Here is a 65,713-nt window from a genome sequence, read left to right on the forward strand (position 1 = left end):
GTAGTCGTCACACAGAAAAAAGTCCCAGTAAGTCTGCTTTCATGTACCGCTTTTCCATCAAAATTGCTTGGTGTTATGACCTGTCCACAAAGAAACACATTCTAACATTAATTTAAATTGCTTTTAATTCAATTTGTTAATTAAAAGGGGGCTTTTAATTAATGTGACTGGTAAGCTCAGTTCTTCTGATGCTGGTGAACTGAGACATTCTCTATTTTCCAGGATAAGCTGCTCGATTCTTCCACTGTCACTCATTTATTCAGAATCACAGAGAACATCGGCTGTGTGATGTCAGGAATGACAGGTACAGATCTCATCCACATTGTACTTTAAATGATTTCTGCTGGAATTGATGCACTCATTATTGTCTTGTGTTTACGTTCAGCTGACAGCAGGTCTCAGGTGCAGCGAGCTCGCTATGAGGCGGCGAACTGGAAGTACAAGTATGGATATGAGATTCCAGTAGACATGCTTTGTAAAAGGATCGCTGACATCTCTCAGGTTTACACACAAAATGCCGAGATGAGGCCGCTCGGCTGCTGTAAGTGAACACTTTTTTTCTAAATTATTATAAAGTAGTTTAAAATGCCCCATTATTCTATTTTAAAAGGTTCCAAAAGTTTGTTTTAAAGGTCTCCTACAATAGGTTTACATGCATGCAAGGTCAAAAAACACTTTAATTTTCTCATAATAAGAATCAACAATGCTCTGCTCTGATTGGTCAGGTGGCCCAGTCTGTTGTTATTGGTCTACCGGTTACAGCACGTGTCAAAAAGAAATAGGCCATTATTATATCTGAAATTCAACTAGTAGTAGGGATGTGATGGTGAGGAAATTTTCCCACTGTTTAATTGACATGTGACAACACCGGTATCACCGGGGGGTAATCACCTCATATTTAAAACGCTTTTACTTTCCCTTTCGAATTAGCAGCAATTCAGGGGTGGAAATGCATGAATTGTGTGTTCATTATTATTCTTAGTGAAAAACACAATAACAAAACGGTACAATAACAAAATATTGCCAAATAGGCGCTTTTACGTTTCACTTTGAAACCAAATCTTCTGGCATCGTCTTGTCAGTCAGCTCGCCTCACTCTCGGCATGTGATAAATGAAATCTGACTCCTGCTGCAGATCTGTGCTGCGACTCTTGTTTAGACGCGTTCAGTTTTAAAGGCCCCGATATACTTCAAGCGAATTTGAAGAATGAACTGATATGACGTAATTTTGAACAAAATCAGGCTAAAACGAAGTTTGCTTGGAGTTCGTTTTAGGAGTTCGTTTTCAGCTTGCTAAAGCAAACTTTCTAGAAAAGTTTGCTACAGCTAGTAAACACTTTCTTACTACCATTGGTCCGTGGCGATTACGAAATAGGTAGGTGCGGAGGCTCCGCCTTCTTTCATGTGGAAATCTTATTCATTCAAGAATCTATCATTTCTTCTGTTCGGTCAGTCGAGGTCAGACGTCCGTGGGTGAAAACGTGAACACACTGGAGCGCAGCTTTATAGTAGAAAATGAAGTTGTACTTCTGATTAAATGAGGCACGACACTGTTTTTGATGTTTAATATGGTAATGCTGCTTGTTTTTAAACAATCTATTTTATAAAGTGCTATATAAATAAACATGATGTGACTTTACTAGAGTGCCGAATTCCAAAGCTCGTGCAAACATATCCATGTTATGATCAGATGCTTTACTTTATTTAAAAAATGCTTGCTATTTTCTCAATTTTGTTGGGTGTTTATTTTGTTATTGAGAGGAAAGCGCTGGCCGATATTATGGTTATTATCGTTTTCTAAAACTATTAAAAACTGTTCATTGAAATAAAGCTGAAATAAAATAGAATATAAATATTAGTTGAAAAATTAAACAAAAATTTGAAATTGTAGCCTTGCCATTAAAACGAAATAAGTTTGTTGAAGCACTAAAATTATGGGAATAAATAAAAACTAAAATTATCTAAAACTAAAAAAAAAAAATTAAACATAAATAGCAATATTTAAAAAAAATAATAATAATAAAATAAAATGACAAAAGCACATTACTAAAAATTAACATGAAAAATTAAAATATAAAATCTAATTCAAAATATATATAAAAAAAAAAAAAAGAATAAAACTAAAATAACACTGGATCACAGATAAGTCATTTATAATAAATACTGCAATATTCCATAAAAAAACAAGAATTGTCCATTTTGATTTCATGGTGACTTTAACATTGCATGTTGCACTGCAAAGTTCCTTTAAGTTTTGTGTATTGTTTCTGTTCCAGGCATGATTGTGATTGGTCTGGATGAGGAGCTGGGGCCGCAGGTGTACAAATGTGACCCGGCAGGTTATTACTGTGGGTTCAAGGCCACAGCTGCAGGAGTCAAGCAGACAGAGGCTACAAGCTTCCTGGAGAAAAAAGTCAAGAAGAAACTCGATTGGACCTTTGAGCAGACAGTTGAGGTACATCAGAACAGTCTACAATTCACAAAGACATTTCTATACAGCTTTATCAGAATTGATACCAGCTGCTAACATTGCCCACACAGCTTATAATTTAATTTTAGCAGAATGCTGAAGGTAAAAAATTTTATTTTTGTCTTTTAAACATCAGGTTTCAGCAAATTTGCTTTTATCCAGCTTATTTTTCAGCAGGGAAGTAAGCGTTTTTCTGTGAATGTGCCGATCCATTTGCCCCTATAGGAAAATATAGAATAACAAAACGCAGTAAATGGTCAAATAATTTGCACTAAAAAGCAGCGTTAATTGTTACAATGCTAAATTAAAATAATACGATTGCAAAATCAGGCAGCATAACGAACAGTTTTTGTACAGCTAAAATAACTGGAAGCGAATGGGACTGGAAACCTCAACACAATCAAGTAACAAAGGACGTGCCGCTCTTACTTCAAAAGTAAGGTGGACAACGTGTCCTGTTTATTATCACTGATATAATTAAAAATACCTAGTGAGTTAAAAACTATTTTATTTTTGTATATTTGTAGGGATCCACCTATTTGAACATTTTGGCTGATACTAATAACCGATAATTCTTTCTATTTGAAAGCAGATATCGAATACTGGAGCCTAATTACAGAAACAAAAGTCTCACCATCTCACGTGGTCGCATGATTGTTTGCTGTAAATAAAATGTCATATTCGTGGAATAATACGAATCAATTCATATTTATTTTAATAATAGAAAACTAATGTCCTATTTATTATGTGATTATTTAAATCTCATGTATAAAATTGGAAGATAGACGCGCTATAGTTGAAATGGTTTTCTGTCTTGCATTTGATCTCAAATGATGGGTGTCATTTTAATAATATGAAAATTAGTGGAAATAAGTTAATGCAGCCTTTTATTAACATGAGGTAAACAAAGCTGCTTGGTTTATATTTTTCAATGTATATAATTGTAATTGTATATAATACATTTTAAAATTGTATTGCTATAACTGCCCATTTCAAATGTTTATGTGAGGTGGTGTGGTGATGAAATATTGGTCTTGTAAATACTTCCCAGCATTTCAGTAATAAAAGTGTACATATTTAAAATACATGCAAATTACAGTGAATTCGTGACAGTTATCGTACGGTGTTCTGCAGTGGTCAAAAACGATTTGAAGGTGATTTTTGAATTGAGCTCCTCTTGTAAATTGGATTCGTACGGCAATTAAATTACCACACAAGTTTGGAGTTTGTCAAAAAAACAGTAGGTAATTCGACTGGGGATTTTTACGTGGGTGGTGGGAGAAAAACACTGACATTCTGGATTTAGACGGCAATAAAATCACAGACTAGCCCCTGTAAATGTTGAAAATACCTTACATCCCCATGAGAAACTATCACAATTTTCCCCCAGTTTCACAGACAAGGCTTAAACTAGTCTCAACTAAAATGCATATTTGAGCTATTTTAACTGAAAGCAACTTGCACTGACATCTCTTAAAATATGTCTGTGACATTGTTTTTCTAGGGTATGTTTATAAAAGCTACTTAAATACCTTTATTGAACTAAGGCCTAATCCTGCTTTAGGCTAAGCCCTGTCTGTGAAACCAGGCCATAATGTGGTATCATATTAACTGTGACCCCAGGTTTTTTCAGGCACTTAAGTCAGACTTAAAATGTATTATAGTCAGTGCATTAGATGACAAACAAAGTAGTATTGGAAAGCAAGTGGAGCTAAAAGTTTTCTTAGAACTAACTTTTTATTTAAAAATTACATTTAACCATCTGTTCCCAAGGTGGTTTTCAGTAGATCCGTGTCTAGTCACCGTAGCACAATTTCTTAGGAATGGAAATATCAACTTCCTCTATACTTGCTTTGCTCAATAATGTAGTTAAAGATATTACAGAAAGATTTGTTTATGATTTATTACACAATTTCTTTGTAAACGGGGAGTGTTGGTAAGTTTTGTATTTCGAAATCAACAGTCTGCTCTTTAAAAATGATATAAAACAATTTTAATGTACATTTAAAGAAAAGATTTGAGTTTTTAGGATGTGCGCTGTACTGATATGTATATCGTATATATCCTGAAGCCAAACACGTGCATTTGCACTAATAAAACATTTCCATCCACAGACGGCGATCACTTGTTTATCAACCGTGCTGTCAATCGATTTCAAGCCTTCTGAGTTGGAGATAGGCGTCGTCACGGCAGAGGATCCGAAATTCAGGTGGGTGGAAGAAGAACCGTGTTCTTCTACACTGAGAGCTCCGCAGTCTCTGCTCTACACAGGAAACCAGTTCTAGAAAGGCAGTCATTCGCTTCAGTACTGATATTCGTCAAATGATGCAACATGCCTCAGATATGTCAGATGCATATTATACTACTGCATATATTGTTCGTAGTTTTGGCAGCTGAAATGACTTGCTCTGTTTCAGGATTCTGTCCGAGTCAGAGGTGGATACTCATTTGGTCTGTCTGTCTGAGAGGGACTGAGATCTCCGGTGTGCTGCTCACAGTGTTCAAGATACGTAGGATCCCATTCAGAGCTTTTGTTCTTATGTAAATTCCCCGTTCCATTAAATACATTTTGAGAAAAATATTTGTAAGATTCCAGCACTCTTTCTTTCTCTTTTTCTTATGAGGACTGAATGTTTAGCTAGGGAAATCCCCAGCATTGATATCTTTCATTTTCGCTGCATCCAGTGTTTTCCCAGGCTGATTTGACAACAGGGAAATGGTTTACAAATAGTTTTCGAATTATTTGTGAACTTTGAGCATCTTAAGTGTACTAAGAGTCGCTTGGGGCTTACTAGAGAAGATCAGGCAAGGAAACATGTGCTTTAGAGTTTATTCACACCCCTGATCATCTGATCGTCTCATTGTTTAGTTTAAAAAGTGTTCTTTCCCTAACCAGATACTACGCAATTCCCACAGTAAATCTGGTCCACAAATACATGCTTGGAAAAAACATTAATCCTGGTTTGTTAATTTCTACACATACTAATATATTTTTAACATTTAAAGTCATATAAATTATAAACAGAAATTAACAATAGTTGATGTATTATGAACAAACATGAATTAACAATGAACAATGAATATATTTATAAATTAGCATTTAACCTATAAACTGTTGTTCATTTTTAGTTAAAGTTAAAAATGCATTTTTATATATATATTTAAATTTCGGATTCTCAACTGTGACAAATCCAGCTTTGCATCACATAAATAAATTTTACATTTTATATATATATATATATATATATATATACTATATATTTACTAAAACATTCTTGCTGAATAAAAGTAAAAAGAAAAAATACTAGATAGTTTCTGTTTTAAATAATTGCTGTTCTTGTGTAACTTTTTATTTATCAAAGAATCCTGAAAAAAAAATATTACAGGTTATGAAAAATATTAAGTAACACAAATGTTTCCAACATTAATAATAAATCATCATATTAGATTGATTTCTGAAGGATCATGTGACACAGAAGACTGGAGTAATGATGCTGAAATTTCAGGTTTGTATCATAGAAATAAATTCTATTTTAAAGTGTATTAAAATAGAAAAGTATTATTTTAAATTGTAATAATATTTCACAATATTACTGTTTTTTTTTTTTTTTTCTGTATTTTTAATAAAATAAATACAGGTTTGATGAGCATAAGAGACTTCTTTCAAAAACATTTTCCAAACTTTTGTCTGGTAGTATATGTGAAAAAAAAAAATAATAATAATAATATATATGCATACAACACTGTCACATGGTAAATTCCAATTATATATCATTGGAATTTACCATGTGACATTGTTGTGGATGATCATGACGTATGTCACATTGAAATCTTTCCGAATAGCTTTAATAGCTCCTGTCCTACTCATTGTCAGGAGAACAAAGCAATGGAATTTCCCTAAAATTCAAAATCCCTGGCTCATCCGTCTCCAGAAACATGATTAATTCCTTAATAAAAAAGAGAGCTATGACTCTGAATTAGGTGGCCATCTGAACAATCCATAAATTACACGGATTCATTGTGTTTATGATTCTGAACCTCACACACCTTTAGTGGTCAGGTGTTCAATCATGTGGGGAACTTCACACTAAGCATGAGTCAGTTAAACGTGACTCCATTTCAGCAGACCCAAGGAATTGTATTCAAACTATAAGTGACGCATCTACGTGACTCATGTGTTCCAGAAAGGAAATGATAGCACTTACAGTACACATCGAGGGCTTTTTTTTCTGAACTACCACTATGTGCTGGAATTCCACCACTACAGGGGTTTACATGTTCTTTCACAAGTTTCACAACTCGAGAAAATTTCCACGCCTTCTGAAATCACTCCAGCACATTCATCGCAAGAAATACCCCAACTCAGAACTCATTTCTTTCTTTTTAATGTAAAAAATATTTTCACAGTGCAATATATAGACTATAAACATTATTGACAAGTGTTTCATTTGAGTTATTTACAAATATAAAAATAGATCTCTATAGATTCACAAAATATACATATTTTCCCAAGTCTTTGGCTTCAACAATATTGGTAAAGTTTTTGGTCCGGTTCTTTCCATGTTTAACAGCACCACCGCTATCATGTCCCCGAGGGGGGCAGCTCTTTTCCACGTTGTGGAGTCCCGTCGAGGGATTGGCGTCCCGGGTCAGGGTACACCCCGGCACAGACCTTGAGACAGCACCTGCAGCCTTTGCTGCTTTGGATTATGGGCAATGTTGTCCTGATAGCCAGACTATCTCCCACAGAACTGGATGTCGTCATACATCTATTAAAAAAAAAAAGATACATATATAGATATAAATAACAGAACTTATAAAATGACTTTCCCGCAATTTCCGAAATGCATACTAACAATAGGCTGGAATGCAAGAAAACTTACACATTCATCATCAGACGAACTCTCCTCGTCGCTCTCCTCCGACTCGCTCTCTGGCATCGCCCTGAGCTCTTGGGCCGTCCGGTTGAAAAGCTGCCTCTGGATCTCGCTGTTCTGTCGGCCGAAGGTCAGGTGGTACGGCGTGTATCCACCATAGGTAAGACTGTTGACATCAGCTCCCAAAGCAATGAGCAAGTGCACCAGTTCCAGGTTCTGCAGGTCTACAGCCAAATGGAGCGACGTCCGGCCACTGCATTGCTCCTGAACGCGATAAACACCATGGTCAGTTCTCTTTACAAGTCATTTATGAAGCTGGAGAGTATTCTAAACTCATTCACTGAAGAAAAATTGGTGTACAAACGGCCAGTAACGTACCTTTGCGTTTACATCTGCCCCGAGCTGGACCAGACTCTCCACCATTGAGAGGTAGTTGTGAATGGCTGCTATGTGGAGACATGTATGTCCTGTGATAAAAACGAAGTATAATACTTTAAAAACTGTACTTTAAAGCCACTGGCTCACTATTGTGACTTGGTCATGAGGGACTTTGACTTACCGCTGTAGTTTGGGAAGGTGAGAATGGAGCGCAGATGCTGAGTCTGAATCTGAGTGAGTACTGAGAAGCAAGCTAGCGACCCTCTTTTGCAGGCGATGTGGAGGGCCGTGTTTCCGCTTTGATCGACCAGCCGGGGATCACAGCCGGCCTTTAGCAGCCTGTCCACCATGTGTGGCTGTTCTGTGATGACTGCGAGGTGCAGTGCAGTCTGAGGATGGTAATTGGACGTTGATTAGTTTATTAGTTAATTTTTTTGGTGCATTGTTCAAGTGAGTATTTCTTCGTGGAGGTTCAATTACCTGTCTTTGGTTGTTCTGTCTGTTCAAGAATGGGTCATTCTGACACTGTTTGATGATCTGGATGGCATAATCTTCCGCCTCGTGAATGATGGCAAGGTGAAGATACCTGGAAAATAATGTGGGAGGGTTTTTTTTAGAAAATATTTTAAGAACACTCTCAGAGGATGTGGTTTAGCAGACACACAGTACGAGCAGGCGGCCGTTTCGCAAGAATGGAGTTTTTAAGGTTATTTCCAACCAGTGTGGCTCCACACATCTGATACATTATCTGCGCTTGGCCGCGCGCCAGGGACTTTCCTGCCTGCGCACTTTGTTTCTCAAGCTCCTCCCACTTTGGGCGCTGCTCCAAAACGATATTTGTTTACTTCCGCACTTTAGCGATATCTCGTGAGTTAAAACTATTTGCATAAAACTTCTCTAAGCAAATTTCAAAAAGTGAATTAGAATATTTTTTTTTACTGCATACAATTATAACTGCAGAATCAAAATTGCTCAGTTGGTCCCAACAGGTTTTTTTTTATTATTATTTATTTATTTATATATATATATATATATATATATATATATATATATATATATATATATGTATGTATATATATTTTTTTTTTTATCAAGCTGAGGGAAAAATAAATGCATTTTGTTTTTAATTTAACTTTTTCAAATAATTTTGACCCTCCAAACTCTGAAGTAAATGTTGGTGAATTGTCGCCTATAGTTGCATTAACTTTAAATGAAACAATTTCTGCAAGTTCTTGCTCGCACTGCATTATTATTAGTAGTATTAGTATTAGTATAAGTTAAACTTACGTGTCTCCATCCTCAGTGACTTCTTGTGTCCAAGGTTCACACATCCCCTTTGGATTTGCACTTGGGTTTGGCAAAGTCAAACTCTCCATTTCCTCCACAATTTTCATATACTCGTCCTCCTTTAGCGAATCCACGCCGCTATCGACGCGATCCTCGCAGTGTTGCACTTTCCTGTTTTTCGTATCCATTTCATCAACATTACAATCCATATAGTTCATTATGGCAGCTCTGTGTACATCCATGTCGCGACGCTCGCAGTCAGCAGTGAAGTGTGCTGAAAGGGCGGCGCGACGCCCTTTTATAGGCTAGCTTTACATCGGGGGATTTCCATCTGTAACATCTAAAAAAAAAGGGGAACTCGTGGCGGGCTTTTATTTAGAGAATTTCCCTCAAGATGACTCCGCGAAGTAAGAATGAAAATCTGTATTTTCCTATTACACATTCAAATCTACCTGGTACTCAGTAAGCCAAACTCAAGGGTAAAATGAATGACAAGAGCGCATGAATGAAAGTCATGAGGAAGGGGACTATTAATAATTCAGGAAATATATATGCAGCTGAAAATAGCACTTGATATCCACATTATTTTTGTTTGTTTGTTTTTGTATATATGAAGGCCAATAGTGACCCTAAAAACTACTTATGTATCAAATTTTAAAAACAATAATATAACATGAATATAATGTAATATAACACCTTACATTTTTTTTTTATATATATATATATATATAGAGAGAGAGAGAGAGAGAGAGTCTTCGTCTGATATATATAATATATTATATTATATATACATATATATATATATATATATATATTTATAAACAATTTTTGTGATATGTGATAAACTGTGATCTATATATATATATATATATATATATATATATATATATATTTTTTTTTTTTTTTTTTTTTTTTTTTGCAAAAACATATTTATACATATTTATGTTATATTATGTTATATTATTATAACAAAAATATTATATATCAAGCAAAGTTCTTCCAAAAAAATAATTATATACATATGTTTTTTGCAAAATGCTTTATATTATATATAATATAATATAAGGTGTTATATTTAATATTAGTTATATTTACATTATATTATATTTGTTATATTACGGTTTTATAATTTGTTACATAAGTAATTTTTGGGGTCAATATAGGCATACGTATATACAAAAACACTATGTATATAAAGGGAGCAAGAAGAGTCTTCGTCTGATATGTCCCGTCTAGTTGTAGCCAATATGCTATGCTATATATAGGTATATATATATATATATATATATATATATATATATAAGGTAATTAGGTAATTATCAAATTTAACATAGCACAATTCGACTTACTGTGGAACAAATAATAGATTAATAAGACCAAAGATTGCTCATTTAATGTACTCAAATTTAATTATGTCTCATGTTTAACCACTACAGAACTGTTGTGTGTATATATATATATATATATATATATTTTTTTTTTTTTTTTTTTTTTTTTTTGCAAAAAGTCTTCTTGAAAGGTGTTCTCTGTCTCTTTCTCTCTCTATATATATATATTTGGACACTTTCTGTTTAAAAAAATATGTTAGTGGAGCATGTGGTTAATGCTATGAACTGTGGTTACTCTGCTAGAACGCATGTGGGAACTTACAAGGGGAACTGACTTTATTATATATCCACCAAAATTCACCTTGACACAAATTCTGTCTGAGAAGCATTCTTGGACTTTTTTTGATCAGATGTAAGGCGTCTAGTACAGATCAAGGCAGGCCTGGTTCCTCAAATGTATTGCAAAAATGGTTCAGACATGTGTATTAAAATTCTGAGAAAAACAAACAAACAACAAAAAAACTCTGTTTGCTTGCAGATGTAACTTGCTTACATATTTCATATCTATTGTACTGGCATTCAAACATTATATCTCTATATCTCCTTAAAATGCAAAGTTCTTAATAGTAAAATTTACAGTGTCATTGTTACATATATTGTACATGCAGTTAATAACTATAAATTATGCATAATTACTAAACCAAACCAAACCCTAATCCTATAGTAAGTACATGCAGTATTACTCAGTAATTAAATGTATAATTACACTGTAACAAAGACACAGATGTGTAACCGGTTCTATTAAATTCTGAAACCATTTCAGAATCAATAAATATATGAATGTGAAGCAGTTAAGAAGGGCTCAGTCAGTTTAAAGTAACTGAAGTAAAACATCCCACATGGAAGGCCCCTGAATGTTCCACATGATTCAGGTTTGGGGGGTCCACGATATTCCCCTGCACTTTTTTTTTTTTTTTTTTTTCCGGGGCTCCCCCTTCAAATTTTCTAGCGGCCACCATCTTATTTCATGTCTTTTTAGTATTTTCCATTACAACATTGCTGTAGTGTCCCTTAAAGCAGAAATATCATGTAATAAATCACCTACTGAAATGTATTTACCCTCATTCACATGATTAAAAATATGCATTTGTCTTCTGTATGACCTGTAGTATCAGTCTGGTTTCATATCCACCTCTTCAAACAGAGCAAGACAGGTGGACAAAAATGAATATGGAAAGTCCAGGTAAATAAAGCTTCACCTATTGTGATACTGTAGAACTTTTCTTCACTGGAAACTACTGAAGCTCTGTTTGCATAAAGGAGGAGCCGTAACAATAGCAACCGTTTCTACCAACAACGCTTATGTCACCATGGCGATACTGTGAAATGCGTCAAGATGGATGTCAGTGTCACACCTTGTTGGGTCTCGTTTGCTTTATCATTAAGCAATTGAAATGCATCATTGAAATGATACTCATGAATTCCAAACATTGAGTTCAGTCTGAGTTCAGGGAAAGTAGATTCACCGAAAGTACTAGAACATTCCCTGGATTGTCACACATACAGGTTTGAACTTGAATGCACATAGTGTTCTAATTTGGCTACAGTCCTGGAAGAAGTTTCTGTACTGAATGTACGGTGTGTGTTTGTGTGTGTGTAGAATTATTTACTGCTTCAACATTGGTGTCTTTTCATGCACATGCAGAGGATTTAGTTCCGTTCTGAATGGAGGGAGTTTTGGGAGGTCCGGGTTTGAATTTGTAACCCTGTGTGGGACGACAGTTTGACCCACTATTCTTAGTCTGACAACACTTAAAGATCAGAGCGTGGGCTGTGTTAATCTGGGGTAGACCTGTTCTTAGCCTAAACAGTGAGTCATGATCCAGCTTCTGTTCACGGTGGTATTCGGGGTGTCTCCGAGACTCTGCAAATTACCCAAGTCCACGAATAAACAAAGAGCAAGAATCCTTCAAATGTTTAAGAATACGCATACCAGGAAAACCCTTAAACCACTTGTTCCAGAACCTGTTTTACAAGATCCACCCACGCTTCAAGTTTTACCTCCCCCTAAGTCCAACAAAGTAATCTGTGTTAATGTCGTGTTGCTAATAGTTATGTTACATTATTATTTTTTGTGGAATGTTGCATGTTAAGTTTCTTTTGTGTTGCTCTTTCACAATGTCAGATGATTCAGTTTAGAAGGGCTTGGTTTGGTTTGCATGGATTTAAGTGCTTTTTTTCTGTGTTTTTTTAGCATTTTTAGCAAGTAGTTAGAATACACATGCCAGGGTGGTTTAACAGGGAACCACCCCTATTTCTTCCCACAAGGGGAAGGGAGACTTTTTGTTCGTTGGTGAAAAAATATGAATAAAAATGATTATCGTAACACTTCATTTTAATGTTCTTGTTACATATCTTGCTTGTACACTGCAAAATTTTTCGTTGTAAATTTACAATAAATAATTGGATACATTTTGCATGACTTTCACAGTATGGATTACAGCAATATACTGTGAAATATGCTCACAGCAATTTACTGTAATTTTATATCTGTGATATTACAATGCATTGTTGTAAAAGCACAACTGTATAGTGTAACTTGACAGCTTCAATGACTTTACAAGATTTTACTGTAAAATAAGAGTTAAAACTGTAAAATCCAAGGATACTGTAGTTTTTACAGGTATTCATTGGGATATTACAGGGAAATTTAATTACAACAAGTTACTGTAAAATAATACTGTTAATTATTGTGAAATGCTGTTCATTTCTAACAGTGTACTTTCTGTAGCAATAACAGTAAATTATGCATAATTACACGCAATTAGCCAAGGTGAAAAAAAGTACATTTCTATAATGTACTTAAAGTGCTCTATTTTCGTGCACTAATTTTGTACATAATATAATAAAAATTCTTCTTTAGTACTTCGTAAGATCATCTTAAGAACATCTAAGTGTACTCAACGGTGCTATTTTGAGACAGCATGAAATATGAACTTAAATGTGCTTTTAATAATCTATCTCTGTATTTAAAAAAATTATTTTGATACTTCTTATAAGTACATTTGAACCCATAGTGTACTACAAGTGGTAACTAAATATATTTTTTAAATACAGAGATAGTATGTTAAAAGCACATTTTAGTTCATATTTCATGCTGTCTCAAAATAGCACAGTTGAGTACACTTAGATGTTCTTAAGATATCTTAAGAAGTACTACAGAAGAATTAAGTGCAAAATTAGTGCACGAAAATAGAGCACTTTAAGTAAATTATAGAAATGTACTCTTTTTTTTCACCTGGGAGGGCCAGGTGATATGGCCAAAAAAAAATCAAATCTGTGTTTTTTGTCTGAATAGCAATATGCAAACAATGTTCATATTAAAGGTTATGAAAACAAATATAGTGAATGTAGCCATGTAGTTTATGCTATATATCTGCAAAAAGGGTCAAATCACATTACATTCTAACATTGTAACATTACAATATAAAAATAAAAATAATGTCTTTTAAAGCAGAAGTTAAATTCAATAAACTAAAAATGAAAATATATGAAAACAAAAGCACAGATTATATTAGGCTATTTTGATTACCCCATTACAATAATCACTTTACAGTTACTGCTATCATAAAAAATACACTTACTTGTAGACTTACAACTCTACATATGGCACATTTATTGTTCAGCAACAAATATATTTAGCTAAATGTATATTTTAATATAATTATGGCTCTCCTACACTATAGAGTACCCCAGGGATGACGTGTTTTTGTAGGCAAACCCGGAAGTTAGCGGCGCACGGGTTCCCTCGATCAAAAGCCTATGCATTTTTCCCATAGACTTTTGGAAAATCGCAAAAAATAAGCTCTGTGTTTAACAAAGGGTTATGACACTCACATGTTTTGTCTATCAAGATCATCTTTACAAGTTAACACAACATTTATAGATTTTGAAGCCTAAATAAAGTCGTCAGATATAAAAGCTAACAGTAGGCTATAAACGGACTACAGCACACCATGTCGCAGATCAACGTCACCACCACCAAACGTCCTCAAACTTTATTTAAAAAACAACTTTATTTAAAAACATGCTCGCTGATTATGATCTGTGCTGTCTGAATACTTATCCACTTTTTCATGAGAAATACTGTCCAAATGTGCTGTTTGTCATGATGACGTCTAAAGTCCCCGCCAAAGGAAGTAGTCCCTTTTAGCAAATTGTTAGCAACCGCCGTTTTTAAGTCACAGTGAAGGTCTAAATAAATCACAAGCGGGTTATAACTGGTGTGTTTTATGTCATAGATCAAAACGTGAAAATATTTAGAGGCTTTGTTAACCACAGACCTTATTTCAAGCGATTTAGCAAAAACCCATTTAAAAAACCCATTGGCTTCAGGGCGTTGGAACCGGAAGTCCTAAAATGCTAACTCACTTCCGGGTTTTGCTTACAAAAACACGCCATCCCTGAGGTACTCTATTGTGCGCTGTCTGTTTGGCGTGCATGTGCGCGGCGTCACTCATTCAATGGAGCGTGAAGTTTAGTGGAAATAAACTCGCTTGGATAAGACTTTTCCGTTCCTGACAGCAAAATGGAAATATTTCCATGCCTTTCTAACATGTATGGATTGAGAATATACCTGTGAAATGTGACACATTTTTATAGGCCAAAACCTGGAATTGAGTTAGCATTTTAGCACTTCCAGTTCCATCGTCCCAAAGTCAGTGGGTTTTTTGAAATTGGCTGAAACCAAGGTTTTTGGTTAAATGGCTGAAACAAGGTCCGTGGTGAACACAAAGCTCAAGATACTTTCACGTTTTATTCTATGACATAAAATGCATCAGTATTCCTACCTGTGATTTTTTGAAGCTGTTACATGTCTTGAAAATGACATAACAAAACCCAGTGGCCTTTTCCCCACTTTACGCCTGCTATACATCTACATTTGAGTCAGCAAGACCAAATCTGACCATACAATGTATAAGGCTTCACATTTTACAATTGAATGATTCGAAGGAAAAGAGTATACAGTAAGTGATGTATTGTGGAAAGATCATGAAGAGTGTTTCCACTAACAGGGTCTCTGCAGGGTTCCCTGCAGCCTACACATCTGAGAATTTCTGTAGAAGTCCCTCTGACAATGTTTCTCCACTTTGAATACCATGCAACATAATTAAATAAACTCTACCTGTGATTTTTTGAAGCTGTTACATGTCTTGAAAATGACCGGTTGCTAACAAGTGGCTAAATCAGAAAGACGGTTCACTCCTATTAGTTATAAATGGGAGAAACTGTAAAACGCAATATGACAGAATATGTCCCGTCTTCTAAGTAAAAGAGCCAATCACTGATTGATGAAGTCATTGCTGAAGTCAACTGTAGAGTCACCGGTTCCCATAGAAACCTGAGATTTGCGCTTAGGACTACATTGGCTATTGGCTAATTGGCTCGTCAAGCCTGAAAAAGAAGCTTTTTTAAACACTATTTGAGCATAAGAAACAACATTTATGGGACAGTTCATGTCAGATTTTGTTGCTGATTTGTGAGCAGTTTTTGAGATTTCAGGATTCCCCCATTCAAATAGATAGACTTGGTCTTGGATGCCCGAATTAGCTGCCCAGAGGCATTGCAAATATGGCCGCTGAGTGAACAGACTTTCCTTGAAAGGGACTTTGTCGGACTACAGAAACTATCGACGAAATTAAAGGTGCCCTAGATTGTTTTTTTACAAGATGTAATATAAGTCCTAGGTGTCCCCTGAATGTGTCTGTGAAGTTTCAGCTCAAAATATACCCCATAGATTTTTTTTTATTCATTTTTTTAACTGCCTATTTTGGGGCATCATTAACTATGCACTGATTTTTTCAGGGTGGCCCCTTTAAGAGATGCGCTTCCTCTGCCACACCAGCTCTCGTCTATATACATCGCATAAACACAGTTCACACAGCTAATATAACCCTCAAATGGATCTTTACAAGATGTTCATTTATTTATGGTTACGTTTGATTCTGTGTTAGTTTGAGGCTATGCTCTGTGGCTAACTGGCTAAAGCTAACATTACACACTGTTGGAGAGATTTATAAAGAATGAAGTTGTGTTTATGCATTATACAGATTGCAAGTGTTTAAAAATGAAAATAGCGACGGCTCTTGTCTCCGTGAATACAGTAAGAAACGATGGTAACTTTAACCACATTTAACAGTACATTAGCAACATGCTAATGAAACATTTAGAATGACAATTTACAAATATCACTAAAAATATCATGTTATCATGGATCATGTTAGTTATTATTGCTCCATCTGCCATTTTTCGCTGTTGTTCTTGCTTGCTTACCTTGTCTGTGCACAGATCCAGCCGTTAATACTGCCTTTCCTTGTCTAATGCTCGAACATGGGCTGGCATTATGCAAATATTGGGGTCATACATATTAATGATCCCGACTGTTACATAACAGTCGGTGTTATGTTGAGATCCGAGTGTTTTCCGGAAGTCTTTTAAACAAATGAGATTTACATAAGGAGGAGGAAACAATGGGGTTTGAAACTCAATGTATGTCTTTTCCATGTACTGAACTCTTGTTATTCAACTATGCCGAGGAAAATTGAAATTCTGATTCTAGGGCACCTTTAAACGTCATCACGCCAAACAGGTACAGCCTAGTTATGCTTATAACTGCACTCTTACAAACTATTCAAATTCAAACTTTCAAAGAAAATGTCTTTAGATAAAGGTTGAAAGAGTTGTGGGAAGAGTAGTGTTGATGATGTTGGAATTGCGCGACCGTGGTGTAGTTCGCTTATAGCCTACCTTTAGCATTTTGCTTCTGGTGACTGCATTGTGTTCATCTGTGAAAATTGTCAAGATGGACAAATCGTGCAAATATCACAGAACTCATTTTTTGTGATAATCCAAAAGCCTATGGGAAAATTCTGTTGGGTTTTTGTTGGGGGAACCAGCGTGATGCTAACTGCCAATTGGCCTACAAAGTGACTTAGTTCCACCACTCTATTAGCATAAACACAGCCCTGAGTGAGAAGCACAGAGTCCGTCATTTTTTGTATCCTCGCTGTATCAGCTGGAGTTTTACAATGTCTGCGACAAAGATGCATTACAAATGTGTTTTGGGATGTACCAATGCACATAAGAGTCTCAATAGTCTCCCACCATCACTGAGGACATCGTGGTTGAATTAAATTTTTGAAGGAAATGTCCATGAGATGCATACGTTTGCACCAATCATTTTATGCCGGACTGCTTCACAAATGAGGGTCTGTTCAACGCTGGATTTTCAAAAAGGTTGATCCTGAAACATGGGTCATTTGCAACACTTCATGCTCAAACGTCATATCCAGAACTGATGCTGCCCTCATGTGCTGTCGGAATTATCGTAAACAAGAGTTTCCTAGTTAAAAATTGCACCTGAATGCCCTTTCTGACATTTTTGGTGTGTGAGATTGTCCTGTTTTGATGTTGCCGGTATGGCAGAGCATGAGTATTTGAAACTTCACCCTCTTCTGGAAAGGGGGCCTGGAGCAACAGCTTATTTACATTTAAAGGGATACAAACACAAAAACTGTATTTTTGCTCACACCCAAAAAATTGCAATTTTAACATGATATATTAGTAAATTATCTGTGGGGTATTTTGAGCTTAAATTTCACATACACACTCTGGGAACACTTTAGTGAGACTTATTATAAACACCTTAAAATAAAGTGTAACTATTATTATTAATACTTATTATTATTATTATTATATGCACATTAAGATTTAAAATTTGAATTTGAAAATGTAAATCAGTTTAATTCTTTGTCGACTTTGTTTAAATGTTTCAAAATCCTAAAACTTTCTGTTTACCTTTTCAATATTAATTTTTTTTGACACTGTATATTCTTTTTCTATTCTACTGACAGTTCAAGGAAATTCATCATTCTTTCCTAATGGACAGTATAGTTTCCTGTAAATAGTCTGATGAAGCAAAATTGACTAAACTGACATTCATGACGCCACAAGTTCTGATCTACTCACTGTTATTCTCTGTACAGCATAGCATGACATAACAAAACCCAGTGGCCTTTTCCCCACTTTACGCCTGCTATACATCTACATTTGAGTCAGCAAGACCAAATCTGACCATACAATGTAAAAGGCTTCACATTTGTCAATTGTTAGAATGATTCGAAGGAAAAGAGTATACAGTAAGTGATGTATTGTGGAAAGATCATGAAGAGTGTTTCCACTAACAGGGTCTCTGCAGGGTTCCCTGCAGCCTACACATCTGAGAATTTCTGTAGAAGTCCCTCTGACAATGTTTCTCCACTTTGAATACCATGCAACATAATCAAATAAACTCTACCTGTGATTTTTTGAAGCTGTTACATGTCTTGAAAATGACCGGTTGCTAACAAGTGCAAAAAGGATGCTTGACATCATATCATCACCTTGGAATTATAAGGTTCTAATGAATTTTTTGTAAAAATTGAGTTATTCACATTTTTTTATTCTGTCACAACTTATTTACATTATGTGATTTTTTTAAAGTTGTGTATATTTTGGGACTTTTTATTTAGAAAACAAAAAGTCGAATGAAATGCAAAAAGCTCAATATCTCAAAACTGCTCAGAATGCAGACAGAACCTTATAATTCCAAGGTGGTGATATATTATAGTAATACTACAATTTACATAAAACCATATACAGTACAAATAAAAACATTTGTAACACTTTGGTAACACTTTTTAAGGTCCAATTCTCTAGTTGCTTATTAGTATTAGGATATTGGCTGTTTATTAGTACTTATAAAGTACATATTAATGCCTTTTTCTGCATGACCTTATTCTACATCTCTTAATACCTACCTAAACTTAACAATCACCTTAATAACAATTAATAAGCATAGTTTATTGAGGCAAAAGTCGTAGCTGATAGTTAGTTGATCGTGAGAATTGGACCCTAAACTAAAGTGTGACCCAATTTTTAAATAATACAATATAATGTTTTATGTAGCCTGTATGGGTTACAAATGCTCAAATTTTTGCAAGGTTATAATGTCATAATATACATTCGGAATTTTATTTCAATCTTTATATAGGCTACACACTTACATAACATCAGAACAGAAATACATATTTAAATTTGTGTTTTATTTTGTGCAAAAAATTCATGAATTATAAATGATTATCTATCTTTAATGTGTTATACTACTATTCCTAAATCATATACTGTCACATCAATAACCAGTGTTTGAGTAACGCATTATTACAAGTAATGTGAGTTACGTAATCAGATTACTTTTTCAAGTAAAGTAACTCATTACGTTTAACAAAATATCTGAGTTACTTTTTTAAATAAGAAACGCAAGTTAAAATTTGATGTTTATCTGCTTACCCCCAGGGCATCCAAGATGTAGATGACTTTTTTTCTTCAGTCGAACGCAAATTATGATTTTTAACTGCAACCGCTGCCGTCTGTCATTCAAATAATAGCATTGGGAACTTGAACAATAAGAGTCGAAAAAACTTCCATAGACAAATCCAAATTAAACCCTGCGGCTCGTGACGACACATTGATGTCCTAAGACACGAAACGATCGGTTTGTGTGAGAAACCAAACAGTATTTATATAATTTTTTACCTCTAATACACCACTATGTCCAACTTCGTTCAACTTCCGGTTAGTGAGGTCTGATCGCGCTCTGACAACGGAAGTGATGTCTCGCGCTCATTGAAGTATATGGGCGAGACATCACTTCCGTCATCACAACGCGTTTTTTTCACTAACAGGAAGCTGAACGAAGTTGGAAATAGTGGTGTATTAGAGGTAAAAAAATTATATAAATACTGTTCGGTTTCTCACACAAACCGATCGTTTCGTGTCTTAGGACATCAATGTGCCGTCACGAGCCGCAGGGTTTAATTTGGATTTGTCTAAGCAAGTTTTATTTACTGTTATAGTTGAAGTTCCCATCTACTGCTATTATTTGACTGACAGACGGCAGCGGTTGCAGTTAAAAATCATAATTTGCGTTCGACTGAAGAAAAAAAGTCCTCTACATCTTGGATGCACTGGGGGTAAGCAGATAAACATCAAATTTTCATTTTTGGGTGAACTATCCCTTTAAGGTCTTTGCACACCCTTTAAGGTCTTTTTTTCCCCGTATTCATCATCCTAAAAATTCGTCACACATAGAAACCTTGCACACTGAGTCCGAAGTGTATTAATTAATCTGTTGTGAAAAGATTCTCAAAACAAAAAAAATGGAGCCTTCAAACAGTGAGGATGATTTTGTTGTCCTCTCTTATATCGGGTACACTGCTTCAGGAAGTTTCGGAGCATAATGAATCAGAGTGTTGAATCATGATTCGGATCGCATGTCAAACGGCTGAAATCACGTGACTTTGGCACTCAGAATCTCTGATTCGACACAAAAGATTCATAACGCTCCGAAGCTTCATGAAGCAGTGTTTTGAAATCGGCCATCTCTGTATAAGTCATTATTTTGTTTGTTTTTTTGGCACACAAAAAATATTCTTGTCACTTTATAATAGTAATATTGAACCACTGTACTCACATGAACTGATTTAAATATGTTTTTAGGACATTAATGGATCTTGACAAAAGAAATGTCATTGCTGGTTATGCAGGCCTCACTGAGCCAACAGATTTCAACAAAAATATCTTAATTTGCGTTCCGAAGATTAACAAGTATTTCAGACTCGGTGTGCAAAGACCCTTATGCTGTACACACCACAAGATAACTGGGTTGATTTTGAGCCGATTTCGTGTACTTCCGACAATCCTAGGTAATGTCCTAGGTAAAGTCTTGAGAGATTTTGCAAGATTTCCCATGTTCACAGTCAGGGACTCTAGTTGAAAATCTGTTGAATATCTATGTCACATCACAGCACACCACACACTATAAGAGCAAAACGGTTAAATCTAGGATTTTTTGTCCCCATGTTTGTAGTGTCTCAGATTTTGAAAATCTTATAAGATTTTTAAAATCTTTTAGTGTGTACCCAGCATTACTTTGCTTTCCCATTTATTCTTACTGACCGCTCTCTTGTGTCCATTTTTAAAGAAATAGTGAGTAAGTGCAGAGGCGTTGTGTGTGCTGTGTGAATATGATGGATGCTGTAGTTGAGAGCATTAATTTATTCATCTCAATTCTGCAAAAACAGATTAAGTATTCCTCAAAATGAATAAAAACAGGAAAATGCAAACTCAGAATAGTATGCAAACCTGCAATTAAATGTTAAATACTATAAACAGAGCTGTGTATTAACAGATTACATGTAATCTGGATTATGTAATCAGATTCCAAAAATTAAGTACTTGTAATTAGAGTAAACTACTTTTTAAAATACTCATAATCAGAATACAGTTACTTTTTTATGGATTACATGATTATATATTATTTACACAATGGCAGTAAGTTGTTCACAATTTATTTTTCATTTTTTTCAGTGTTTATAATTTTTTTTATAATAAACCTGCTTATATACGTTCGTGATTCTTCGAGTTTTTCCGGCGGTGGGGGGTGGTGGGGGGGGGGTCATCGTGCACAGAAATCAGCAACAACAACAATATTTGTTTTTGTAATGTTGCTTTTTTCTAAATTGACTTAATTTTAAGTAAATATGTTTTAAAATCATAAGATGTGATTTTGTTTTATTCAGTGTTACTAGCAGCAAACACGAACAGGTACATTAGTGTTCGTATTTTGAAGTATTAACTGTCCATACATTGCATTTTAAAAAGAATCTGTTGCGGCTCTTGTTGGTGAATAGAATATATTTTTTGGACTATATTTCTTTGTATCTGTCAAAATAGTATAAGATTATCATACAATATATGTGACATCAAATGAGGGTTAGCACAAAAGTAATCTAAATGTAATCCAAAAGTAGTCAGATTACATTACCAAACAATGTGTAATCAAAGAGATTATATTACTGATTAAAAATTTTGTCATGTAATTTGTAATCAGTAACTGATTACAATTCATAAGTAATCTACCCAGCTCTGACTATAAATATACTTTTTATGTATTTAATCTCACTTTTATTAACCAATTGTTACGGGTGGCTGGTAGAGAGATGAGGCAGATACGGATTTCCACGATAATAGAGACTTTACTTCAAACAATGGCAATGAACAACAGACAGACACCTTAACAAAACAGAGAACGGACGAGGAGTGAAGGGAGTGAGTGCAATATATGGGGAGTGCTGACAATAGAGTCCAGGTGCAGGTGATGAGTGACGATGAGGAGCTGACGAGGGAAGTGAGTGCAGGTGTGGAGAACAGGAGGATACTGGGAAATGGAGTCCAGGGAAACAAGGGATCTGTAACAGTACCTCCCCCTCCCGGTAGGCGCGTCCTCGCGCCGTAGATGTAACAACCGGGAGGGGGGCGGGCGCCCTGGAGACCTCAAACCGGAGCAGGGGAAGGAGTAAACTGGAGTGGAGGTCTCCAGGGCAGGTCCAAAAACCATGGCGGGTCAGGAGCCGTGGGCAGCCATGGGGGGTCAGGGGTTGAAGGCAGCCATGGCGGGTCAGGAGCCGTGGGCAGCCATGGCGGGTCAGGGGTTGAAGGCAGCCATGGCGGGTCAGGAGCCGAAGGCAGCCATGGCGGGTCAGGTGCAGCGGGCAGCCATGGCGGGTCAGGTGCAGCGGGCAGACATGCAGCGGGCATACATGGCGGGTCAGGTGCAGCGGGCAGCCATGGCGGGTCAGGTGCAGCGGGCAGCCATGGCGGGTCAGGAGCCGAAGCCTTCGAGGCGTTGAGCCCAGGCGTCGCTGAAGGACTGGCGGGTGATGGCGGAACCGAAGGCTCTGCCGACCGAAGCGCAGCCGGGGCTCCAGAAGGCCGCAGTGAAAGCAGAAGGACAGCCAACAAAACGAACACCGGGGGGAGTGAGGAGGCCAACTGAATCCGAGGGACGGAGTGACGGAGCGGAGACGGAGGAGTGAAGTCCAGAGGGGAGGGCAGGCTGATGAATGACCAAGGTGTGAGTGGAGGCAGGATGGAGACTGGTGAAGCTGGAGGACTGATGGGCAACGGTGGAGCAGAGGGAGGTTGGAGCCGGGGTGAAGGTAATCGCCCAGAGGTCCGAGGTGGAGATCTGGGCGAGGGGGCTTGATGTGGAGGTGCAGTATAGACATGACTAGGAGGAGGCGGGAGCGGGCGGCTGGGAGGGAAAACAGTCTTTGGGCTGGAGAGTTCAATCACAGAGACCATACTAGGAGCGGCTGGCTCGGCGGCGGCGGCTGGAGCGGCAGGCTCGGCGGCGGCGGCTGGAGCGGCAGGCTCGGCGGCGGCGGCTGGAGCGGCAGGCTCGGCGGCGGCGGCTGGAGCGGCAGGCTCGGCGGCGGCGGCTGGAGCGGCAGGCTCGGCGGCGGCGGCTGGAGCGGCAGGCTCGGCGGCGGCGGCTGGAGCGGCTGGCTCGGCGGCGGCGGCTGGAGCGGCTGGCTCGGCGGCGGCGGCTGGAGCTGAGGGCTCGGCGGCGGCGGCTGGAGCTGAGGGCTCGTAGGCGGCGGCTGGAGCTGAGGGCTCGTAGGCGGCGGCTGGAGCTGAGGGCTCGTAGGCGGCGGCTGGCGCTGAGGGCTCGTAGGCGGCGGCTGGCGCTGAGGGCTCGTAGGCGTCGGAGACTGGAGAACTTTGCTCGGCGGCGGAGACTGGAGAACTTTGCTCGGCGGCGGAGACTGGAGAACTTTGCTCGGCGGCGGAGACTGGAGAACTTTGCTCGGCGGCGGAGACTGGAGAACTTTGCTCGGCGGCGGAGACTGGAGAACTTTGCTCGGCGGCGGAGACTGGAGAACTTTGCTCGGCGGCGGAGACTGGAGAACTTTGCTCGGCGGCGGAGACTGGAGAACTTTGCTCGGCGGCGGAGACTGGAGAACTTTGCTCGGCGGCGGAGACTGGAGAACTTTGCTCGGCGGCGGAGACTGGAGAACTTTGCTCGGCGGCGGAGACTGGAGAACTTTGCTCGGCGGCGGAGACTGGAGAACTTTGCTCGGCGGCGGAGACTGGAGAACTTTGCTCGGCGGCGGAGACTGGAGAACTTTGCTCGGCGGCGGAGACTGGAGAACTTTGCTCGGCGGCGGAGACTGGAGAACTTTGCTCGGCGGCGGAGACTGGAGAACTTGGCTCGGCGGCGGAGACTGGAGAACTTGGCTCGGAGGAGACTGGAGAACTTGGCTCGGAGGAGACTGGGGTTGAGGGCCATTTCATCCCCTCAAATACAATTAAAATCCCCACAGGCACTGGAGCTGGCTCTGTGGGGACTGGAGCTGGCTCTGGAGATACTGGAGCTGGCTCTGGAGATACTGGAGCTGGCTCTGGAGATACTGGAGCTGGCTCTGGAGATACTGGAGCTGGCTCTGGAGATACTGGAGCTGGCTCTGGAGATACTGGAGCTGGCTCTGGAGATACTGGAGCTGGCTCTGGAGATACTGGAGCTGGCTCTGGAGATACTGGAGCTGGCTCTGGAGATACTGGAGCTGGCTCTGGAGATACTGGAGCGGGCTCTGGAGATACTGGAGCGGGCTCTGGAGATACTGGAGCGGGCTCTGGAGATACTGGAGCGGGCTCTGGAGATACTGGAGCGGGCTCTGGAGATACTGGAGCGGGCTCTGGAGACATTGGGGCCGCTTTCTTCCTCCTCCTCCGCTTACTGGGCCCAGTAGCGGAATATGGGTCCAGCCTGGGGCAGGCAGGGAGTTCGCTGGAGCGGTGTGCGGAGGAAGCCGGAGGTTGACTAACTGGCCCGGCCAACCGTGTTTCTGGATGGACCGGACGACAACACTGATCCTGAACCTCTTTCACTAAGAATTTGGAGCCATTCAACCACAAAATTAAATTGATAGTTTCGCTTAAGGAGAAACAAAAAACAGGTTCATCAAAACGGATAGTGTCGTCATCCAATCCATCCAAAAACAGGGAGATCAACTGAGCGTCGGGCCAGTTAGACAAGTAAGCAAGCTCAACGAACTCCTCCACATACCTCTCCAGCGAACGTCCTACCTGCAGGAGCCCGATAATGCGTTCGCTGGCTGTTAGGGTGAGAGGCGATGGAGGAGCTGGATCCAGGGAGCTGGGGAAAGTCTCCATTTTTTTTTTCGTGGAAAATCCGGTCGGTTTAGGTCCGTTCTTCTGTTACGGGTGGCTGGTAGAGAGATGAGGCAGATACGGATTTCCACGATAATAGAGACTTTACTTCAAACAATGGCAATGAACAACAGACAGACACCTTAACAAAACAGAGAACGGACGAGGAGTGAAGGGAGTGAGTGCAATATATGGGGAGTGCTGACAATAGAGTCCAGGTGCAGGTGATGAGTGACGATGAGGAGCTGACGAGGGAAGTGAGTGCAGGTGTGGAGAACAGGAGGATACTGGGAAATGGAGTCCAGGGAAACAAGGGATCTGTAACACCAATGTCTTTGCTGCTGCTTTTTTAGTTTTTAAGAGAGTACAAAGCAGTTTTGTAATGCATTACTTTTAAAAGTAACTTTCCCCAACACTGTTAATAACAATTTTTCTATAATAATTAGACAATGGCCTGCACTGAACATATTGCTACTGTATATTTCCACTCTTTGGCAATACACTCCAGCAGTTGTTGCGATGTTTTGGCAATTCCTTTGTCAAAAGTGCAGGTGATGTGTTATTATCATTGAGAAATTCTGTTTTTATTTTATATTTTCTGTTTTTGTTTTAATTTTCGTTGAAGTTTTAGTAATTTCGTTGTGGTTTTTTATGGGGTTTTTTATTAATTTTTGTTTCCGTTTTGTTTTAGTTATTTTAGTACACCAAGTTAAACTAAATGAACTTGACAGTTAACTGAAAACAAATTATATTTTATTTAATTTCAGTTCAAATTGATTTTATATTATTAAATATTATTTTATACATTATAATGACACCTATGCAGGTGCCTATTGTAAATATTATTTAATCTGCGTTTCATTCAGTTAAAAAAAAACATCTGTAGTTGGCAAGGTAAAACGTGTACAACTGTGGCTTCTAATATATATTCATTTACACATATATATCCAGGTAATTTTTATCTACACTACAATACATCTCAAGCTGTTTGTCCACCCTCTTCATCTTTTTGGTGACCTGATTCACAGTCAGAGTGATTTGCAGCAACTGCAGAATGATGGGACACTGATGCCGCAGCTGGGAACAATCTCCTCGGAGCTGCAGAAGATGCATTGGCATGATATTAAGATCAGTTCACCAGTCAAGTTCAACACACAAAAGTACATTATAGGATGCTTGATGCAACTGTGCTCACACTAACTCGCTCTGTACACTCTGTACAGTTGAGGAAACCAGTTCGGTCACAGGCTGATCCTTAGGCTGAAGGGAGCAGCATCCGCCTGAGGAGAACAAAAATATATAAACAATCATTTATATACAGCATGATGTATGAGGGGCTTGAAGGACAGCAACTGAATGCTCTACAGTGCTTAGGTCTTACCTGAAATGACATAAACATGAGATCTCTTGATAGTCATCACAAACATGAGAGGGGAGCATGAAGTCCTCCAGTCAGGCTGATGGCTGGAGAGGTGATATTGACTACAGTTTGGTGCAGTGTAAACCTGGACACCAGTGACAACTACTGGGAACAACCAGAATTGCTAATAAATCTTAAAACCAACGCTTCTCAACCAGGGAGCCAGAGGCCACAGGATAACTTATTATACTTAAAGACTGAAATTATTGTATTATTGAAGAACATAGAATCTTGGATCTTCTGGAATCACAAAACGAATCATGGTTATTTAAATTTAAGTCATTAACACTTCTAGTTTCTGTTAATACATTTGTACTTTTTAAAACAAGCAGTGTTTTGACAGCAGAAATAACTAGCCTCAGAGGAAATTTAATAGCCGATTGCTTTTGAATTATTGTACACTGGTGGATCTTGGAGTCAAAATAGCTCTTTACAGGTATTCAAATCAAGTATTATTATCTTTTCAATAAATTCAAATTCAAACTTCACTGTTCCTACCTGAAGATGAAGCACTTTGGATAGACATGTTTGCCTAAAAGCAGTTTGATGGATGCTGAAGTCTTCAAATTGAGATTGAATAAATATTTTTTTAAATGATGCAAAATGCATTAATTCGATAACATTTAAAAGATGCACTTTCAGGATTCATATCATCAATTGTAAAATATAGCCTTATCTTACAAAATAAAACTTGATTGCTCAACATGTACTGTGGAGGGCAAGTAGTTGTTGCAGTTTCTTGAACTTTTTAGTTTCAAAATTAATATTTAGGCCTAATGGCTTTGTTAGACAATGACCAACTCATATTTCGACTCCATAATAAAAACAAGTAATAGAAAAGAGAGAGGGATCTGTATGCTATATTTTGAATGAGTGAGTTTGGATGTCATTGGATCTTTAAAATGGCCGTTTACAATGAGGTCTACTTTGCAGTGCACTATTAAGCGACCTCAGACACATTTATTTCAACGTAAGGCGTGTGAATGAATGAACGTGATTATAATATGTTTGCAGACAGCGCCCTCTGTTGGTTGAGAGTCAAGTTTCATCCTCCAGGTTGTGCTAAACCATGAAATAAATGTGTATATATATATATATATATATATATATATAATATACTTATATTTTTATCGGATTTTTCAGTATTTATTATAAATTATTTATCCGTGGACATCATCATCATCTTTTTTTTTTTTTTTCAAATTCATGTGTCCTTGTAATCTTTAATCAAAATTATTTCCTCTGCTTTCTGTTCTTTTCTCTTCTCTGGTGACTGATGATTCTTATGAGATCACAGCAATAGCAAACCACAACCATCCAATTAATTCCCGATAAACAAAATCAAGTCCCACCCTACGTTTTTTTCTTGTTCGAGAAGCCGTTTTACTCAGATATGTCACAATAAGGAAAAAAGATGATTGCAACTTCCATTTAATGCCGACTTTGAAGCAGAACTAAGTAACTTTTTTTACCTTCATAAATAGTTTTCTGAGTCTTTACGATGATTAATTGACTTGTAGAGGTGTATTTGAGGCGAGCACTAACCCCTCTGGTACGTCTACACCAGAAAACAGCACTTGCAAGTTTAGCTGCATCGACCCGACACAATCTCCCCTCATGTTCAGTGACAAAATGCTTTACGGTAATTCAAAAACAATGTATTTATTATAACTTTATAAGACAATTTCGAAAATTACCCACCTCCATCGAGTGTACTGTATTTGCAAATTACCCACCTCCTCTTTCTTGTACTGTATTTGCAAAACTACTGCGCTGGCGAGCGTTGTAGTCGTTGTAGTCCAGAGCTGCGCTTGGAGTATTTACGACAGTGTGATTCACTGAAGGAAACTGTAGGGGGAGCTTCGCAAATCCTCCACTTTAAAGTAACTCTCCATTTTTTCTGAAAATAGGCTAATTTCCAACTCGTCTAGAGTTAAACAGTTGACTTTTACCATTTTCGAATCCATTCAGCCGATCTCTGGGTCTGGCGGTACCACTTTTAGTATAGCTAGGCATAGTTCATTGAATCTGATTAGACCGTTAGCATCTTGCTCAAAAATGACCCAAGATTTTCAATATTTTTCCTATTTAAAATTTGACTCTTCTGTAGTTACATTGTGTACTATGACCGACGGAAAATAGCCGATATGGCTAGGAACTATACTCTTATTCTGGCGTAATAATCAAGGAACTTTGCTGCCGTACCATGGCTGCAGCAGGTGCAAAGTTCCTTGATTATTACGCCGGAATAAGAGTATAGTTCCTAGCCATATCGGCCTAGAAAATCACAACTTTTCATTTTACGTCGGTCATAGTACACAATGTAACTACAGAAGAGTCAAATTTTAAATAGGAAAAATATCAAAAATCTTTGATAATTTTTAATGCTAACGGTCTAATCAGATTCAATGAACTATGCTAAGCTATGCTAAAAGTGGTACTGCCAGACCCAGAGATCGGCTGAATGGATTCGAAAACGGTAAAACTGAACTGTTTAACTCAAGCCCTGTAAAACCCAAATATAGAAAAAAATGAGCAAAATTTTTTTTGACCTCTCAGATATTGTTTTAGGAGGCCTTTGATGTAGAAATGAAAGATTAATCCATTTTTTTTACATTTTAGTACGTTTTTAGGGAAATGTTGTAATATTGCAACGTTGGGCCTAGTTAGGAGCAGAATTTGTGTATTTGTGTTCACTTTGTCTGAACAGATATACAGAGCATATACGCATTCATTTGCAGGGTTGATTGCTTACTTAGCCCCGTAACAGTATATATCATGAGTAATAATCACACAACAATCATATTTTTTATGAATAAGCATTTATTTAAAAAAAATATTGAAAAAAAATTTATTTAAATTTTTTTTTCTTCTATCACTTTCAGTGTGGATTGAATGAAGTCTGTGTTTTTCAGTGATAGTCCCTAAGACAGTTCTGTTCATCTGAGAAGCACAGGCGAACATTGCACTTGCTACGCAGTATATGTGTGTATCCATTATTGCAGTGTCTGCAGTGTAATACATATAATACATATGGGTCTTATATTGTAGATAAACTGAAATAATAGACAGGGTGGTAGATCTAAGTATTATCCATCAAAGTATTATAATTTCAATGCAAATGCTAATCAAAATTCCTCTACTACATTCAAACAATACTGTCTGGCTGGTCTATTATGCTCTCTACTAAAAGGAACACATGCATCCACCCAGAGCACTTACAGGTTCACATTCAAGACCATTCACACCTGTCCCTGAACAATGCAACAGGCACCCAACTTTAATATTCTAAAGCGACGAGAATACTTTTTGTGCGCCAAAAATAACAAAATAGCGACTTTATTCAACAATATAGTGACGGGCGATTTCAAAACACTGCTTCATGAAGCTTCGGAGCTTTACGAATCTTTTGTTTCGAATCAGTGGTTCAGATCATGCATCACACTGCCAAAGTCACGTGAACCATTGAAGTTTCAAAACATGACATAACAAAGCCTCGTTTACTGAAATCAAGTTATTTTGGCACTCTGAACCACTGATTCGAAACAAAGATTCGTAAAGCTTCGAAGCTTCATGAAGCAGTGTTTTGAAATCAAACAAAAAGTATTCTCTTCACTTTATAATATTTATAATATTGAACCACTGTAGACACATGAACTGTTTTTAGTAGCTTTCTGGGCATTGAAAAAAAGGAGTGGTATTGCTGTCAATGCAGGCCTCACTGAGCCATTGGATTTTATCAAAAATATCTTAATTTGTGTTCAGAAGATGAACGAAGGTCTTACGGGTGTGGAACGACATGAGGGTGAGTAATTAAAGACAATTTTATTTTTTGATGTGAACTAACCCTTTAAGCCACATTCACATCTCAGGATCCTTGCTTTAAAAATGTTTAAATATATTAATCTGACAGAAAACGAAAATCTGCCACACAGATCTCTATTAAATTATGTATGTGTGTATGATGGCAATTTAGTATGCAAAACAAAAAAGTACAAAAAAAATATCAATTATTGGAGTACTACATATCCCATCATCCACCTGGTCATGCGTAAACAAAATCTGTCCAATGAATTCGCAGCTCACGTGTCTAGCAGCATGCTGATTGGTGGTTCACGAGTCCATGTTTGAAACGTGGATTGTCTTCGCCTGCCGGTGGTGTTGTCTTCGTCCTAGTGGGTTGTTTTACTGTATTAAAGATTTAATATAGGATGCCAGTGCACCCGCGTGACAGAAAAGAGCATAATCACGAAGAAATGGACGTGGACTATCCAGAACAAGAGGCCAGCAGCTTCGACGAAGAGGAGTCCGTGAGCTCGTCCGCCTCTGAGGATGGAGACACTTCAGGTAACGTTACAGACAGACTGCATTATTATTTCGTGCGTGAGAGAGGGACGATAGATCACGATGACTTTCTTGCAGACATGGATGATGAAGACTGTGAAAGAAGGCGAATGGAGTGTTTAGATGAGATGACAAATCTTGAGAAGCAGTTCACAGACCTGAAGGATCAGTAAGTGATGAACAGCACATCATATAAACCTGAAGTAATTGACGTGAAGACTCGAGCCGGTGTGTTCTGAACTGTATTTAGGTTGTATAAGGAGAGGCTCAGTCAGGTGGATCTTAAATTGCAAGAAGTGATAGCTGGCAGTGCTCCAGAATACCTCGAACCTCTGGCCACCCTGCAGGAGAACATGCAGATCCGAACCAAAGTCGCAGGTCAGTTAATGGCATAATTGGAAACAAAACTGATGTAGTTTACAGGAATTACAATAATCACGTCTGTGTTTGATATATTATATTGTAACGCAAGTGTCTTCAACTTATTTCATGTCAGGAGTATTGCATTTAAAGGATTAGTTCACTTTCAAATGAAAATGTCCTGATAATTTACTCACCCCCATGTTATCCAAGATGTTCATGTTTTTCTTTCTTCAGTTGAAAAGAAATTAAGGTTTTTGATAAACATTACAGGATTTTTCTCCATATAGTGGACTTCAATGGAGCCCAAACGGTTGAAGGTCAAAATTAGTTTCATTGCAGCTTCAAAGTGTTCTACACGATCCCAGACGAGGAATAAGGGTCTTATCTAGAGAAACCATCACTCATTTTCTAAAAAAAAAAAAATATATATATAGGTTTTAAAGGGATACTCCACCGTTTTTTCATATTAAACTATGTTATTCCCTTAACTAAGACGAGTTGATACATACCTCTCTCGTCTCAGTGCGTGCACTAAATCCCTCTGTCTTGTGGCGAAACTTTGTTAGCACTTAGCTTAGCCCAGTTCATTCAATAGGGGCCAAGCAGAGAAGCTACCAAACACCTCCACGTTTTCCCCATTTAAATACAGTTACTCGAGTAGTGTAACTCGACCTAGGACGGTGACACAAAACAAAACGTTGCGCTTTTCTAAGCGTGTAAAATGGATAACTATATTGTATGGCGGAATACCATAGCAAGTGCTCGGGAGCACTTTGACTTGGCGCAGTAATATCTTCACTCGTGAAAAGTCCCCCGCTCCTTAGTTCGAGTTACACTACTCGAGAAACTGTATTTAAATAGGGAAAACGTGGAGGTGTTTGGTAGCTTCTCTGCTTGGCCCCTATTGAATGAACTGGGCTAAGCTAAGTGCTAACAAAGTTTCGCCGCAAGACAGAGCGATTTAGTGCACGCACTGAGACGAGAGAGGTATGTATCAACTCGTCTTAGTTAAGAGAATAACATAGTTTAATATGAAAAAACGGTGGAGTATCCCTTTAACAATAAATGCTCATCTTGAACTAGCTCTCTTCTTCTTCTTCTCTATTAGAATTCCGGCAGTGTAGATACTAAGTATATTACTGCCCTCCACAGGTCAAAGTTTGAACTAATTGTTCTATACTTGCACAGGCATATTGTATATGACAATTTAGTTCAAACTTTGACCTGTGGAGGGCAGTAATACACTTAGCAGTGTCTACACTGCTGGAATTCAAATAGAGAAGAAGAGAGCTAGTTCAAGATGAGCATTTATGGTTAAAACGTATAAAATTAAAAAAATTTCGACTGAAGAAAGACATGAACATCTTGGATGACATGGGGGTGAGTAAATTATCAGGAAATTTTAATTTGAAAGTGAACTAATCCTTTAAAGCCTGGCCTGTAATAACGTGTAGTTCTATATTAATTTTAAAGTCATTTAAACAATTTCTTGACATTTTCTTGTATATTAACCTATATTTTCCATCTACGTTTTCAAATTGGAGGGTTGATGAAATTAGATTTAATTGTTGTTAACTTGATGTACAGTAGTTCAAAAAGTTTGGGGTTGGTAAGATTTTTAAATGTTTTTTAAAGTCTCTTATGCTCACCAAGGTGGTGTTTATTTGATTGTGAAAACAGTAATATTGTGAAATGGAAACGGCGATAGATTTTTTCAGGATTCTCTGATGAATGGAATTTTAAAAGAACAGCATTGTTACATTATAAATATCATTATAAATGTATTTACTATCATTTTTTATCAAATTAATGCATCATTGCTGAATAAAAAAAGTTTTAACTTCTTTTAAATCTTACTGACAATAAACTTTAGAAAGGTATTGTATTGTATATGCATATGTATATAAAGGAAAAACCTGATGCTAATAGCCTACAATAGAGCTTTGTTTTAGCTCCAAAAATAAAGTAGTGCATTTTAACAAGTGTAAATTATAAATTTGATCACTTCCTCTTCCTACAAACATCAGCTTGTGGTCTTATTTTCTGATGCTATATTATTATGACCTTGGTCACTTATACAGTATCTCACTGAAGTGAGTGCACCCCTCACATTTTTGTAAATATTTTATTATATCTTTTCATGTGACAACACTGAAGAAATGACACTTTGCTACAATGTAAAGTAGTGAGTGTACAGCTTGTATAACAGTGTGAATTTGCTGTCCCCTCAAAATACCTCAACACACAGCCATTAATGTCTACACCACTGGCCACAAAAGTGAGTACACCCCTAAGCATAAATGTCCAATGAGCCCAAAGTGTCAATATTTTGTGTGGACACCATTATTTTCCAGCACTGCCTTAAAGGTGATAGAGAGGATTTTTTCGTCGACTGAGAAACCAAAGACTGTTAGTGAGTTTTTGAAATGAGTGCATGCGTAAGAACAACCCCCCTCCTTCACAGCTCATTTCAAGGGAGCGCCTCCCAAAACTCGTGCTCGAGTATTGGAACACGAGTGTTTATCACCGGCATTCGCTGTGTCGTGTTTTTTGGATTCATTATGTCGGACTCACCGCAGGTAACTCATAATCTGCAGTTGTTATTCCTGTCTCCTGACAAAAACATTGCATGCAGCACCTGTGTTGTGTGGAAAGTTACTGGAGTGCGCAGCCGCGCCCGTCTCTCACAAGGAACGTCATGGCAGTGATTGACAAGCCAGATTGGCTGATGTTTTTAAGGCCCTACCTCGTGCACAGATGATGTATATTAATATTATTCCTTTCAGTGCACCTCATAAATGGTCTTTTATCAGTTAGTGAAGACAGTTTCAATTAATATTGCAAAAATGTATAAAACAAAACATCCTCTTTAGCACCTTTAACCCTCTTGGGCATGGAGTTCACCAGAGCTTCACAGGTTGCTACTAGAGTCCTCTTCCACTCCTCCATGAGGACATCACAGAGCTGGTGGATGTTAGAGACCTTGCGCTCCTCCACCGTCCATTTGTGGATTCCCCACAGATGCTCAATAGTGTTTAGTTCTGGAGACATGCTTGGCCAGTCCATCACCTTTACCCACAGCTTCTTTAGCAAGGCAGTGGTCGTCTTGGAGGTCTGTTTGGGGTCGTTATCATGTTGGAATACTGCCCTGATTCAGATGTGGTCATCAGACCACAGGACATGGCTCCAGTAATCCATGTCCTTAGTCTGCTTGTCTTCAGCAAACTGTTTGCAGGCTTTCTTAGGCATCATCTTTAAAAGAGGCTTCCTCCTGGGACGACAGCCATGCAGACCAACTTGATGCAGTGTGCGGCGTATGGTCTGAGCACTGACAGGCTGACCCCCCCACCCCTTCAACCTCTGCAGCAATGCTGGCAGCACTCATACATCTATTTTCCAAACACAACCTCTGGATATGACGCTGAGCACGTCCACTCAACTTCTTTGGTCGACCATGGCGAGGCCTGTTCTGAGTGGAACCTGTCCGGTTAAACCGCTGTATGGTCTTGGCCAGCGTGCTGCAGCTCAGTTTCAGGGTCTTGGCAATCTTCTTATAGCCTACGCCATCTTTATGTGGGGCAACAACTTTTTTTTTTTTTCAGATCCTCAGAGTTCTTTGCCATGAGGTGCCATGTTGAACTTCCAGAGACCAGTATGAGAGAGTGACACCAAATTTAACACACCTGCTCCCCATTCACACCTGAGACCTTGTAACACTGAGTCACATGACACTGGGGAGAGAAAATGGCTAATTGGGCCCAATTTTAACATTTTCACTAAGGGGTGTACTCACTTTTGTGGCCAGCGGTTTAGACATTAATGCTGTGTGTTGAGTTATTTTGAGGGGACAGCAAATTTACACTGTTATACAAGCTGTACACTCACTACTTTACATAGTAGCAAAGTGTCATTTCTTCAGTGTTGTCACATGAAAATATATAATAAAATATATAAAATATATATTATATATGTGTGTGTATGTATGTGTGTGTGTGTGTTAACAAAAAGTGACCCAGGTCATATTATTTATTTATTTATTTTTAATTTTTTTGGCAGGTATCTATCGTGAGCTCTGCTTGGAATCTGTCAGGAACAAATATGACTGTGAAATGCAAGCAGCCAGCCAGCACTGGGAGGTAACATGCAAGCATGGGAAAGGGCTTAAATTCACAGGGTTCTGGATGAAATTTGTGGTGGTCCCACACTTCCCAGGGCCCAAGGACCCTTTACACGTGATATCACAATGTGTTTTGGTCGATCGGATCACAAGTAGATTAGGCAGACGCATTTCCATTTACTGTCTAGGGGCAGGTAAATGTATTGGCTTTTTCAGATCTTTCAATCTAATGGACGAAATAAGCTTGCACAATTTCCATACGGATGTGACTAGAGATGACCGAAAAACATATGGAGCATAGTCACAAGACCAAGCTGAACGCGGTGTGTTTGTTAGAAATCAGAAATGGTGAGAGAACATTGTGCTTGGTACTTTTTTTGTTTTCAGACCAAACTTGGGTCTTCCACCAACAAAGTTTCAATCCTGTCTGGCTAGCGTACTTCCCATGTTTATGTGTTAGGTCAGTAAGAGGAGAGAAGGAAGTCTTTTTTTGGCTGTTTGAATGCATTCAACCACAAGAGAAGCGGAAGAAAGCATTTCAAATCAAAATGTTTTAGACCCTGTTTAAACCTTTATTTAGTGTCATCCACTTGTGATCTGATTAATGAAAATGCTTAAAGGATTAGTTCACTTCAGAATTAACATTTCCTGATAATTTACTCACCCCCATGTCATCAAGATGTTTATGTCTTTCTTTCTTCAGTTGAAAAGAAATTAAATTTTTTGAGGAAAATATTCCAGGATTATTCTCCATATAGTGGACTTCACAAGTGTCTTATCAAGTGATGAAAAAATAACATGACCTTTCCAATGTGATTACGTAATGCGTGGCGAATCGTAGAGCAGTGCAAGACGAGCATTTGTGGTTAAAAAAATATATATATACATTTTTAGATAATGACCGATCATTTCACTAGATAAGACCCTTATTCCTTGTCTTGGATCGTGTAGAGCACTTTGAGGCTGCACTGAAACAGTTTGGACCTTCAACCCATTGAACCCCATTGAAGTCCACAATATGGAGAAAAATCCTGGAATGTTTCCCTCAAAAACCTTAATTTCTTTTCGACTGAAGTAAGAAAGACATGAACATCTTGGATGACATGGGGGTGAATAACTAACTCCTTTAATACCATTTCGAACAAATTCAGGCCAAAATGAAGTTAGTTTTGTGTTTGTTTTGGTAGTTCAGCTTGCCAAAGCAAACTTTCCAGAAAAAGATTGCTCCGGCTCATAAACACTTTTGAACTACCATTGGTCTGTGGCGATTACATAATATGTAGGTGTGGCTCTGAGGCTCTGACTTCTTTGACATGGAAATCTTCTCCAGTTCAAGTTTTTCACACCTGGATTTGGGGATCCTCTGCCATTCCTTCTTGCAGATCCTCTCCAGTTCTGTCAGGTTGGATGGTAAACGTTGGTGGACAGCCATTTTTAGGTCTCTCCAGAGATGCTCAATTGGGTTTAAGTCAGGGCTCTGGCTGGGCCATTCAAGAACAGTGTAAACCTTCAGCCCAGTCTGAGGTCCTGAGCACTCTAGAAAAGGTTTTCGTCCAAGATATCCCTGCACTTGGCCGCATTCATCTTTCCCTCGATTGCAACCAGTCGTCCTGTCCCTGCAGCTGAAAAACACCCCCACAGCATGATGCTGCCACCACCTTGCTTCACTGTTGGGACTGTATTGGACAGGTGATGAGCTGTGCCTGGTTTTCTCCACACATACCGCTTAGAATTAAGGCCAAAAAGTTCTATCTTGGTCTCATCAGACCAGAGAATCTTATTTCACACCATCTTGGCAAACTCCATGCGGGCTTTCATGCGTCTTGCACTGAGGAGAGGCTTCCGTCGGGCCACTCTGCCATAAAGCCCCGACTGGTGGAGGGCTGCAGTGATGGTTGACTTTCTACAACTTTCTCCCATCTCCCGACTGCATCTCTGGAGCTCAGCCACAGTGATCTTTGGGTTCTTCTTTACCTCTCTCACCAAGGCTCTTCTCCCCCGATAGCTCAGTTTGGCTGGACGGCCAGCTCTAGGAAGGGTTCTGGTCATCCCAAACATCTTCCATTTAAGGATTATGGAGGCCACTGTGCTCTTAGGAACCTTAAGTGCAGCAGAAATTTTTTTGTAACCTTGGCCAGATCTGTGCCTTGCCACAATTCTGTCTCTGAGCTCTTCAGGCAGTTCCTTTGACCTCATGATTCTCATTTGCTCTGACATGCACTGTGAGCTGTAAGGTCTTATATAGACAGGTCTGTGGCTTTCCTAATCAAGTCCAATCAGTATAATCAAACACAGCTGGACTCAAATGAAGGTTTAGAACCATCTCAAGAATGATCAGAAGAAATGGACAGCAAAGGGTGTCACAGCAAAAGGTCTGAATACTTAGGACCATGTGACATTTCAGTTTTTCTTTTTTAATAAATCTGCAAAAATGTCAACAATTCTGTTTTTCTGTCAATATTGTGTGTACATTAATGAGGAAAAAAAATATTTAAATGATTTTAGCAAATGGCTGCAATATAACAAAGAGTGAAAAATTGAAGGGGGTCTGAATACTTTCTGTACCCGTTGTATATATAAACGTGACATGACATTACTGGAGTGCCGAATTTCGAGCTCGTGCGAACATCCATATCGCTGTGATCAGATGCTTTCTTAACTGCTGTTTTCTCATTGTTGTCTTTTTTGTTGTTTATTTTGTTATTGAGAGGAAAGCATGCAGCACATATTTACATACTCATGTAAACGTCTGTCAGTAGTGTTGGCGGTTTTGGGATGTTCGCTAATGTTATATCACTGCTCACGAATTTCAAACTTCTTTTTATCCCAAAGCGAAGAACGAAAAAGAACTTTGTGAGAATATTGGGGCCTTCATATTCAGTTTGTTATTGAGATAATTTACCATACTCATGGTACCATACTCATGGTGTTTTTCCACAGAGTGAGAAGCTCCTGCTTTTTGACACTGTTCAGAGTGAACTGGAAGAGAAGATCAGACGATTGGAGGAGGACAGACACAGTATAGATATAACTTCAGGTAAAGTACAGATTACGACTAGTACTGTGTTATCTGTAAATTTAAATGTGATGTTTTACCTTTTCACTTTTCTGCTCCAGAACTGTGGAATGATGGTCTGCAGTCTAAGAAGAATAAAAAGAAGGATCCCCTCAGTCCTGGAAAGAAGAAAAAACCTGTCGTTGTGTCAGATATCCTTTGTAAAGTAGCTAGTATTACACATGTGAAGTCATTTGTGAGTCTTTTTATAGTATTTGTTTATGGTAGCTGCATTATTCTGTGATACAAATGAAGACATTAGTTTCCTGATCCGTCCCACGACCATACATTGTTTACATGTTGCAAGACCTGGATATACTTGAAGACTGGACTGCAATAAGAAAGGTTTAATTTTTCACCCTAATCAGTTTTTTTTTTTTTTTTTGCAAGTGAGCTACTGGAAGATCTCTAGCATTGAGCAACTTCTTTGTTTTTTGTAGGCTATGGCTTCAATGGGTCCCCATAGGGTAAAAGTAGATGGTAAGAAGGATTTTGAGCATTATTTTTATGTTTTTGCATGTAAAGCATCACACAGAGAGTTCACTGTCTCTGTATCAGTTGTAAAGACTCTGTGATTTCAGGTCTCTGAAGTGAATAAACTGTATGTGTTTATCAGCTCCTCTGAAACCAGAAAGACACCATCATGTTGCACGATCAGAAGATGGCCGTCTGTTCTATGACAACAAATGGTACAGTCGGGGTCAGGCCATATGCATCAGCAGGAAGGATGAATATCCCATCAGGTGTGTGTGTGTGTGAGTCTACTCATATGAGTGATTCATCAACAGTTCTGTCCCTGTGAGTAATGTATCTTTTAAATTACTAAAAGAAAGATTTTTTTTTTTTTTCCAGTCAGGGTAATTTTTTTTTTTTTTTTTTTTTTTCAAGAAATTAATACTTTTATTCATCAAGGACACATTAAAATTGATCAAAAGTGACAGACTATTATAATGTTGCAAATTCCATTAAAAAAAAATAACACTCCATTAATCAAAGAACTCTGGAAAAAAAATCTGTTTTATGGTTTTTGCAAAGCAGCACAAATCAGCATATTAGAATGATTTCTGAAGGATCATGTGACAATGAAGACTGAGGTAATGATGCTGAAAATTCAGCTTTGATCACAGGAATAAATTACATCTTAAAATATATTACAATAGAAACAGCTATTTGAAATTTTAATATTTCACAATATTACTGTATTTTACATCAAATAGTCTTTGAGCATAAGAGACTTATAAATAAAGGTTTTTAATATATATATATATATATATATATGTGTGTGTGTGTGTGCGTATATGTACATACATGTGTTTTTAATTCATTTATCCTTTTTGTACAAATTTTAGCTGTTTTTTTTTTTTTTTTTCACACTTCAGTGGTTTGGTGCAGTTACTTAAATAATTACAAAGTAATTCTAATTAATTAATTGTCCTTGGTGTATCATTTTTTGAGCTACTTACACAATCTTTATTAGCATAGTAATGTGTAATATTTCTTACACAAACACTATAAAGCATTACCTCCTTTTTGGAAAAAATAACAAATAAATCATTACGATCATGCCAAGTGTTTTAGAAAACAAGTTAATCAGAAGAAGTTAATATTTCGTTACAGGAAAGCACAATGACAGCTTGAAGATCAAAGAGGTCAATCACTTTAAGATCCGTACCATCATACTTTAACTTACTTTACTTAAAGGGATAGTTCACCCAAAAATGAAAATTATCCCATGATTTTCTCACTCTCAAGCCATCCTAGGTTTATATGACTCTTCTTTCAGATGAACATAATCGGAATTATATTGAGAAAATATATCCTTGCTCTTCCAAGCTTTATAATGGTAGTGAATGGTGGTGAGATTTTGAAGACCAAAAAAATGCATCCATCCATCCATCCATCATAAAAATAATGCCTATGACTCCAGTGAGTTAATAAAGGCCACAAAGCGATGGGTTTTTGTAAGAAAAATATCCATATTTAAAACTTTATAAACTATAATAACTAGCTCCCAGTAGACAGCCGTACGCGTCGATTTACAGCGAAAGAGTAACCCCTCCTCTTCTTTTATATCAAAATCCTCCAATATTTCTTGTTTTATGCTGCGTTCACACCAGACGCGACTTGCGCGTAGTTGGACGCTTGAACATTTTGAGTTTACTCGCGAATTTGCGTCATGAGAGGGGCTCTCCCGCTCCTTTATGTGTCCCAGACTCTCCCACTGCTTTCTGCACACTTCCTCTGAATAAACACAACTTGTCAGTGGGGAAATAATTGTAAATTACAGCGAATAAGCTCAATTGGTCGTCTTTAGTTGGCTTGTAGTCTTAATATATGTATAATTATATACAACTTATCAGATTGTCCGACCTCCTCACTCACTTTCTTTCAAACACGATCCTTTTTATTTCTGTTTCTATAAATGTATGAAGGTGTACAGCGACAATGATTTTGTCCTGCATTGTTGTTTCGAAATTCTAATGTAATGTCAGAGATTACTCTTTATTGCGTAAGTCGACGTGAGTAGGCCAACTGCAGGAAGCTAGTTATTTTAGTTTATGGGGATTTAAAAATATATTTTTTTTCTTGCAAAAACCCATCGCTTCACTTCAGAAGGCCTTTATTAACCCCCTGGAGCCGTATGGATTACTTTTATGATGGATGAATGTGCTTTTTTGGGCTTCAAAATCTCACGCCCTATTCACTGCCATTATAAGGCTTTGAAGAGCAAAGCTGTGTCTGAAACCGCTCCCTATCCACTATTTAGTCCACTATATCGGGTGTCGGCCATTTTGTAGTGGTGTCCGAATTCTGAGTGAACGACTTCATTCCCTACATTCGTTCACTACTTTATACCCACAATTCTCTCTGATTTCGAGTGTACATTCCATGTACACTTGCTGAAGCACTATTTCCCCAAATCAAATTTTTTAACCTTTTTTTTTTTTTTTTATCACTACTTGAATAAAACCTACTAAAATGTAGGGGGACATTATTATATAGATGAATTAAAAAATGAAATTATATTAATAAAAATATTTTTATTATTAAAATATTATGTAGGCGTTAAATCAATTTAATGCGTTTTACTAACAGCAATGTGTTTTAATAATGTGTGGCACTGTTAACTCATTAAACTTTAAAAGATGATAATTTAGTGGATGATTTAAAAAAATTTGTTAATCATAGGTAGCGTATTCAAATCATAACGGTCGCCTGAGGGCGCTCAAAGACGTAATCTGTGAGCGTGAGAGTTTCTAACAACTTTATTAAAAAGGATAAATACATGAAATTATGTACACTTGTTAATGTGTTTATTTTTGTTTGCAGTATTTTATAGTATTAAATGATTATGAACACATTAAGCATGACAAAAAAAAAAATTATACAATCGATTAAACTACAAAGCTGGCACAGAGGCATGTATGATTACAAAATGAAGTCATTATGATTGTTATCGTTATTAACATTAATAATGTAAATAACATGTACGATAAAATAGTTTTATTGCGTGTCGAGCCGTTTCTGAGATAGATATCTCCGACGCACAGTGTATAAGTTACGTCAGCGTCCGAATTCTTTCACTTCATTTCGTTCACTCCATACAGATATAGTGCACACAAATGCCATACACTATATAGGGATTAGTGAATGAGTGAACGAGTGAGCGGTTTCGGACATAGCTCAAGACTTTTTTTTTAATAGAACTCCGATTATGTTTGTCTGAAAGTCTTAACCTACTATGGTTTGAGTAAATCATGGGATAATTTTCATTTTTGGGCAAACTATCCCTTTATGTCTTTCATGTCTAATGCTAAACTTTCCCCCCCCCTTCAGTGCCACAATAACCACTGTCAACCAAGACGAGGTTTGGTACAAACGTCTGGATGGCAGCAAATCAAAGCTTTACATCTCTCAGCTCCAGAAAGGCAAATACACCATGAAACACTCATAAGTGTTCTTCTCATCGTCCCCCTGCTCCCTGTTTCCAGTGTGGATCCCAAACCTTCACTGGTTCGACTCTGTTCTCCGTTTGTCACCATGACTACTCGTTCATGCTGGATGGACTCGGGTCTTACATGCATGTACCACATGTTTGCACTTCCTAAGTTAGAGCTGCTAAACAAACACCTGGTTGCCAAGGAAACAGTGAAATTGTGTGTGCCTTGATGACAAGGATGAGCCAGTAAAGCCTTGTTCAAAGCAGAAGAGCAGTGAAGCTCAACTTATTGCTATTGCTGATACTAAACACATGACAGTTTCCATGCTTTTTATGAAAGAGTCAGTATTTTTATTTGTTGATTTATGGAGCATGTCTTTGTGTTCTAAAACAAGTTAGTGCCATGAATCCTGTTCTGTGTCTGTGAGATGCATAATGTTTTAAACAACAGAACGGTTCTCCAAGCTCCGCTGGGCTAGTGTTATTTTTGTACGTGTTCTAAAAATAATAGAGAATAACTTGTGAATTCACTCTGAAAGACTATAAAAGATGTATTAATGTAACTTGGGCTTGTGCAAGTCATATTTTTGATTTGTAACTCTTATTATTTTCAGTTAAGCCAATCAAATGTAGCATATTCTGAGCTTTTGATCAAATTTGAGACTCATGTCTTACTGTATAAAAAACAATTTCTTTTACATATTGGATTTTTAGAGCCCAATCATCAGCTAGAGACTATGAAATTCTCTAACCGTTGTATTTTCAGTATTTATCATATTTTCACATCCATTTTACAGTGTGTTAGTACTTGAGTGGTTTGTAATTGTGTACTGAGTACTGTCTGAGTGCTTGTATTTTATTTACTACTGATTTAATTGATGCAATACCAAACACTACACAAACCCTGCCAAAAGAACCATGTCTTCCATAAGTCAGAGATCCAACACATCCTTAATGAAATTCATGGCTTTAATATCTCCTCGTATTAATAAAGTCAGTCATATCTGAGTGTTATGTGAACCATAAAACATGATTTTTGTAGCAGATAAAGAATCTTCCTGCAATGTTCAGAAGAAGCTCTGACAGTGTAATAATATTGCTGTTCTCTACTCTGGAGTTTCTGTTCAGACGTTCACTGTGGAAATGTAACGTTCTCATATAAAGCTGATTCTGCATGGTATTGTGTTGTTTTTGTATTATCCTGTGCTGGATCAGAATATCAAAATTGGCAATGTTTCCCAGCCTTTCTTGGTCATTTTTGTATAGACCACTCCATCAAAAAGGCTGACCCTTCGTCGAACACCAAAGCAGAAATGTGTTCCTCTTAACTTGTACTTGATATATCATTCAGCACCAACATATTGTTTTAAAAATTACTCAAAAATACTGCACAAAACAGACTCACAAAGCACATGTATTCTGATACAAATGTCATTCATGCATGTTAAAGTTAAAACTTTATTATAAGTTATATTTTGAAAAACACATTTCTCAGAATATGTTCTTATATGTTCCACAAAATAAAGAAAGTCAGGTTTGGAATGACATGAGGGTGATTAAATGATTTTAATACATTTTTATTTTTGGGATGAACTAGCATAGTAGAACACACATTGTGTAAACTGAAACTTTTTCATTACATTTACATTTACCCATTAAGCCCACTTTCAACTCTGGTCAAATATTTTACGCTGCTCATTGTTTTAACCAATCCAGTGATTTGTTACTTCCCTGATATTTTTTGTTGCATACTAATCACATTTGTGAATGTTGAGTTAGCCCCACTGATGTGTATGCTGAGACACCCAAAAATACACCCAAAAAACATTTCGGCAATTTTCAGCCATTTCTTTGATAAGTACATTTATATTATGTCAAACGAGATAAATGTATTGTTTTTTGTGCATGAACAAATAGTATTTTATTGTTTTATATAATTTTCCTTCAAATGGAAAGATGAGTTTTACTAGCCTAAGCAGAAAAGCTAATCTCAAGGTCAAGCCTCAAGCATTAGCCTTAGCATGTGAACTACAAACAATAAATGTTTTGTCATTCATTTTACATTCATTTACAAATAAATACACCATAAATTGTTTTGTTGAGAAAATTATTTTCATAAATTAATGTACAGTGCCAAAAAACGCATGCAAACTGTAGCCAACACAAGAAAACCTTAAAAGAAAAAATCTTAACATTTCTCAATGGGGACAAAATTAAAATTACTATTATTCTTAGTTGAAATTATATTTAAGCTCCATGCATGTCTTTGTAAACATATCATACATTTTGAAAAGGAAAACTGTGGTACCATTTAAGCCCACCTAATGTGTTTCAATGGGGAATCCTTCTAATAACAAAATTTAATAACTTTTATGAGTGAAAAGTGTTTAATGATAACATTTCTTTGTGTGCTTTTACGTTACTAACCTCTTACCTTACCTTACTTAATACCTAAATTTACAACTATATTTAGATAGGCTTAATTACACGCATTAATTCAATTGATAGAGCCCATTTTGTCCTCAAGTTCCCTATGTATAACCAGGCATAACTCGTAAACCAAGCTGAGTTAAGGCTCTAGACTTCGGGGCCTCATTTATAAAATGTTGCACAGAAACCATCCTAAATTTGATCTTATGATCATTTCTCAGATGTGCGTAAGTGTGATTCATAGAATGAACGTACGTACACACAGAAAACGAGCGTACGCCTCTCTTTCAGATGTGAAATCTATAAATCGCAAAGGATCTTGAACTTGTGCACAGCTGAATGGTTTCAGTTCTCCACGTTGTAAATTACACCTAATTAATGTCATTTACATATAAAAGATCACCAGTCATCGTCCAAATCCTTTAATTTAGAATGGCGAGCTGCAAGATTATTTTAGATTTCCAAAAATCTGCAGTAATCTGACTCGGGACTCAATCCAAGTTGGGGCTCCGGACTCTGGGCATGGAGGAGTCACCCAGTGGGCTCTCTATGCCACGAATATGGCTTGGTTCCCGAGATACACCTGGTCAAACTTCCAGCTTGGGCTCTAATCCACCCACAGGGCTCTAATCAAACATTAGTAAAAGGAATTTGTTTAATACTTCCCTGTCACTGAATATATATACAGTGGGTATGGAAAGTATTCAGACCCCTTAAATTTTTCACTCTTTGTTTTATCGCAGCCATTTGCTAAAATCATTTGTTCATTTTTTCCCCCTCATTAATGTACACACAGCACCCCATATTGACAGAAAAACACAGAATTGTTGACATTTTTGCAGATTTATTTAAAAAAGAAACACTGAAATATCACATGGTCCTAAGTATTCAGACCCTTTGCTCAGTATTTAGTAGAAGCACCCTTTTGATCTAATACAGCCATGAGTCTTTTTGGGAAAGATGCAACAAGTATTTCACACCTGGATTTGGGGATCCTCTGCCATTCCTGCTTGCAGATCCTCTCCAGTTCTGTCAGGTTGGATGGTAAACGTTGGTGGACAACCATTTTTATGTCTCTCCAGAGATGCTCAATTGGGTTTAAGTCAGGGCTCTGGCTGGGCCATTCAAGAACAGTCACGGAGTTGTTGTGAAGCCACTCCTTTGTTATTTTAGCTGTGTGCTTAGGGTCATTGTCTTGTTGGAAGGTAAACCTTCGGTTCGAGGTCCTGAGCACTCTGGAGAAGGTTTTCGTCCAGGATATCCCTGCACTTGGCCGCATTCATCTTTCCCTCGATTGCAACCAGTCGTCCTGTCCCTGCAGCTGAAAAACACCCCACAGCATGATGCTGCCACCACCATGCTTCACTGTTGGGACTGTATTGGACAGGTGATGAGCAGTGCCTGGTTTTCTCCACACATACCGCTTAGAATTAAGGCCAAAAAGTTCTTTCTTAGTCTCATCAGACCAGAGAATCTTATTTCACACCATCTTAGCAAACTCCATGCGGGCTTTCATGTGTCTTGCACGGAGGAGAGGCTTCCGTCGGGCCACTCTGCCATAAAGCCCCGACTGGTGGAGGGCTGCAGTGATGGTTGACTTTCTACAACTTTCTCCCATCTCCCGACTGCATCTCTGGAGCTCAGCCACAGTGGTCTTTGGGTTCTTCTTCACTCTCTCACCAAGGCTCTTCTCTCCTGATAGCTCAGTTTGGCCGGACGGCCAGCTCTAGGAAGCATTCTGGTCGTCCCAAACGTCTTCCATTTCAGGATTATGGAGGCCACTGTGCTCTTAGGAACCTTAAGTGCAGCAGAAATGTTTTTGTAACCTTGGCCAGATCTGTGCCTTGCCACAATTCTGTCTCTGAGCCCTTCAGGCAGTTCCTTTGACCTCATGATTCTCATTTGCTCTGACATGCACTGTGAGCTGTAAGGTCTTATATAGACAGGTGTGTGGCTTTCCTAATCAAGTCCAATCAGTATAATCAAACACAGCTGGACTTAAATGAAGGTGTAGAACCATCTCAAGAATGATCAGAAGAAATGGACAGCACCTGAGTTAAATATGAGTGTCACAGCAAAAGGTCTGAATACTTAGTCTGATCACTTACCATGTGATATTTCAGTTTTTCTTTTTTAATAAATCTGCAAAAATGTCAACAATTCTGTGTTTTTCTGTCAATATGGGGTGCTGTGTGTACATTAATGAGGACAAAAAATTAACTTAAATGATTTTAGCAAATGGCTGCAATATAAAAAAAGAGTGAAAAATTTAAGGGGGTCTGAATACTTTTTGTACCCACTGTATATATATACTGATGCTTTACTTCTTTAAAATCAATATTTAGTTATATTTTGTGAATCAAATATGATGTGGGCTTATTTGGAGCACAATGGTGCCAAAGTACCAAAAGCCAGACTTCTGACTTTATTCATAAAATATCTTAGCTGATGTACATTTTTTAATATAAAATTTTCAAATAAGAGATAAATCTTGCATTTTAACAATGATTTTCTTATAAACCATGTCAATATCTATGAAAAAACACCTAAACTTAGATTTTGGTGGGCTTAGGTACCCTATTCCTTCTGCTCAAGTTTCATGAATAATGAATTTCCTTGAAAAGCAACTGAAAATCATGTGATTAATCATGATTAGTCATTTTGACCAGCCCTAATATTTCCTTATTTAACAGTTTGAAATGCAGTGCCTCTCTATGACCATGTAGAGGCAGTACAAACTTACAGTTCTGGTGGTCTCTGCATGTGGGACATCTACTGTTCTGCTGCACCACAGCTGCTGTTTTCCAGGGTCTTTCATCAGTTTTGTGGCCGTCTCTTCAAAAATCTCATGTTCAGTCTCTCAACATTTTTTTCATTTGCTATCTGCGGCTGGTGTAAATGTCTTTTGTCTTTGTAATATTTCTCGACTGATATTCAAATGTTTTTAAAGCCAGCACATTCTCTTCAGTCACCAAGTGAATAATGGTGGTATTCATAATGAATTGTTTATAAGTCAGAAGAACCTGACACTCCTTCACAAGAGCCAGAGCTAATGAGCTCGAGCAAAAGACAAAGAACACCTTTATGAAATGGTGGCTGAAACCTGCCTTTCTGTTTGAGACCGAGTGTTTGTACTCTGCTGAGCCGATCAAGCAACAGCCTACTGATGTGGTCAAACAAAGGTAAAAACACTACAGCAGCAAAGTGTCCGTAGCCAAGAGCAGAACCAACTTCCTGCAAACACAACAAAAACCATTTAAAGCTGAAGTGTGCACTTTCTGCTCAACTAGCATAACTAAATAGAACTGCAAACATAACACACAGGTTTCCCTGAACACTCCCCCATCTTTTATTGGTCGATAAAACAGGTGTCCACGCCTCCGAACTAACGGCATTGGTTGAGCAAATGTTGCCGTACCTGAGCTGGAGTTCTGATAGCAACATGAAGCCAAAGTTTGCACAAACCTACAAGGTTTCAGTCCCTGTACATTAAGTTGGGAGCAAATTATTTAACATTGAAAAAACTCTACACTTCACCTTCTGGAATATCAACACACTCCAGAGAAAAGGGTTCTATTGATGTATAAATTAACAGCACTTGGAAGAAATGTATCTTTATCACTGAACATTGCCTAGTATAATATCATTGGGTTATTTTATATCCAATATATTCATATTAGCCAATGTTCCAAACCAATATGGCTCAAATTTTGGCAGACACTTGAGGTTTGTTGTCGAGTTTCCCACACAAATGAGGCAGGCGTTTTCTCAGCAGGTTGACTGAGGTATGTAAAGCAACACCTGTCCTCGTACCTGATATCCACCAGACTCAAAGCAGGCCAGGGATGTGGAGGCAGGCTCGCTGTTATGCCGTTTAGAGAAATTGATATGGAAATGATATTGAAATCATCAACGGACACAGCCAACCGTTTGTAGAGCTCCTCAAAAGCATAGATTGCTCTAATAGGCAAATTTCTTTGGTTTTATGAGGAACGTGTCTTCAAGAGGAAATTATGTAACATTACTCACATTGCTAACATTCCTATCATTTGCTCAGATGCTCCAGGAAAAGATTAATTTATCAGATTTGTGTCTTGTGCACTCTACTTGCCCCAGACTGAATTTGTGTTCCAACCAGGAGAGAAAAAAGATGACAGCTCTTATGGGACCTTGACTTTGAAAACTGTGATCAAGGCACTTTTTTGTGAGATCAAGCACTTGCATGTTTCATTTAGCTAGGATTCAGGATGTGTTTTGCAGATTTATTTGCCCTGTTTTGCTGACTTGCCCTGAAAATGTCATTGATTATTTGCTAATTTTCAGGCTTTAGTGTCAGGTACATATTTGTTCATTCATCTTTATTGCTAATACTTGAAGCCTGACCACAGTGAGATCATTTGTGTCCATTCCAGCTTCATTTAAACACATCACGTCTTCAAGGGCAAATGCAAAGCAAGCAATCCAGAAGGGAAATGAGAATCTTTTATGAGAAATTTCTGATGAGTGTAACCAGACTTAAACTAAAGGTGACAATCTGCACTGGAGTCACATCCTCATTGAAAAATGTGAAGGTAAATGCAGGGCAATGTTGCAGTTCATGTAGAAAAAAAAGTATAATATACATATTATATATATATACAGCTATGGAAAAAATTAAGAGACCACTCCAAATGGTCTCTTAATTTTTTCCATAGCTGTGTGTATATATATATATATATATATATATATATATATATATATATATATATGTGTGTGTGTGTGTGTGTGTGTGTGTGTGTGTGTGTGTGTGTGTGTGTGTGTGTGTGTGTGTGTGTGTGTGTGTGTGTGTGTGTGTGAGAACTGGATCCTATATACTTTTCTTTTTTTTTAAATGGTAATATATAAAATTGACTCATACGATGTCGGAAGGTTTATTGTAAGGTCAGACTAATAATATTCAACCTTCTTTCCTGAAGTTCCACTCTAACTTCAACCTGCTAATCAAGGTCTTCAAGTCAACAAGAATATTACAGGAAGGACCAAATGGCAAGAATGTAGATCTCAAAGATGCATTCCATTCGACCGTAAAGTACCCTGAAAAAGTGCACTTCACAAGGTATTCCGCCATCTCAATGTGAAGGTGAACATTGGTGTTCCAAATGAACACATTTTGTCTTCAACATATATGCCGTGCTCAGAGAGTAGTGAACACTGCATAGGTAGGGTTCTGTCAGTCGGAATGGTAACACTTCAGTATGGGGAACACATATTCACTAATTAGCTTTTGCCTCAATAAACTACTAATTTACTGCTTATTAATAATTAGTAAGGTAGCTTTTGTATCATTTAAGTTTATGGGTAGGATTAAGGGATGTAGAATAAGGTCATTTATAATAAGGCATTGATATGTGCTTTATAAGTACTAATAAACAGCCAATATCCTAGTAAAATGCATGCTAATAAGCAAATAGTTAAAAGTGAGAATTGCCCCCTAAAATAAAGTGTTACCGTCGGAACACATCTCAAGATTGAACACCCCAATGGTAATAATAATTAGCTTATATTAAGAACAATGTGTGTGGGGAGTTCCCACAAGGTTATGTATGAATCAAATGTATGTCTGAAAAAAAAAAAAAAAAACTGCCAGTTCAACGGTTATTTTCTATCCTGCTGGTTCTCTGATAAAAAAAGGACTGAAAGTTGATTTTAGACATCCCTGCTTTGTCCCTTACTGGCACTGGACATTGAATATTCATAAACAGCCTTGTCTGTTTCAAAAGGCTTAAGCAAGGTTGCATGGGATACCAAAATAGAGAGTTAATTAACATTTAATCTCTAGTTCAACCCTGGGTCAAACAGACAGGCTGGATAAGCCCAGCCGTGGCCTGTGAACAATATAAAACATGTTGAAAATGTTGAAACTCTATCTTGCCAGAGGGAGCGCACAATACACCCCGCGGCACTTGGACAGTCCCCCAGTCTGCTGATAAAGATACTGCTGACAAACCTTTTGAAACAGAGAGCAAACCAGGGAAGTAAACAAAAGAGAAATGACCTGAAGTATACTTACCCTATGCCCTTCAAAGTATACGCCATTTGATTGTGTGCATAAACACAGGCTTTCAACATGTGCACTTGATAGTTTTATCCTTGTTCAGTGTCTGCGCTATTCCTTTCCAGAAGTTATGTTTGATATAAAATATCTTAAATTAGAGTTGCAAGTGTCTCTAAAAGTGTGGTCATATTTGGGAAATGTAGCCATAATTTTATGGGCAAAAAGTTCCTTTTCTATTGTTAATAATGCAAAGATGCTCAAGTCACTTTCAAAATCAAGAAATTTTCTGTTGTTACATGTTGTTATTACTCAGTACTTAAATGTATAATTATACTGTAACAATTACCCATACATACCCAATACACAATTACCCATCCCATACAGCCCAATAAAGGGTTACACTTTTCCGTATTACAGTGTAATTAAACATTTAAGTACTGAGTAATAATAATTAACTGCATGTTGCTAGGGTTAGGGTTAGGATGAGGGTTTGGTTTAGGGTTAATGCAGTATAAGTGCAGAATCTTAAATATTTATGATTCATTTTATGTCATAACCTTTTGGTTAATCCTAAAACTTTGTTTATTTCCAGGTTAAATTTAGATTTTATTTCCAAATATTCAGTATGACTTTGGACCCAACTGTATATACAAATGTCCCATTTTTCAAATATATTTTTATTCTGCCTTATCATTACTGTTTATCTCTATAGAAAAAAAAAACCTGGGGTTTTAACTGTTTACATTAGCTGTTCCAGCACCCACCCCCATCCCATACAGCCCACAGAGCCTCTGGCAGCATCCGCACATCCCTGCATGTGCCTCAGACTCTTACGTAACCCTGACAGAAAAGAAGCAATAAATAAAGAAACACCATCCCTCGCTCCTTCCTTCTTCACCTGGTTGTTTGAGTGTTGGCTAGCGCTCCGGGGCAGGAGGAAGCCTATAGTCTGCCGCCGAGAAGCACACGCTCAAAGACAGGCTGGATCAGAGCTTTGTGTTTACTCAAACTTGCAGTTGAATAGAGGAAGATATCCACATCCCTTTTTTGAATGGGAAATGCTTAGAGAGAGTGGAACTGGTGTGAGTGCAGCAATGCTTATGGATTCCATTTTTAAGACATGTTAAGCTCACAGCAAGAAGCATATTGTTGTGAAAAAGCATAACACTGAATTGAATGGTGAAAGACTTAATGCATGCCTTATACTTTGGAAAGGCTATTTATGGGCTCAGAATTTCCCCCACCAATCTATATCATATTGGTAAGGATGAGGATAAGGATGCACTTAATTTTCAGTTTTTTTGTTGTTGTTTTTTGTTTGTTTGTTTGTTTGTTTGTTTTATTCCACTGGTTTATATGGTAGTTGTTTGGATTATTGGATTATTGTAGAATGGATGAAACCTTAACCAAGATTGAGGTCTTGAAACCAAGACAAGACCAAGACTTTGAGGGGTTGTGTCCAAAACAAGACCAAGATTTTGAGGGGTTGAGACCAAGACAAAACCAAGGCAGGGCGAAACTGAGTCAAGACCAAGACCTATGTGTATTGCGACCAACACTTTGAGGGGTTGAGTCCAAGACAAGACCAAGACTTTGAGGGGTTGAGTCCCAGACAAGACCAAGACTTTGAGGGGTTGAGACTAAAACAAGACCAAGACTTTGAGGGGTTGAGTCCAAGACAAGACCAAGACTTTGAGGGGTTGAGTCCCAGACAAGACCAAGACTTTGAGGGGTTGAGACTAAAACAAGACCAAGACTTTGAGGGGTTGAGTCCAAGACAAGACCAAGACTTTGAGGGGTTGAGTCCCAGACAAGACCAAGACTTTGAGGGGTTGAGTCCCAGACAAGACCAAGACTTTGAGGGGTTGAGTCCCAGACAAGACCAAGACTTTGAGGGGTTGAGACTAAAACAAGACCAAGACTTTGAGGGGTTGAGTCCAAGACAAGACCAAGACTTTGAGGGGTTGAGACCAAGACAAGGCCAAGGCAGGGCAAGACCGAGTCAAGACCAAGACCAGTGTGTATTGAGACCAAGACTTTGAGGGGTTGAGACCAAGACAAGACCAAGAATTTGAGGGGTTGAGACCAAGACAAGACCAAGACTTTGAGGGGTTGAGATCAAGACAAGACCAAGGCAGGGCTAGACCAAGACAAGACCAAGACCAGTGTGTGTTGAGACCAAGACAAGACCAAGACTTTGAGGAGTTGAGACCAAGACAAGACCAAATCCAAGGCAGGGTGAGACCAAGTCAAACCCAGATCAATGTGTGTTGACAGCAAAACAAGACAAAGATTTTGAGGAGTTGAGACCAAGACAAGACCAAAACCAAGGCAGGGCAAGACCAAGTCAAGACCAAGATCAGTGTGTGTTGAGACCAAGACAAGACCAAGACTTTGAGGACCTAAGACCAAGACAAAACCGAAACCAAGGCAGGGTGAGACCAAGTCAAGACCAAGATCAGTGTGTGTTGAGACCAAGACAAGACCAAGACTTTGAGGACCTAAGACCAAGACAAAACCGAAACCAAGGCAGGGTGAGACCAAGTCAAGACCAGACCAGTGTGTTTTGAACTTGAGACCAAGACAAGACCAAGACCAGCACTCCTCATCAAGCACACATCAAGACCAGACCAGCACTCCTCAAATTCATCTAAAACATCCACATTTACTGCCTGAGAAATGTCTTATATTAAATCAATAAATACAAATAGAATTATAAGACACTATAGATCTGTTACCAACAATATCCCTGCAGTTGTGGTCTTGACCGGTCTTGAAATAAAATCCTCAGTCCTCTTAGTCTGAGACCAGTCTGAGATTTTTGAAAAATATTTTACCTTGAAAATTAAAAAAAAAAAAAAAAAAAAAAAAAACCTTCGCCCTCACATTTATTCGAAGTGTAAGGAAAGTTTGTTATTTTTTGGTTACTGCACAACAACATTTCTTGAAAATGCCATACAATTCTTTTTCAAATCCAACCGGTACACATCAGGAAATTATGTTGACTTGCACATTTACATTGACAGCATGTACAACAATGTTCTTTATCCAGTTTCTGGAGCACCAAACGCAGAGACTTTCTCACATGCACCCACATACCGAAAACACAAGCTCGGCCACCGCTCTGAAATGACACATTGCTAGATGCAGTTGAACATATTTAGCATCTCTGTTTCCATATTAAACATACAGCCTCCAGATCAAGTGAATGTTACACGGAGAGTCAAAGAGCAGCAGATGAGTCACTCATTTCCATCTCAGTGGTCTCAGGTGGGATAAAGCGTACACTTACTGTAAATATAGCTCTTCAAATTAACACGTCTGTAGCTTAAAGGTCCAAATGCTGCATTATTGAGGAGATTGCATCAACCAGCAACCTATAAACTTATCTTTTCGGATCCAGTGACTCATTAGTTGATTAGGCCGTTCAGTTATTAGCCCCAATACCAGGCTAGCACGGAACAGTGTCACTTATCTATTTGTAGCTTGTAAACTTTGGAAGACGAATGGCTAAAGGAAATCTGACTAGCGCACTATAACAGAAATTTAAGACTGTGGTGTACGTTACAGTCTGCTAGCTCGTGTTTTCCCTCGGTTGCTTGTCCCACTGAGTTACGCTGCGTTCCCGCTACAACGGCTTCTTTTATTTATAAGCTGGAGAGCGTGTTCAGGTGCTTTCGAGAACAGAGGGGTTTCAAAGCTACTGAAATGAGGAGCTGAGCATGAAAACAAAGATCTAGAACAAAAAGGGTTGCTTTACATTTCCATTCCAATTTGTCTGAAAGTCAAATATCTTTGTTACTACTTTGCAAGCTATCAGGATGCTGAAGAGATTTAGTAGCAACACTTTGACTCTGAATCACACTGGGTTTGTGATATTAGAGAATATAAATGCTGTAGAATGTCTTCATTTTCTTTCAGAAGTAATAGAAAGCAAAAATCTCAGAAAGGGAAATGAAGGGGTTTGCTTATGGCAATAGAGGATTTTATTAATTCAAGGCATGTTTGGTTAAAATTTTAGCCAACTTAACTTGGATAAATTAAATACACTTGACTAAAATTCTCCTAGAGCTTAATTTTAGTTAGATTAATTGGATAGATCAGATATTGCACACAGAGATATTATGACCCCAATTGATGAAAAACATTGTTCATAGCAGAATCTTTAAGGGCTCAAACAAATCCTTTAGAAATAAGCGAAATCATCAGAGATAGATCTGCTGGTTTGTATTACTTGGTCGTCTAAGTACCTCTAATAACATGCCAATTACAGCACACTTAAGGTGAAGGTATTCTGCAATATAATCCTCCAACTTAGTTTCAGTTTCCACTATTTCACGTGGAAATTAAGTCATTAAGTCATTATTTGCCTCAGCCATGCAGAGGAATTTGCCTTTCAAAGCTCGTGTGTCCTCATTGCTTTCACAATGGAATATAATGTAAAAGGTACTTTCCATGAATACGGTACAAAATATGGCCTGAAACTCTGAAAACATTTATGGAAATAGTGTTTTTTGCTTTACAAAAAAGATTCAAGGTGCTTAACCTAAAGGAGATCAGATTAATAATATGTGAGCTGTTGAATTTTCTAGTCTTTTTTTATTATTATCGAGCCTGCCATTTCTGCAGCCCTGTTGCCAAAATTTGGGGCTAGGCTAAATAGACTAAAATGCTTTTTTTAGCTATATATTAAATAAACATCAAATTTAATAGAGGAAATTTTTGCTGCTAGCATACCCTTGTGAAAAAGAAATACACTTTAGCATACTTTAAAAAGAGCCCTTATTACGTAGATAATATATTTTAAAAGAAAATTAAAGGAGTGGCTGATTATAATTTCACTTTTTTAACTTTAGTTAGTGTGTAATGTTGCTGTTTGAGCATAAACAACATCTGCAAAGTTACAACGCTCAAAGTTCAATGCAAAGGGAGATTCTTTTAAAGAATTCTCTGTTTAAGGACTACAACAGATGGCTGGTAGGGACTACAACGAGCTTCTTCCGGGGTTGGTGACATCACTAACCCTTAATTTTACATAAACCCTGTCCCCGAGAACACGCAACAAAGGGGGTGAGACCGTTATTTCAATACAGTACATAACATAAATGCAATAGCATAAAAGCAAGATGCCAACATAAGTTATAACCGTATAAACTAAACTATACCTGTTCTATATTCATGCATATATTCTCTGGCTCTGTAGGCATCTTACAACAGTTCCCACATGTGCAATTTATAGATTATCATGACAGAATATGCTAATCAATGACTTCAAGATAATTCCACATCAGCTACATAAATTCAACTAACCATTCAGAAACATGTTGCATTCTACATGTTGTCACTTCTTGAGTCTCTCCATCAGTTCGACTCCGGTTTGAACATAAAGGCTGAACAATTTCTGAAATTTTAAGTAAGTCTGCATGAGGTAATCAGCACTATGTGCTAACATGAGCTCTTGAAACTCCGCCCTCTTCCCGGGAGCAACGGCTCATTTGCATTTAAAGGGAAACACACACAAAAACCGAGCATTTTGCTCACCCTCAAAAATTTAACAGGCTGTAAAAAAAGCTAAAGTTTTGAGCTAAAACTTCAAATACACACTCTGTGGACCCCAGAGACTTATTTTACATCTTGTAAAAGTGGCATTATATGACCCCTTTAAGTGGGAACTAATGTTTTTGGGAACTAATTTTTTCGGACACTTATATGCATATTATATACAATATTTACAAATGAAAATTAAACTAAATTTTACATTTTGTAATTTGTTAAAGTTAACTGTTTTTCGACCTACTTAAGTAGATATTTATATGTAATAATTACTTCTATTGTCTGGTAAAATGTGGTTAAAATGGCTAAATATGCCAAATATAGTTAAAATGTTCTGCTGAATGTACTGACAAGTATTCATGGTAAAATAAATATTCTTCAATGTAATTTCTATTAAAAATTATGTCATGTATTTAAATATATTTATAATTACACATTTGTAATTATGCAATTTAGTACATTTAAAATATCATTCCAGGTAGGGGGGCAAAATTACCGCTCTTTTAATATTTGACATTTTGTGCTATAACAACTAAAGTAGCAAACATTTCTGTTTATTTCCTATTATAACACATTGCCTGATGCATCATCATCCTGCAATGCTGAACTTATATCTAAATACAGTTTAAAAGGAAAAATGCTGTTTCCTTTAAGCATGACAAAAGATTATTAAAAAACATAATGATTTGAAATGTACTTTTAAGTAAAAGTTTTAATTGGACAACAATTAAAAAGTGTACTTCTTACTCAAGTGTTAAGAAACAATAATGATTGTGTACTCTTTTTAAGTACATTTATGTGGCCTTTAATTTCATTAATATTTAGTGCTGTCAACTCGATTAATTGAATTGATAGCACTAAATATTATATTATCTGCAAGTACAGTTAAAAAAAAAAAATAATAAGATTTGAAGTACTCCACAAGCGCACAGGGTTAATAATTAAAATGTGTTTACTACAGTTAATTTAATTCCACACTTAATTCAAAATTATTACTTTCCATGCTATAGTTTAATTCTGTAATAGTTTATCTAACATATTCAATAGTTCTTACAACAACATTGGAATTTAGATCTCTCATGGTTGGACACTATTGTAAGCTTACACAAGAAACTTAATCTCTCAACAGTAAACATCAGGAACTTTCTGCATTGTTTAGTCATTGTCTAAATGTCCCCTTTAGTCATTAACACACAAGAGCAACTTCTCCTCCCTTTCGCACTGCAGAAAATGCGTCAGGCCATCTCTCCATCAAAAGGCAGCGTCAGCTCCGTATGCCTCAGTGCTCCAGAGATCTGCAGACGCCATCAATACGAGAGAAACTGGCAGGAAAATGGGCCAATCTCTTGTGAAGACTATAAAACAGCTCTTGGAAAGACTCACACAATCCGCTCAGTTTAATTAGACTGCAGGTCGCGAATATAAATTGACATACTTTGATTTCGTTACTGCAGGTTTATAACTATACAGAGGAAATTGCATCAGGCCATCTCCCCCATCATAAACAGCAATCCCTTGCTGCTCCATTTCACTCACAATGTCACGTGAGCACTGCTTACCATTAGCATTTTATCGCCACTGCAAAGCATTCACCGCTCTGACAGTCAGTAATGGCCAAATGCTCATTCAGCAGTCAGTTATGCAGGCCGCAGCGTTGTGTCCCAGCATTCCCCGGCTCAGGTGGCATAAATCCAAGATTAGAGTGCGGGATGGGGGGATGTACATCAGAGTGAGGAAATCCCTGGCAGGAAGATCCCAGCTCAGCACTTTCTCTTTAGCGTGCAACCCTCAGGTTTATGAGCGCCAGCCCTTTCTGACGCTGCTGCAATTCCTCATTCTCACCTCCTCTGTGGTCACTGCAGCATGACAACTACTCTGACTTGCGAGTTAAACATAGACTGGTGTTCTCTGTCCACAGTGTCAGCAATGTCTCTTTTCTGTGTAGTGTAGTTTTTTGTGTTCTCTCAGCAGTAGGCGTAACTGTCATCTCACTCACTTTGAGCGGTGACAGCCTCACACTGCATAAACCACTTATAACAGTAAAATACTACGTTTTGTCATGAAAATACATGACACAAGCTGATTGGTTCCTGTTGCATCTGCAGCCAATGAGCTTGCTGCTCAGCATTTAAATATTTGGTCAGTGTTTGCTGTATCAGCTTGCAGCATGCTTTCAAAGTTCCTCTGAAACCCTCCACCTTCCCCTGCTCCACCTGTATAGATTTGCTCCGAGTAATTGCATATGCTATTTGTGCAGGAGCAGCGTAGCAAATCTATTCTGCCTAGACCAAATACATGGATACTTTCATATCCATTACTATGCTAAACTCTTCAGAGAAATGTCATAATGTCAGAAATACACTGTAAAATGATTTTTCCAAGTTGTAAATAAAAGATTATTGGAGTCAGTTTTACAAGAAGATAGTATTTCATTCTTTCTACACTATTAAAAATAATGTGTTGGCTCTATAAAAAAAATAAAATAAACTAACGCAACAGTTTATGTTCAACCAACAAGCTACATTAAGTTAGAGGAACTTAATAATTTGTAGCATAAACACATTTTTTGAAGTTGATTACTCAACAAAATTAAGTTGCTCCAACTACCAGAGTTGTAGCCCTGGAACCAGTTAATCTCATCTATTTCAGTTCAAATCAACAGCTATCACAGCATATGCTAACATAACTTATCTAACATGTATATTTAACGAAGATTAGCGCAGTCATTGCTTATAGAGTCAATAGTGTTTACCTTCATGTATCTCTTCAGCACAATGGTAACCACAAAAACTTCAACATTACAGAAACTCTTTTAAATGTCAAACGTAACAGGATTAAACACTAACAGGTCTTTCACGTCACTAAAAACTATGGGAGTGTGGGGTTAGTTTAAACACACATGGTTTAAATACTTCCACACATGCTAGCATGAAGAAACTTAGCGTATTTACTAGTTGCCATATCGACAATATATAGAGACAAAAATTGCGCCAAAATTCAGAAATATTTGGAAGATATCACTGAACATTTATTTTACAATAGCAAAAGTACATTTTTTACTTAAGCTAATTTATATAATTATATTTTTTTTTGTGTTTGCGTTTAATTATTTTGTTTTGTGTTTAAAATGAGACAAATCTGATATTGTTTTAAACTCCAATCTGTTGTTTAGCAGTTTTTAGATAGTTCTTTAATGCTTCACTTACTATCAAAAGACACGAACCAGGTTTAAATTCCAGCTGCGCAGATAGGATTCGTTGTAACACTGCGTTACAATGTGCCCCGCTATTAGAACTAAACTATTCTATACAGTTACGATGCAACTGGCATAATTAACTTTTATGAATTTCTGTTGCTAAACTATGGGAAAAGGTGATGAAAGACTGTTAATGATCGTAATTGATAATAATTGTCTTTTATTGACAAAATATTTTAGTTTGTCATGTATATTTTTTTAATTAAATCAGATAACGTTTTTAGCTGGCGTACGGTCATGGTACAACGTGCCCCATCACATGTTACAATGTGTCCCACATATGGGGCATGTTGTCACATTTCACTTCCCTTCATTGGGGGTAAATAAAGAAAAAAGTATACACTGTATTAATGAAACAAAGAAACATATTTGTACCAGACACGTGTGAAATTAATGTGGAACAAAAGAAATTCTCTGAACCCATAAGTACATTTACATAAACTGAGAAAGTCAAAAAGCGTTAGGTTGTGCCCCGCTCTCCCCTAATACAGTAACACTGAATTTCAACATTTATTTTCTCATTGTCCTATGCAAAGCATGCTGGGAACTAGAAATCCACTGCCTAATTTCCAAAGTTATCAAGACAATTTCATTACGTTACTACAACTTTTTACTTTACAAAATTTAAGTTTAAATTACAAATGATATTAAGTTCATGTAATGATCAACATCATTAACAGAACTCTTAAAAGGTTTCATTAAAACAATAAATTGGAATTTTTTTTTTATATGAAACCATGCATTTATTTGTTAATTAATAACAGGTCACCTGAATTACATCTAAATTTACCTTTTAATTTAGTGTTACTAGCCATTTTTTTGTCATTATATGTGAAATTTACTAGCAATTTCTAAGTAAAATTTGTTTTAAAGTAAATCTTACACTTTTTTTTCAGTGTATTAAAAGTGTAGCTTTTTATTTATTTATTTATTTTCTTTCCCAGCTTTAAATGTACAGTTCAGCCATAAGTGGAAATTCTGTCATCGTTTATTCGTCCTCATGTCGTTCCAAACTTGTATGGCTTTCTTCTTTGGCCATATAAAAACAATGTATGGAACAATGGAACTTATTGATATTCACTGAATGAACAATAAACACTGCCATAATATTGAAAAGTTTTTAGGTCATACTAATAAATGTATAAATACTGAAATTAATACTGAATATTCAGCAAGGATGCATTAAATTGATCAAAAGTGACAGTAAAGACATTTACATTGTATTAGATATAAATTCTGTTCTTTTAAGCGTTCTGTTCATTAATGAATCCTGAAAAAATGTATCATGGTTTCCACAAAAATATTAAGCAGCACAACTGTTTTTAAAATTGCTAAGAAATGTTTCTTGAGGATCAAATCAGCATATTTGAATGATTTTTGAAGGACCATGTGAAAATTCAGCTTTGCCATCACGAGAATAAATTACATTTTAAAATGCATTCAAATAAATAAAAATAAAAAAAAAACATTTAAATGGTAACAATATTTCACAATATTACTGTTTTTTTATCAAATAAATGCAGCTTTGGTGAGTATAAGAGACTTCTTTCAAAAACATTTAAAAAAATCTTACAAATCCCAAACTTCTTCCCAAAGTCTTCTTTAAGAATTCTCATTTTTGGAGTGTTGAAATATCCCTTTAATATGTCTCAAAGCTGTCAAAAATGATCTCTTTGAAGATGAGTTTGAGAATACTTGATTAGACTGCTCAGCAGTGTACATTTCTGTTTGAGAAAAAGGAAGAGAGACAGGGATACAGTAAAAAGAAGAAGGAATAAAAGATGAGCCTGAAGGTTTCCTCCCGATGTGGAAAAGCCTGAGATCCCTCTGCAAACCGTCGCACGTCCCTCCTCCTGCAGCGCTCTCGTCTTTTATTTTCTTTTGTCTTTGTTAAGCTGACAGTCCACCTCCCCATCTGCAGTTTTCCTGGGAAAGCTTTCCTGAAATTAGGCTCTGTGTCATAAATGATAGGAAAGGATGTTCTTCTCCACTGAACAGAGCTCCAGAGCGTCACACACACATTGAAATGCTGCAGAAGATTCATGCAGCAAACAAAAGCTGGGAGACCCCAGTTCGTTTTATGTTCTGCTGTCTCCAGCTTCTTTTTTTTCTTTTCACAGCACTGTGATAAATGAATTAATTATTAACAGAATATCCGATCTAAAGCGCTTGAGGGATGTTTTCACTGCTTCTGTAATTTAAAGGTCTGTTTGTTGCACCAGTGCTGTTTGAGAAATGTAGGTCAGAGAGCTGCTGCAGTCATCTTCACACAAACACAAACGCTCCAATTATCAGCCACATTCAGGGTTTCCTCCTCAGTACTGTATGTACATATACATATCCATATATATAATAAGAATACATTTATATATAAAAAGCATATATATAAAAAGCATATATATATATATATATATATATATATATATATATATATATATATATATATATATATATATATATATATATATATATATATATATATGAAGTGAGTACACCCCTTACATTTTTGTAAATATTTTATTATATCTCTTCATGTGACAACACTAATGAAATGACACTTTGCTACAATGTAAAGTAGTGAGTGTACAGCTTGTATAACAGTGTAAATTTGCTGTCCCCTGAAATTAACTCAACACACAGCATTAATGTCTAAACCGCTGGCCACAAAAGGGAGTACACCCCTAAGTGAAAAGGTCCAAATTGGGCCCAATTAGCCATTTTCTCTCCCCAGCGTCATGTGACTCAGTGTTACAAGGTCTCAGGTGTGAATGTGGAGCAGGTGTGTTAAATTTGGTGTCACTCTCTCATACTGGTCTCTGGAAGTTCAACATGGCACCTCATGGCAAAGAACTCTCTGAGGATCTGAAAAACAAGAGTTGTTGCCCCACATAAAGATGGCGTAGGCTATAAGAAGATTGCCAAGACCCTGAAACTGAGCTGCAGCACGCTGGCCAAGACCATACAGCGGTTTAACAGGACAGGTTCCACTCAGAACAGGCCTCGCCATGGTCGGCCAAAGAAGTTGAGTGCATGTGCTTAGCGTCATATCCAGAGGTTGTGTTTGGAAAATAGATGTATGAGTGCTGCCAGCATTGCTGCAGAGGTTGAAGGTGTCGTGGGTCAGCCTGTCAGTGCTCAGACCATACGCTGCACACTGCATCAAGTTGGTCTGCATGGCTGTCGTCCCAGAAGGAAGCCTCTTCTAAAGATGGTGCACAAGAAAGCCTGCAAACAGTTTGCTGAAGACAAGCAGACTAAGGACATGGATTACTGTAACCATGTTCTGTGGTCTGATGTGGTCTGACTTCTTTTAAAAACATTAAAAATCTTACCGCTCCCAAATATTTGAACAGTAGTGTGTGTGTGTGTGTGTGTGTGTGTGTATGTGTATATGTATGTATGTATATATATATATATATAATATATATATATATATAGAGAGAGAGAGAGAGAGAGAGAGAGAGAGTGTTTGGGGTAACGCATTACATAAGTTACATAATCAGATTACTTTTTTGATAATTTTTTGAAAGTAACGCATTACTTTATAAATTTATACATTAATATTTTAGTTACTTTAAAAAAAAACTTTTCAGTTTAATTAATTTGCTTAAATATTTTTAAACTACTGAAATTAAATTCTCTCTTCTCCATAACAGTCACTTGGACATGCACAATTATGCATGTACGGGAACAGACAAAAAGTATAAAATGTAACAAAACCCATTACTTTCAATAAAAACATATGTACAGTATAGGTAAAATGACCTGTAATGCTCAGAGATCTTTTGCATGGCATACAGGGTCAGGAAATATTCTAAGTGGTCAGAATATAATAATATTCTAAATGTGTTTTTAAAAGAAAATTAAGTTGGGTGTTTATAGGTTATGTCATTGAATGTATTACTGTGTTAAACAATTGGGAAAAAAAGAAGAAAACACCTGCAAAGCCTGGAAGACAGTGAGAGCAAGCCTAAATCAGTTGAGAAAAAGTACAGCAAAAGTAACATAATGTAACATTAATTTTCATAAAAAGTTACTTTTTAGGGAGTAAAACAATATTATAAGACATAAAAGTAACTTTTCATAACACTGTGTTCATCATGTGGTTGTGGGGAAACCCCTCCTTTGCGCACCCATGCTGGGCTGATGCTTGAAGAAATGTTTTTATGAAGAAATCTATTACAAAATCAGTCTGAAAGGTTTTTTTTATTGCATTATGGGTTTAAGGGCTTTGTGCATGACTATCATGGTGGGTTCACTGTGTTCGTCAATACACACACAGACATGGTCACACACACACACTTACACAGACATGGTCACAGACATGGTCACACACACACACACACACACACACACACACACACACACACACACACACACACACACACACACACACACACACACACACACACACACACACACACACACACACACACACACACACACACACACACACACACACACACACACACACACAGCAGTGTTATGTAACAAACTGTCTTCAGGCTTTGTAATCCTTATGCTGATGTTAGTGTCTCAGTGTGTCTGTGGGTTTCTCTCTTGCCTGGCAGTTTCTACAGCTTCCTGCTCAGAGCCATAAACAGATTTAATAATGCATAAGAAAAATGAAGATAGTTTGTTTAAAGACAACTCTTAATTTGATGTTTGGATCTCTTGGAATGGAATTAAGTGCAACTTAAAGTGCAAGTTTGCTGATTTTCAACCTGTTTAGTATTGTTACAATGTAAGTAGTTTATGTAAATGAACAATGTTTACCCTTTCGCTGTTCCCATTCCCATTTATTTGTCAGCAAAAAATCCAGCGGACTTTTGACAGGTTCAGTGCTTTTGTGAAAACTACAGATTATACTTTTGCATTTTTGTATCCCCGTCCAGAGATAAAGAACAAAACAGATATTATAAGATGAAGTTTGTCACTGAAAATTGTATCATACTTTGTCTACTCTTTAAACAGCATTTTGGTAAAAACACAATGGCTTCTTAAAGGCTCACTCCCACTAAACATTTACTCCGAATTCTTGCACCTGGGAACAATATAAATCGATACCATTGAGACTAAAAGTTTGCTAAGAAGTATTTCCTTCCCATGCAAGCCAGTATTTGACTCTGGTCAAGTCTATTCAATTCACCTTGTTCTTAATGTAAGAGCGTTATTTTGTTGAGGCTTCCAGTTATTTTAGCTGTACAAAAACTGTTCATTATGCCGCTTGACATTGCAAACGGTTACTTGATGTCATATTATCTTAATTTATTATCATAATCATAAACACTCGTTTTTAGCGCAAATTATTTTACCATTTATAGCATTTTGTTATTCTTCTTTACCTACAGCGGCAAACGAACTCGAAGTCTCGGTGTCATGACAAATCAGGACCTCCCGCGAAATCAGGTCTCCCCAAACTGTCAGTTGTTGTTTATCCTAAGTATATATGAATGATAATAATTTAAAATATGCATAGCTTACTATATAATGAGTTACAAAAACACATTAGTGCGTATAAAACCAATTTAACGTAATTTCTTACACTTGATTAACTGTTAATAAATAGCCTAATAAAAAATAATAGTCTATTAAGTGAATAATTGAACATCATTCATTTTGTTTTATTTATAAATTAAATATTTGGACATTTAACACTTAATTTAACACATAATTACATTAAAAATGATTGAGAATATTTGGTAAGTGCAAATGTGTGTATAAACTAAGCTATCAGGCTAATCACTTAT

At 37.4% G+C, this 65,713-nt stretch overlaps 3 protein-coding genes across 6 annotated transcripts in view; 2 read left to right on the forward strand and 1 right to left on the reverse strand.

The window, feature by feature from the left end:
* psma6b (proteasome 20S subunit alpha 6b) overlaps positions 1-5,049 on the forward strand; it is a 9,044-nt gene extending 3,995 nt beyond the window's left edge. For 2 of the 3 annotated variants that reach the window (XM_067384747.1, XM_067384746.1), the window contains exons 2-7: positions 1-27; positions 223-304; positions 386-541; positions 2,277-2,455; positions 4,585-4,679; positions 4,888-5,049. The exon at positions 1-27 is cut by the window's left edge and continues 68 nt beyond it. In XM_067384747.1, coding sequence (XP_067240848.1) covers positions 1-27; positions 223-304; positions 386-541; positions 2,277-2,455; positions 4,585-4,679; positions 4,888-4,945 — 597 coding nt within the window. In that variant the 3' untranslated portion in view covers positions 4,946-5,049. The remainder of the gene's footprint in view (positions 28-222; positions 305-385; positions 542-2,276; positions 2,456-4,584; positions 4,680-4,887) is intronic. The other variant, XM_067384748.1, reaches the window with a different exon arrangement.
* A 1,790-nt stretch (positions 5,050-6,839) lies between these two features.
* Positions 6,840-9,294, reverse strand: nfkbiaa (nuclear factor of kappa light polypeptide gene enhancer in B-cells inhibitor, alpha a). The gene is made up of 6 exons (XM_067383443.1): positions 9,013-9,294; positions 8,206-8,311; positions 7,907-8,114; positions 7,726-7,814; positions 7,354-7,611; positions 6,840-7,239 (listed from the first exon to the last, which is right to left on the reverse strand). Exons 1-6 carry the CDS (start codon positions 9,252-9,254, stop codon positions 7,207-7,209), a joined length of 936 nt encoding a protein of 311 aa, XP_067239544.1. The 5' UTR covers positions 9,255-9,294; the 3' UTR covers positions 6,840-7,206.
* Positions 9,295-30,884: 21,590 nt separating this feature from the next.
* Positions 30,885-43,911, forward strand: brms1lb (BRMS1 like transcriptional repressor b). Of its 2 annotated transcripts, XM_067383445.1 has the most exons (11): positions 30,885-31,218; positions 31,294-31,384; positions 31,466-31,593; positions 35,635-35,714; positions 38,636-38,732; positions 38,813-38,902; positions 39,031-39,095; positions 39,191-39,230; positions 39,367-39,493; positions 40,368-40,399; positions 42,588-42,723. In XM_067383445.1, exons 1-10 carry the CDS (start codon positions 31,083-31,085, stop codon positions 40,378-40,380), a joined length of 867 nt encoding a protein of 288 aa, XP_067239546.1. In that variant the 5' UTR covers positions 30,885-31,082; the 3' UTR covers positions 40,381-40,399; positions 42,588-42,723. The 2 variants fall into 2 exon arrangements, with proteins under 2 accessions (XP_067239546.1, XP_067239545.1); XM_067383444.1 differs by lacking the exon at positions 40,368-40,399 and having other exon boundaries at positions 42,588-43,911.
* Positions 43,912-65,713: the final 21,802 nt, after the last annotated feature.

Source organism: Chanodichthys erythropterus, chromosome 4 (assembly GCF_024489055.1).
Source record: "Chanodichthys erythropterus isolate Z2021 chromosome 4, ASM2448905v1, whole genome shotgun sequence".
Taxonomy (NCBI): Eukaryota; Metazoa; Chordata; class Actinopteri; order Cypriniformes; family Xenocyprididae; genus Chanodichthys; species Chanodichthys erythropterus.

Bases quoted from the DNA above. Each gene is read 5' to 3' on its own strand.
- brms1lb (XM_067383444.1), top strand. From the start codon at position 31,083: ATGCCAGTGCACCCGCGTGACAGAAAAGAGCATAATCACGAAGAAATG. The intron at 31,594-35,634 runs GTCAGTTAATGG...TTTTTTTGGCAG, and splicing joins GATCCGAACCAAAGTCGCAG to GTATCTATCGTGAGCTCTGC. The intron at 39,096-39,190 runs GTTTAATTTTTC...TGTTTTTTGTAG, and splicing joins ACTGGACTGCAATAAGAAAG to GCTATGGCTTCAATGGGTCC.
- nfkbiaa (XM_067383443.1), bottom strand. From the start codon at position 9,254: ATGGATGTACACAGAGCTGCCATAATGAACTATATGGATTGTAATGTT. The intron at 8,115-8,205 runs GTAATTGAACCT...TACCATCCTCAG, and splicing joins GACAGAACAACCAAAGACAG to ACTGCACTGCACCTCGCAGT. The intron at 7,240-7,353 runs GTAAGTTTTCTT...TTTTTTTAATAG, and splicing joins GTTCGTCTGATGATGAATGT to ATGTATGACGACATCCAGTT.